We start from the raw sequence: 72,089 nt of genomic DNA, 5'->3' as shown, positions 1-72,089 counted from the left end.
CTGAGCAGCGATTATCTGTAGGAGGTGGGGTTACAAGAGACTCATGACCGGCATCATCTGACGTGTCCTAGAGTGAGGATAAATTCATTTTTGCCCGTAAAAACAAATATTTTGATAGAATAAAATCACTGTAAAAACACATCATGGCTTTTTTTTAAACAGCAGATTTTCCCACAACTTGTGGTTGTTTCTATCTTGTAAGTTTATTCCTTTTCTTTTCTTTTTTTTTTTTTTTAATTTATTTGAGAGAGAACGAGAGAGAGATAGATAGGAAGAGATCTTCCATCTGCTGGCTTACTCCCCAGCACGGGCAGCATCAGGGCTGCGGCCAGGCTCCCAGCCCTCAGTTACACACAGAGACATACTGGGAAGGTCTCCTACACAACAGATATTGAAGATAGCTAGAGGAAAAAAGAAAGTTTGCATTGTGTGCCATTAAAAAAGAAATCCTGAAAGTAATCCCATTTATTTCTGTTTGCTCTTGTCAAATACAGCTTCTAAGGAGGTACAATCGCCTATGCCACTGAGCTTCCAGGCTGCGTGGGCCACAGTGCCCTGCAGCATGGCGGCTCTGCAATCCTGACCCCATCACCTATCTCCCAGTCGCTGCAAGAATGCGGCCACATGCATGGGATGTTTGTGCAAGCCACACTGATACCAACATGTGTCCTCCAGCCCCTGTTCCAATGGTGCAGTGGCCAGGCAGCTCCCCCATTTCCCAAGAGGAGGTTGGGAGGGGGGAGCTGAGACCAGCGCAGAAGCGACAGCACTGCTCACAAGCTGCCCCTTTCCAGGCCATTGCTCCCAGCTTCAGGCACATGCGTGGCCATTAACCTCCCTGGCTCCGGGCACGTTCCTCTGCGACAGCACAGACCAGCTCCCCAAAGGCCATGACTTCCTGCAGGCGGCTGCTTTGTGGGCTGTCTCTCCAAGCACCCTATCCCTGGGGGTTTGGGGTGGGGTCGGGGGTGGAGAAGACTGTAAATGTTGGCTCTTCCCAAGGGGCAGGGGGAAAAATAGGAAAATGAAGATCCCAGCGGGCCAGGCTGCCCCACCAAGCTCAGTGCAGCAGCATGACTCAGCCCCACCTGAGGTTTTTCCTCGATGATGTCTTCCTGGGAAGGTGGAGGAGCTAAGTATTCTTCCAGCTGTGTTGGCACCGCATCCTACCCCAGCCTGCCCCAGCCTGCCCCAGCCTACCCCAGCCTGCCCCAGCCTGCCCCAGCCTGCCCCAGCCTACCCCAGCCTGCCCCAGCCTGCCCCAGCCTGCCCCAGCCTACCCCAGCCTGCCCCAGCCTGCCCCAGCCCCCAGTATACCCAGGCTAGGAACTCCTGCACACCTCAGCCATGGCCTGCCTCCTTGCTAGGAAGCAGCCAACTGAATTACACAGACCCTTTTTCTCGCATGCAGGGCAGCTTTTATCAAAGCCCAAGAAAGTCACAGACCATGCAGCTACTATGGTCAGGGCTCCCAGGCCAAAAGGAGTCCCCAGCTCCTGAGAACTCCTGCCAAGGCGCCCGAGACACGGTCCCGTCCCAGCAGTTTCCATATCTGCAACCACCTTAACCTAGACTGCTCTTGAATTTCATCCTCCTTAGTCAATTCAATCTCTTTGTAAAAACGAAACTCATTTTCCATCACAGAGGAGCCGCTTCAAGTTCTTCTCCAGAAATGAGATTCCAGAATCCCTACTGAGCCCGCTGCATTCTTTGCTCTGAAACTTTCTGGCAGGGCTTTGAGGAATGAGACAAAAAAGCCATAAATGCAAAGGAATGAGAAAGATAACGATTTGCTTGAGTTTTACGCGGTCATGGTTAAGACAGAGTTTGGGAAGCAATAGCATACTTTATTGCTTTCAAATATGTCCCCAAATCACCACTCCATTAAGGGATGCTATAAAGGGTGACACTGTGAGACAATCCAGTGGTGGGGGAGTCAGGGGGCTGACAGCTCACGAGGAAGAATCTACTTTGAAGCGATTTCACTTCATTTTCGAAATGCTACAGAAATGATTCCAGGCAATCAACCTGATGTTTCAGGCAGTGTATAGATTTGCACACTGCTAGAAACACACACACGTGGGCGCACAAGCGCACAGTGGAGCTGGACTAGGAGGGGAGGGGGAAAGGTGTAGCTGTCGCTCACCCAGGCTCAGCTGGAAGCAAATGGTGGCTGCTCATCCCGAACCTCAAGCAAGACAGGGTGTGATAAATTCAGGTATGGGTTTTGCAAGCAGACACAGCCTAAGCGTGGCTTGCGGCTGCGGGAGGTGTTCAGGCCCTGGCTCTTTCCCTACACCGCCCCCCCCCCCCCCAGCATCCGAACGAATCTTACGTCTGCAAAAACCAGCAGCCGAGACCCCGGGCGCGTCCCACCCTGGCACTGCCTTGGATCCCCTGTCCCAGCCCCGGAGTCCCCGCTGTGCCAGGCGCAGCAGTTTCGTCCCATGTTGGCCCTTGGCCATTGGGGTCTGGCAGGATGACCTGGCCTGCTTTTCGGGGGGAGGAGGGGAGGAGGTAGGGGGAGTGTTCTCTTTCCTGGCATCCGTTTGCCTGAGCCCTGATAAGCACACGCAGATCAAAATATCATCATCATCCACAAAAAACAATCCACGCCATTTACAACCTCCAGCAAACTAGACCGGGAAGCAAGGTCATCCGAGCCCAGGGTAACCGAGCCCAACTTTCTCGGGCTTCGCGCCTCTATCCTGGGGCTCTGCCGCCCCCTGGTGGCCGCTCGGCAGCAGGCACGGCCGGGACTCGGCTCCTCCGAAGTTCAGGGGGTCGTAGGCCGGGGTGGGGGGCGGCAGCAGCTCTCCCCGACACGCGGGTGCCGCGTGGGGCGCGGGGAGGCGCGTGGGGCGCGGGGAGGCGTCGGGGGAACCGCAGAACCGCACCCGGCAGGCAGAGTTCAGGCTTCTCCACCCCAAACAAAAGCACTTGAGGGCCGCATCTGAGAAACGGCTCTCCTGAACCACCTCCTAGCTTTCCAGAGGGTAAACTGAGGCCCCGCAGCGGGCCGGGGGGCTCCATGTGCTCCAGGCCGCTCTCCTCTTCCCACTCCCGGGCCCGCCCCGCGAGGAAAGGCCGAGGCCGCGGCCTTGTGCATGCCGCACGAGTCCAAACCCAGGTTCCCCTTTAGATCTTTGCGTCCCCGGCCTCCAGGAACACCCCCGACTCTGGGGTCAGGGTGGCCGCCAGGCTCCCTCGGCCCCGCGTGAGAATGCGCCGCGCCCCCCACAATCCCCGCCCTGGGGACCCCGGAGCGCCGCGACCCGGCTTCCCAGGCCCCGGACGCGCGGGCGGCCGAGACACAAAGCAGGCCCGGCGGGCGGCGCCCGTGGCTGCGGGGAGGCGGCGGGGGCGCTTGATGGATGGGTTCGCGGCGCGGAACCCCCGCCGCCCCGCCGGAGGCGACCGCCCAGCCGCGGCCGCGGGCCTGGGGTGGCCGCGCAGGGAGGTGGGGGGAAGCTAATTTACGGCCGCGCCGGACGGACTGCGGCGAAGCCACCTCGCCCGGGGAGACCCGTTCCCAGGGATCGGCCCGGAAGAGGCCCCGAAAAAGGGGAGCCCGCCTGAGGCGGGGGGCGTCGGGCCTCAACTTCCCGCGGCGTCTCCCGTCTTCTGCCCGGCGTGTTGGAGGGCAGTGACCCGGGGACGCCCGGTGCTGCCCGGTCCCCGCTTCAACTCGTTTTGTGCCCCCCTGAAAAACAGGACAAGAGCGAGACTGGGATCACAAAGTTGGGGTTCTACCCCGGTATTCTGGGCTGGCCTGGGAAACCGCTCCCCGTAGGGCGGACCTCGGGGGTCGCAGAAAGCGCTAGAAAACGTGGCAAGGACGGCTTCCCCCGGAGGCCACGCGTCCCACCGGAGGCTGCTCACCGGGGGTGCCCTCCTCATCCCCCGTGGTGCAGAGCTGGGCTGAAAGCGAAGTCCACCCCGGGCTGGGACTGAACAAAAGGCAGCTAGCTTTGGGTTGTTTTGTGAGATGAGGGTTGATGGCTGCCTTGGGAGTTTTTCAAGTCATAAATAGGCCTGCTTTGGGGTCTGTTTTGGGGGCGACATGGAGAAAATGGGGGGGGGGAGATACGGATTTTCCCATCCCTCGTGTCCTTTCCCCTCCTGTGCCTCTGCACTCCCCGGGGTCTGGCCCCCACTCGGCGGGAGACCCTCGGAGAACAGCCATTCCCGCGGCCAGGGAGACCCGGGAGTGGGGCGAGACAAGCCTAGTGCTCCCGTCTGCCATCGGGGACCCCGGACCGAGCCCCTCGAACAGCCCAGGGGCCAGCAGCCGGCTCCTCGATGCCGTGTCCGTCCCCTGCAGGGTCGAGGAGGCCAGCGAGCAGCAGCTACCCCCCGCCCACCACCCCGTCCCTGGAGCTGGTGCCTTGGGCGCGATCTTGAAGCCCCCCTCCCCATGGAGTGCACCCCCAAAATGTCGCGGGCCGAACCTGATGAGAAAACATTCTCACGCACGCTACACACTCCACAAGGGTTATTTTCATAACGTGTCGCCTCTCGGGGCGAGGATGTTCTCACTTCGTTTGGTTATATAAAATATAAAATATTATGTTTTGCCCTCGTTGCTGGTGGGGAACCGGGTGCGGTCGAAGGGCAGCGGCGGGGGGCGTCCTGCGCCCTCTGGCGGCGCGCGGTGGGAGTGCGCGCAAGAAGCTGCTTCTCCGGACCGGGCGAACTTCTTCCAAAAGAAACTGGGAGAAAAAAAGATTCCGTGAAGCCCTGGCCTGGAGAAAGCCGGCAGGAGCTCGGCCCCCTTCTCAGGTGCAGACACAGCGAACCCCTGTGTGGTGAGAAATCAAGTTTGCGCTTTGCAAGTCCACACGTGCATAGAGGTCTACATGAATCACCTTGTATGTGCACGAAATGGCTCTTTGTTTTAAAAAAAGATAAAAGCAACACGTTCCAGTGACAGCAATGTGTCGGAAGCCACCGAAGGCGAGGTAGAGATAACATAGTTGCAAGATCGAGCACATATCTGTCGTTCCCATCACTGAACACAGGAGGGCGCACTCTAGACTCTTCGGGCCGCCCTCGTAACCTGACTCCTTGCTTTATTTGCATGCATGGCTTTGATTGGATGTCAGGTCGTAAAAACGTCACGTTGACGTCGAATCGTTTTCAGCCAATCAGCACACAGCTCTAGCGCGATTGGTTTCCCTCGTAGATGTCAATCATTGGAAATTTGCATACTAGTCGGCCGCCGCCCGGCAGCCTGTCAGTCGGCCGCGGCCGCTGAGGGAGCAGGAGTCGGACGGAGAAAAATAGAAAATTCACTTTGCCCTGACCAAACGAAGGAAAAGTCGTTTCTACATAAATTCCAAATGTGTATTTACCTAATAAAATAAAGACGTGCGATGACACCAAAAGGAGCGACTGTCCAAGTCTGACTGAGGAATTATTTTTTCCCATGTCTGACTGACCATAAATGTTATGGCATGTCTGTGGCTGACAATATCCATAAGTAGTGAAGGAAATAATAAAAAACGCCACAGAATCTGGAAGTTAGTCCTTTTGCCTCCGCTCTGAGCATTTTAAAGCCCAAGACATCCAAATGCATGATGGAGATAGTTAAAAAAAATTTGAGTTCTAAAATTAAGCAGAAACCCGGCCTCGTGAGGGGCGAAAAAATATATATTAGATCAAGGGAGGGATTGAAAGGGGGAGATTTCGCTTCAAGCAAGGCGCTCCGTGTCCTCCGGATCGACTCTTCGGGCTCACAGGCGGGGCATACTGGGGGTGTCTAACATCTCTGTATTTGTATGTTGCATGCCCTGAAATTAAAAAAAATACATAAATAATTTTTTAAAACAGAGGGAAAAGGGGAGAAAAGCTCCAGGGCCCACCCAGGAGCCGCCGCGTTTGAAATTGCAGAATTCGCAGGACCGAAGCCCGGCGCGGCTGCAGCCCTCCTCGCCCCCAGGGCGGCTGCTGCGGGTGACCCGGGGCTGGTCAGTTCCCCGACGTGCGGGGCACGAGCCCAGCCCGGCCGGGCCCCCGGGTCGGGCCTGCGGGGTGCGGCGGTGGGAGCAGCCGGGAGCCCGCCCCGTCCCGCACCGGGCGTCGGCCGCCCTCGGACCCGACCCGCCTGGGGAGTTGTTTTTCCAACTTGGAACGAAGGGCGTGGAAGTGTTGCATTTCTTTGTGGCTTTCCGCAACTCCTGCGCCTTGCTAAGTTGGGTTTTTTTTTTTTTTTTCGTTTTTCTTCCTTTCTGCTTTTTCTCTCTCCCTGTGGCTTCGCTCCGTTCTTTCCTACTTTTGTGCTGCAGTTAAGGATGGTGGGCCCTGTAGGGAGGTGAGGGGGGATCTGCAGGGCGACCAGAACCCTAAACCTGTGTGCTTATGACTGAGGGCGCAGGACACGGAGGGGGCAGTGCTCGCGATCGCAAAGCCCGTCCCCTCCTGTCTGGGATCGGGAACTCAGGGTCGGTGCTCGCCACAGCTTCCCGCCCGCGTCCACCTGGAAGGCCTCTCGCCGCCCATCCCTCCCGGACGGACTCCCCGAGGCGGGGACACCGGCCACCGGCCCTTTCCACTCCGCGGCCGCGGGGACCACAGCTCCGCGAGCTCAGGGCCCGCACGAGCCGCCGCCAGGACCACCCATCACCCCCATCGCCACCACCGTCCCCATCATCAACCCCCCCAACATCACACTCTCCCGGGATCACAGGCAACCCACTTGCGCACGCGCGCTGGTCAACCCTAGCTGTCCATCACACGGCTCCCCCCCCACCTCCATCGAGCGCATGCGCGCCGGTGGACTCCGCCCCCTCCCCGCTAACTCCACACCCTTTCCGCACGTCACTCTGCCTCACGAGCCAATAAGAAGATGGACTTGGGGGCGGGCCTCAAAGAAACAGCCAATGGGAATGCGGTGGGGGCTGGAAGGGAGTGGAGCTCATCCTTCCGTGGGGCGTGCTCGGCCGTCCCCGCGAGGATTTATGGGTCTCTTTTTATTATTTGTAACACTTTGGAAAGTTGTTTAAAGGGAGATCTACTGCTTCCTCCTTTTTTTGTGGTGGGGGGGGAGTGGAACTGGATGGCAATGTTGTCCCTGGCTCCGAGGAGGGCGAGGTGGAGGGCGGTGGGAAGCGGTCCCGTGTGTTGCCTGTGGGTCCCGTGTTTTATTACGAGACACTTGACAAGCTGCAGACAGGGCCAGCTTCGAAGGGCCCGCGACTGAGGGATTCCCGATGCCCTCGGACCTAGAGGAGGTGTCGGAGAAAGAGGAAAACTCCTCCCACCCCTACTCCGAGTAAACCCCGGCCTTTTTCCGCCGGGATGCTCATTAAGCCCGAGTTGACTTTGTAGTGGAGGCAATAAAAGTTGGATGGTTTCAGGCCCCCCAAACAAAACAGGTTTCTGTTCTTACTTGCTGCAACCACACACACCCCACCCCCGAGGAAATTAAATTGCCTTTTCCAGCAGGCGCCTGCGGCCAAGAGCCGCAGGAGACAGACACCCCTCGGAGCCCTGCACCATGTCAGGGGGTGGAGGTAGTGGGGGGGGCATCTGGAGCCAAGGAAATAAAGGGGGCCCTGGTGAGAGTGCGGGGCAACGGGAGTGGGGCGGGACGTGCGGTTTGGATTTGCCTCTTCTTGCCCACCAAGGAAAATCCACCTGCAGGAGATGCAGGGGGGTTGGCGTGCACACCCTCGACTCTCAGGGCGGCCACTCCTGCAGTGACCGCTGGGCTGGGGAAGGCCAGGGTCCTCCCTGGGCGGAATCTGTTGGTATTGGGCCCAAAGACAGAAAAAGCAAAAAATTAAAAGCAGGCACAAATGTGTGGCTGCCAATCCTAAATTGCACTTTGCAACCTAAGACACAATTCTAAGCCAACCGGGGTGTGGAGCGCAGGTTGCCCCGGTCGATCAGGTCACGGGCTGGGAGCTGGCCATATTTTGTGGTGGAAATGAAGACAATCAGTGAGGAGGGGTTGCTTGGGTGAGACGGGGAGGAGGGTCAAAGCAAACAGGAACTGTTTGATCGCAGGACTGAGCTGAAGGAAAACAAAACCATGAACTTCAAAGCTCGGGCCTAATCCCTCTCAGGTTAACGTCTACTTCCTAAAAAGTTGATCAGGGTCATAAATCACGCGGCCCTCCCCCACGCGGGCCGTGCGTTGTCCCCGGAGCTCGAGGTGGGGCGGGGAGCCGGGGAGGGAGCCAGGAGCGGCGCGGTGGTCCGCGGGTCAGGAGAGACGCCGCGGCTGGGTGGGCCTGGGTGAGCGTGGGCCTTTGCACACGCGATCAGGGAGGGGTGCCTTGCAGGCCCGACCCTAAAACACAGGGGAAAAAACTCCTCCACACCCACAAATGTGTCCAGCGCTGCTGCTCGCTGTTACATTACAGCGCGTTTAAAGATTTGCAAAGCTCGGCGGTGCAGTAAAGATTAGAAAGGCCTGCCTAAGATTTGTCAAATGGCTTCCGGGGGCAGAGCCCGGTGGAAGCCCCAGCGGGACCTGCCTGCGGCCTCTGATCTCGGCAAGGTCGGAGGGGCCCGTTAGCCCGTGCTGGCCAGGGACCGGATGACCGCCAGGGTGGGGCGAGCCAAGGACGCGCCCGGGTGACGGGTGGGAGAGAGGGGCTGCCTCCTGTGGGCCCCCAGGTACCCGCTGTGGGGCCTCAGCGGAAAAAGTCTGGAGGGGGCCTTTCCACGGGCTTTTCCCCAGGTGACCCTGACAAGTGCGGGGGGGCTGCGACCGGCGTCCCCAAAAGTCGGCCGGCCCCACCCTGTCCACTACCGACTTCCATTCTGAACTGACCCCAACCGCAGGTTCTCAGAACTCCTTGGGACCTCAGCTGCTGCGGGCTGCGCCAGTGGGCATGGCTGCTGGGAATTCTCGGCTTTACCAAATCCTTTCTCCCTCTCTCCAGAAAACAACAAACCAGGTCCCATCAATCCCCCCACCCGGAAGGAGGAGAGAGTGGAGGTGTCGCTGTCCTCGGACACTAAATATATAAACAGTGGAGTCTGGTGAATTAATTACCCTACGTAAATGATCCCTTACTCTTCTGTATTTAAATATCTTTTCACCCCGTCCCCGTGCAAGAGAAATTAACCTGGCTTGTCTCATAATAAAACACACGCACGCGCCTAGTTCCATTGTTTGAGAACGAGCAAGAAACGGTAAAGTTGGCTGGTGTGGGATAAAATTTTAACAGCTTCCTGGGGGTAGGAAGGAATCTATGAGTAAAAGAAGGGTGAGTTTCCAGGACATAATAGATAGGGAATTCGGCTGTTTCTCCCATTTCTAGGGGTGCCTAGGATGGAATACACGGATCCTTCTTCCCCCAAACAGTTTTGTTATCATTGAGCAAAAGAAATGAAGTGAACTGAAGGGAGGGCCTCGAGAGAGAAATAAAATTGGTCGGAGGCATATCTAAAAGGCTGGAAAACCATGAAACCCCTAAGGGCAGATGTTTAGCAGGCCGTGGGGATTTCTGCCAGGGAGCGGAGCCGGAGAGCTGCGTTGCCCAAGGCATCAGGTCTGCGAGCTGGGCAGGTGCGGGGCTGCCAGCGCAGCCGTGCCCGCGCTTGCCCCAGGGGCTGTGCCGGGACTGGGGGACCCTTGTTCCCAGTCCAGCAGGAGAAGGCGAACAGAACACAGTTTGCCGTCCTGTTCCTGTGAAGATTGCAGCCGGCTTCGGGATTCCGCAATCCGTCCTCTTTCCGGGGCCCCAGCCTGTCTAAACTCGCCGTGTTTACATTCCGGGAGGCCCTGCAGGGGCGCACGCGCGCCCGGGCACCGCCCGGGGCCTCCAGGTCCCGGCTGAACCCGATCCCTGCCCCGCTGGCGTGGTGGAAGAACTGGGACGGTCATCCATGGTCGGTGCGTTTACTTGCTGCAGTAATGCGGAGCTTTCTAACGAACGGGGCCTGTTCTTGACATGGGTTCCTTGCGCAACTATTTATTATCTGTGGGAATATTTAAGGGTCTGCCTTGCCTCGGGCTGGCCGCCTCTGACAGGCGCCGTCACCTCACACTCCGGGGTAATGGACCACACTGTGGCTGCACTTAATTTATTGGGGTGAGGAATTAACTGCGGGAGGTAGGCAAAGGAGGGGTTGGCCGCCAAGCGAGCTGGACCCCTGGCCCAACCCCCTAGGTACTTCCAATATATTGTTGCCTCGGGATGACCACCGAAGCCCAGCTCCAAGTATGAACACTCCCCGGGGCGTGGATTCCTTGCCCGGGACCCGCTGACCCTCCGCGTTAGGCGCCCAGAGAGTCTCTGGAAGGCCAGCTAGGGTAGTGGTCCTGCGGCCCTGGAACGTCGGTGAAACCCTGAAAAGCCGCCACTGGACACCACCCTTAGGAAGGCATCGCGGGAAATCACACCGAGAAATGGGGAGTCCGTGGCCCGCCGAGCCCGAGAAGCCGGCGTGGCTGGCGAACCGGGCAGGATTTTTGCGCTGGCTTTGGAGCAAATAGATGAAAACAAGCTAAGCTGAAATCTCATTAAGCCACGCTGTGGTGATAAACTCGGCCGAGCTCCCTGCCTTCCCCACCGGCTACCTGGTGTTAATATTAATGAGTTTTTAAGCCAAACTTACTCCAGTGACCCCTTGTTCCCTGTTAACTTCAAGGCAACCCGCGCTCTCTAATACCCGCAAGACCATGGCCGACAGGGGGAACCCGATCCGACGTGGTTCTCAAGCAAAATGGGATATTAACCGTGTTTGTTTTCACTTTGATCCTAAGGAAATAGGGCCTGCGCCCTGTGACCCATTAAACTAATAAGATTATACACATCAGCGGAGCGGAGGCTCTAATGGTTTCCATCTGTCCCAGAGCTGTGCATTTTAAAAATTGATGAAAACACAACTCGAATTACACAACAGATAATATATTAGGAGTGAAACAGAGCTGAGCCACCCGGACCACACATGTAATCAATTACTGGGATTGGGGGAAAATTTTGCTAATTATGGTGAGGAACTTTAGAAGGACGAGGGAAATACGCAGGAAACATAATCATTGAATTATTCTGAGCCGGCGCCCACAGTTCTTGAAGGTAATACTTGCTAGTGAAAAACAGCCATTCAGGAGGGCTTTCGGGCTACGCTCTCCCTCCCTCAACACACACGCATCCCTCCCGCCCCCTTATGAATATTCAGGTTCTAGATGTTGTGATTTGTTATTTAAATTTCCACCTTAAGCGCCGCACAGACTCGCCTTTCATTGGGCTGCTCCCTCCGCGGGGAGGGGGAGGGAAGGACGAGTAGGAGGAGGCGGTGCGTCTGCCGCGCACTCTCATTCGTTTAGACTGCTGTCCTTACGTCATCGTAGGGCTGAACCAATCCGTGGAGCTCATTTTGACACGCTCCCCACCCCTCCGTCCTGCGTCTGAGGTCACCTAAACCAATAACATGGCGGCATGTAAATTAGAGCACGCCCCCTCGCGCCGGTTCCAGCCCTGTTCTCCGCCCCTTCCCGGGGCGTGGGGTGGGTGGAGCCGACGAGGGCGGGCCGAAGGGAAGGCGCGAGGATACGTAAGAGCGACGTGACGCACGGAGGTTGTCCACTCCGCCCAGGCCCCGCCTCCGGCCTCGATGCGCTCTCATCATTGGCTGAATTAATAAAGAGGGGCGTGTTTTACATGCTGCATAAATAGCGGGCGGGCCTCCAGCGTCCGAGTTGTAATTCGAGAACCGCGTGGGGAGGGGGCGGGGGAGGGTCGGCCCCTCTTCCTGGGGGGTAGGGGTGGGTCAAGGGCGAGTCCAGCCCAGAGCCGCCGGCCCCGCGCCGCCCGTCTGAGGAAAACCTGCGGTTTTCAGACAAAATTCGTTTGAATTCACCCTTGTGAGGGAATTGTACATTTTTAAGTGCATCTCTTCGTTTGTTTTTACAAGCTTGTCAGCGTTAAACCCTGATATAAATGGAATGGCGGTGCATCCCTCTCCCTCAGATGAATTCCCCTCTCACTGTGCCCGGTCCCCTGCCTCAGGCTGGACCCCTGTGGGGGAATGTGACGAGCCACCCTCTGCCCCCATCAAGGCCCTGCTCGCTGTTTGGGCGAGCCGAGGTCGTCTTGAGGAACCCGGGGAAAGATGGCAAATTCCCCCGGAATCGCTTGAGAAGGATTCAAGTGTTAAAACGGTTCCCAACGGGAACAATGCTCCCCTCCCTCAGGGATGCCTGCTGGCCACTTTTTTCTATAAGGACATGATTCATAAATATGATCATTTATTTCTCCCCCAAACCCTCATTAAGAAAACTGTATTTCTGCTTTCCGACCCCCCAATGAACACGCTTTACTTACCTTTCGGGGACTTTGGAAATAAGTGCCAAATCGTTGGATAGGGAAAGAGGGCCATGGGCCCCAGGAGCTGGAATTTTAAAGTATCTAGGTGTGCGTTGACTTGGGGTAACACTGCTTCGGCTGTCGGAAAAGTCCACTCCTAGCCGAGGAGTGGGCGACGCATGAGCCGGAGTATCCACAAGGCCCTGGGATTACCAAATAAATACAGACGCTGGGTTTCGTTTGGCAGGCTTGCAGGGCTTTCTTGAAAGCCAGGCTTATTAAACTTTAAATTCCCAGAGGACCCGATCCTCCGGTCCCTCCGCATGGAAAGACGGATTGCACCTCTCCATTTCGCGATTTTTCGTCATCCCGCGCAGGTTTCCAGGTACTGTCTGCGCCAGTAAGCACCTGCACCTGTTCTCAGGGGGAGAAACAGGGTTCGAGGAGGGTTTGTGTCCAGGGCAAGGAACGCATCTTCTGGTTAGGTCAGTGTGGACCGGCGTCGCGCTCGCCCTAACGCGGTCCGAAGAGTAGGACAGGTAGGAAAATGTGCTTCAATCCAGTCTTTCAATTTATGTGCTGGCTACCTTTAAATCAACTCGTATTTAACTTTAAGTTCGTCTTAAAAAGAGGTGGTTGGTCTGAGGCATTGTGGTATGCTTCCTCCATAAATTATATCCAGAAATATTATCCCACTGCTAGATAGTGATGTAATGTTAAAACATGTTAATGCCTATGATATTGTAAGCAGTTAAAGCAATCTCAATCCATGTTAAGCCAACACACATTATGTCAGCTGATAATTTGTCAAAATTGTTATTTTTTCAATTGGACTCTGTCAGGTAGATTAATAAACCATTAGTAGTTTTATAACTTGATTTTTTGTAATTACAGTTATTTTACAACCTGATGGCAACACGCTACATTTTCTGTTAATTTTTAAAGTTAACTCTATAGGTGAGTGCTGTTTTAATAAACTTGGGGATGATAAATGACTAATTTAAAAACTCTGAAAATTTTTTAGTTCAAATTATCACAGTTTTTCCTTTTTCCTTATAAACAAGGCTTTACCAGTCATAAAACAGTACATGTTGGAAGGGGCTGAAACTGTGGCACATGCTAATTCAAAAAATAGAAAACAAAAACACAAATTAAAGATTTTTGTAATTAAGAATGAAACATCCAAATTTGCTATATTTACATCCGACTTTTTCTAAGTATTAGTACTGGAGTTGTTTTTCGTTTTATTTCATTACAGAATTCAACCTGGACTCTATATATTCATTTTTCAAAACTATTTTATTTTACTCTTATTTTTACTTTTCCAAGTTTTACTTTGCAAGGAAGTTATTGTTTTTATAATACTCATATATTTAAACTTCACTGTTAGCAAACATATGTGCATATAACAGTCACTTGAAACTAGCAAAAAGTAGAAGCAAAATATAACAATCTTGTGTCTAAAAATAATTCCCACTGTGCCCTGTTTGCATTTAAAAAAAAAAACACAGTATTATCATTTGGAAGCACAATTAAAGGATCTTTGAGACAAAAAAAAAAAAAAAGCCTTTTGTGGTTTTGTTGGAAAGATTATACCCTGGCCCACACTGTCGGATTTGAGGAATTCTGCATGGTGAGCTTATTTTCTGCAATAATGTGCCAGCACCTCTAAAATCATTTCCTATGCATTTTCTCAGAACTTTACAAAAATATTCCTTCCCTCAGCATTATGTGTCTGTTGATTATTCTTATTTCCAGTCCTGCAAGAGTGCACAGTTACAGCAAACCAACACATTAAAGCCATTGGTCTGTTTTCAAATTGCAAACTTTTTCCTTTAGCCCAATTATGTTTTACTAACAGCATCTGCTTCCAATCCAGTTGCACTTTTAGAACTACTGATTTTTATTAATAGCACCTGAAAATACCAGTAAGCCACAAAAGACATATAATTAAAAATATCAACAAGCCCAACTAGTTAACAAAATGCATGATTAGCTCTGATTGTGGCCGCTAGATTGAGCAAAAATGTATATTTTACCGTTTCACTTTACGGTAATAAAATAAACGCTGTTTATCATTAAGTTGCAAACTCATAGCAATACACTCTAAATATTCCATATATTCTGTTCATTTCTAAACCAAATGTCTCACCATGGCAGAGGGATGTAGAAAGAAATGAGTTTTAATATCTCAGTTCCCACTGACTTACTATGGTAGCAACTAACACGTTTAAACAAAGACTCGAACGATAAAAATGAGCAGCCTTCCAAATATCGAAACTCAACTGCCGCTTGTGCAAATGCCTCAATCTGTATTCCATTAGATGGTATTTATGGATTGTGTGACGTGGGTAATGTCATTCGATTTCTCTAGGCAGAGAGAGAGTGCAGGAAGATTAGCCGTTCATGCACAATTTTTATAGACGCAAGGATGCAGGAATTAAACAAGAATATACAGTGGCTTTTTCAAATTTTAATCCCTCCGCAGAAGACCTGGCATGCCTTGGCTGTGCTCACAGCTGGAAGGAGCTTGTAGTCCTCTACATTTTAAAAGACTTACATCTGCTTTTGTGGCCAAGCAAGCATCTACGAGAAAGGCAATTAAGAGCGTGGTGGGGGGTGTTTGATTTGCTCGTTTCAGGTTCCTTTCATCATGAGTATTTTTTTTTAACTTAACGGCATGGATTTACCATTATGTATATAAATACACACATGTATATATACTCGTGTGTGTGTTCTGGTGTATACATACACACATATATAACTATATATATAGTATTTTAATAGAAACAAGAGATGTTTTGTGCCCAGAGTGCAATAATTAAGTAATAAAAACACTCTTTAAAAAATGAGTGACTATACTAATAGTTAACATATTTCAGGATCGTGTAATATGTGGCAAGGGAATTACAAATCCTCAAAGTTACAGTTCTGAAACACTAAAATGTGGAAGGTAGTGAAATTGATTTTCAATTACTATGCAAACATGTAAAATTTTAAAAATCGTTCAGAATACTGACTTTCCATGCAGTGGCAAAAATGCATCCAAAGAAAATAAAGTAGACCATTTCCCTGTGAAATGTGAAATGGATTAAGTTTTTTTGTTTTGATGGTGAATTCTATTGAAAAATAATCTCACACCGTTCAGTTAAGAGGGCTCAAGTGATGTTTCCAAGTCATGTTCATCACCCCAAAACTAAACAGTTATTTGAATCTGACTGTACAATGAATTTTATGTAGCCAAAAAGAGTGTCAACAGTGTTTTTCTGGCAAGTCCAGTTCATGTCCCTGACTGGTCAGTACTGAGTCAATGTTATGTGTTCATTGTCACAGTGGTGTACAACAGTGTCAGAAAAAATTGTGAATCTGAAATCATCTTTGCCAGGTGGTATGATATATATTTTCATAGGAAGAAATATCACTCCTGGAAAAAATAGATTCTCACTGCCCTGGTCTTTTTCTTCCCCTTTTGGTGTATCTTCTGTTACTTACTCGAGATACCAGTATTGTTCACAAGAACACCACGAGGGATTCCAGAGGGAATGAATGCGATCTTGTGGCCCCAATTCAAGTATGAAGTTGAGGGATAACACAATACAACTGGGAGCTGCTTTAAGAAAAGATTTTGGAGTCCTAATTTTAGAAACTTTTTTGGTCATTCAGAATTGCCACGAATAGACTAGTGTATTTTCAGAATTGTATGTATAATTTTCCCATACCAAAATAGTAAATATGTACATTGTAGTAAATTTGGAAAGTACACCCCCCAAAAAAGAGAAAGCAAAAAACCAAAGGCAACCACTGATCAGAATTAGCTGTAGATCTTCAAATTTTTTTTTTTTGTACATTCTGTTTGTACAAAGTTGAAAATATTAATTAGTTTCCCGTGGTGTTGGTGATCTTCACACAGACCAGGCTTCTTCCACAGGATTATTTGGGCTAGCTGCTGGATCTAATTCCAATGCCCCCAAACTTGATTAACTCTGCAAATCCCCAGTCATGAGCCGTTTCGATGCTGAGTTTTTTGTGTTTCAGTTTGCTTGTGCTTAAAGCCTTCAACAGCAGATAAGTACAAGGGTAAATTCCTGTGAGAGACATCGCATATTCTCAAAGCTTTTTGTTTGTTCTGTTTTCCTCACTTTTTTTTTTTTTTTGCTGATAGCATGTGTGTTTTAAGCAGAAAACACACTGCCATGTGCCATATTTGTAAATACTATTCTAATAGTTCAAACTGCATTTTCCCAATGAAGACACCACAACTGAATCAACAGAAAGAGGTGGAGGCGAGGGAGAGAGGGAAAAAAATTAAAGGCATGGGAGCCAGGTAAAAGGGGGATATGAACAGAGAGGCTATTTAGAATTCAAAACAAAATCAAGGAAGGGGAAGCAGAAATTGGCAAGTGTAGTCCACAGTGAGTCCACCCTGCCCTAAACCTAGGCCGATCCAACTCACTGCTCTTGGGCAATGAAATCCCTACTGTGCGGTGAGTGAAATGTTTAAATGAAGGCTAAAAAGCAGACACCAGGCTGGGGCTTCTTCTGTTCTCCTGCACAATGCTAGAGCTACGCAGAATCCCCTGAGTCAGTGCCAAAGCCCACCGACCTGATAGAGCAGAAAGGGATTTTTTTCTATTCGTTTCTTCCTATTTACAAGGGACTTTGCAACAACCTCAAGTGCCTGTGTGTCTCTTCCCCAGTCCCCCCCTCCCACCTGCCCACGCATTCCCAGCCCCGGCCCAGGAGAGTACTTGAGGCAGTGGGAATACCATATTCTCCCCTCTGCTGACCCCTTCTCCCTGTAAGAGTTCCACTAGTATTCATCTGCCGGGGTGGAACAACGTTTTCCTAACATGGAGAGGAAGGTTGTGAGGCAGAGAGGAGGAGCCAGAAAATGGATTATGAGGGGGAAGTTGAGATGTAGCATAAAAACCTAAGAATGATCCAGGAGTCCATTCATTTTTGTTTCTCCTTCAATTTTCTCCCAGTAGATAAGTAAACAAAACTGACTCAAAACATCAAAACATAGCTGAATCTTAGATACCAACCGACCAATGACTCTTTTCTCACTTCTCCGTGTCAAATGGGTCCTTAAATGCCATGAAAATAAACTTTCTGTCCGTTAAAGGACCAGATTTGGAGCTTATGGGAAATGCTTTAGAAGCACTCTAGACATCAAATAACAGCTTCAAAACACTCTGCTACATCAAGCCTGGAAGTATCAGAAACAGATGAACTCACTTCCCACATTTCACACAAACACTAAAAATAAGAGAACAGCTTAGAAAGCAAGCAAGCAAGCATTTCCATTTGCTCATCCCACATTTGAGAAATTTGACCAACATCCAAACTATTTTAACTAATTATAGCATTTTATTGAACTGGAGAAATTAATTATTATTGCTGCAGTTGAGGTGATGACAAGCATTTTGAACTTTCAGAAATGCCTGGCCCTCTTATGTGTACTCTTGGACAAAGGCATGGACTCTTAGGGGGAGGCAGGAGGTGGGGAAGTCCCATAAATAAGTTTCTGGGTTCTGGAACCAAAATTGAAACTGTGTTGCCTGAGGTCTACTTCCACGGTCCCAAAGAAAGGAGGTGCTTATCACCCACCTCCTATGAGCAATGATGTTCCAAATCTGAGGAATCTATTCTAAAAAAGAAAAAGCCACCCAGATTTTTCTAATTTCCCCCGCAACTTTACTCATTATGTAAATATTTTCCAAAGCTCCACTTCTGAGCGGTGAAGAAATCGACAGAGCTAACGCTCTGCCTACACCTCATTGGAACGTGTGTTATATGCCAAAGTGTGTGGATAGTTACAGCAACATGCAGAGTGGGAAAGCAGCTCCTGTTTCTGGGTGCAAATATGGAAAAATTCTACAACCTGGGAGACTGCATTGGTGAGAAATTGGTTCTTAAAGATCTCATCCTGTCATTAGCTACTCGCCATTTCTATATGGTTATTCTGTTCTTTTACCACGTAAAATTTACAAAAAGAGAGTTAGAAATGGAACCCAAATTGAAACCAGCTCCTTTCTCCCATCTTCTGCTTATTAAATCAAAAGCAAACATTGAGTAACTTCAATGATTCCTTTGAGGAACGCGTCGGATCATGGACGAGCAACACTCAAGCATCTGTTCATCCGCACAGCTCAGGAGCACATTTAGAGTGTTCCAAACGTCCAGTTTTAACCACAGCCAGTCTGCCTGACTCCCAGCTCGCCTGCGTGTGACCCTGGGCAAATTTGGTGGCCTTTCCGTGTCTTGATACCCCTGATCAGGACAAGGAAAATAAGCAGCTATATAGGACATGTTAACTCATGGGAGATCCATAAAGCTGTTGGTACGCAACTCCTAGTCCCAAAAGGGTCTTTCAGTTGCTGTCAACTGAATGCACTGGCAGCTGTTTGGTTAAATAACTAGGAATTGTCTTTGTAAAGGAAATGGGGTGCTGAGGCATTTGCAATATTTAGCTTTTGGGGAGCAGGGAGTGGCTGGGTATAGGATTAGTGCAGTGTCCATAACAAGTAGGCAATGAATCATTTTGGAGTGAATGCATGATGAATGCAGAAAGGGTGGACTGTTGCTTCATTTTTCCTTCCCAGATGGGGAGCTATCAGGAGATGAGATAGGGTGTGGAAGCCTGAATTTTCACCAAGGACACGAACAGCATTGTGAGTTCCGTGACTCAGCAAGGAACTCCTGATGCTTGAGCCAGAGGCAGCTGACAGAGCAGACGTCTGTCCCACCACGACACCAACATCTCTGGGGACCAGGCTGGTTGGACATAGAAGTTATATTTCTCCCACAGAATCTCTGTGAATTTGAGACTCTTCCTGGGGAAACAGCAGGGACAATAGAAACTTCCTCCCATTGTTCTGGCTCCATCATCTACTGTGTTGACCAAGACTAATCCCTACTAGAACCTCAGCTTCTTTTTCTTTTTTAAACGTTTGTTTTATTTGTTTTTATTGGAAAGGCAAATTTACTTAGAGAGAAGGAGACACAGAGAGAAAGATCTTCTGTCTGCTGGTTCACTTCCACAAGTGGCTGCAACAGCTGGAGTTAAGCTGATCCGAAGCCAGGAATCAAGGTGCTTCTTCTGGGTCTCTCATGGAGATTAAGGGTCCCAAGGCTTTGGGCCATGCTCTACTGTCTTCCAAGAGTACAAGCAGGGAGCTGGATGGGAAGTGGAGAAGCAAGAACATGAACTGGCACCCATACAGGATACTGGTGCATGCAAGGTGAGGATTTAGCCACTGCAGCCATCATGTTGGGCCCAGCTGCTTCTTTCTAAAAGGACTATCCCAGTTCAGCAGAGCAGCGGATGAGAACAGGTGGTCCCATATCTATAGCAGTTCAACTTGGAGTTTTTCACATTTATGATAATGATGCAAAAGCAACACACATGCAATAGAAACTGTCCTTGGAATTTGGAGTTTGGCTCTTACCCAGGGCAGTCCAACAATCACAAAACAAGCTTTTTGCTCCCTGCAGCACACTGAGTAGCTCAGCTCTGGTTGGGTGTGTTCTCCTCATGATGCTTTTAACAGGGATCAACTGATGGCATAACTCAGAGAGAATCTGGATGGCTATGAATGGGTTCTATATTCCACTACAACTGAACTAGAAAGTTCCAGGAGGACCCTGCCTGAATAAGAGGAAAAGAAATTAGGGTTAGGCCTCAAGAAGATGTGTCTAAGAATGTTGATGATACAACACCGGGCAAGACTTTTAACAGAGACTGTGAGATCTCTATGTGGGGAAAATTTGAAAACCAGAACACCACCAACAACAGATGAGGATGGAAAGAAAATTTGTTAGAGGAGGGAGTAAAGAAAAAGTCCTCTGGAGGTCCTTTCTGGCTCTCAGATTCTGTAGCTTTGTGACTGCCCAAGAGGTGCTGGTGACTGCCATGCCACCTTGCTTGTGAGTCCACAGGCACCGTGGATGGAGTCAGGAGCTGGGGAAGCCTGGCTGCCTTTCCGGGTCCTGCTAAATAGGAGATGACTTTTGGGAGGCATGGTTGTCCACTTCAGTGCCATTTGCCTCATAAACACCACCACCTCTGTGGTGCTCTGCAGAGTGGAGGGGTTGGGGTATCTCAGGCTTTTATACTTGGGAGCCCCTCTGAGGAAGTGAACACAGAAGTCTCTGTTGCACCTGGGTCCCTGCAATTGACAGATGGTGACGGCTAAGTTTCCTGGATTCCCTTGCTCATGCCAGAGACTCATTAGTGCTTTACAATTAGGAAATGAGGTTGGGGGCTAGTGAAAGGGAGTGATTTCAAGTCCTGCTGACTCCCGAGGAGTGGCTGAGCTGAGGTGCTGCACTGGTGACCGGATGGAGCCTCTGGCCCTACTCGATCAAGGAATCAATAGGGGTCTCTGCTTCCATGAGAGGTGTTTACTCCTGATGCTAAACAGAGCAGTTACATGCTGAACATCCTCCTGGCTGGGGACACGGAAGCCCCACAGGCTGGCCAGGTCTGGGACACGTAGATGGGATGTAGGCTTGGGATGCTTGGAGCTTTGGTGAAGGGGGACTTTGGTGGGGGTCATAACTCTGATCAACAGAATGCATGGGTAGGGGCTAAGGTGGAAGTCAGGAACATGGGTCACAAAGAGGTCCCTGAGGGCTAAAGATGCCCAGGGCCCAGACCAATGCAGTGCCATCGTGCTCCACTAAAAATGAAAGGTTACAGAGAGAATAAGTCACCTGCCCTGGGTCACACAGCTTCTGGTGGCCTGGCTAGAACTCAGAATTTGCCCTTTGTGGGTGACATTCTCAAACCACAACATGTTCTCTTGTGGACTGCTGCTGCAGAAGCTGAACACAGCGATGCATTTTGACTTTCACTTTATTTTAGTGATAAATAAAAAGTCTTTATGGTTTTTTTTCCATCCTGCAAAATCCCTGGGAAATATCTTCAGCCATGATCTTTGCAAAAAGCAGAATTTGTTATGACTTCTGTCGTTAAGTTCATTTCTTTCCAGGTACTTTGTGGAGCAAAGAATTCATCCTTCAGGGATGTCAGCCAAAAGAAAACACACCCGTCATTTGGCCTTAGTGTCAACCTAGGAGGTATTTGCATGCCTTTGTTTTTAAGTTTGGATCTTGTCACCTATTATTTTTTGGGTTTTGACTAATTTATTTATTTTAAAATTGTTATTTTAGTGAAGTGAAACAGACAATGACAGACAGAGGGAGATCTTCCATCCACTGAATTACTTCCCAAATGTCACAACAAGTGGGGCTGAGTGAGCCTGAAGCCAGGAACCAGGATCGCAATCCATGTCTGTCAGGTGGATGCAGGAACTCAAGTACTTGAGCCATCATTGTTCCTTCCCAGGATGTACTATGGCAGGAGATGGGAGTTGGAAGCTGGAACCAAGACTCGAACCTAGGCACGCCAATAATCGATGTGGCATCCCATCCCTTATGTACATACTTTTTAAAAAAATAGCCTTTAAAAATATCATTGCCTTAGTTAACACAGAAGATGACCCATCTTCAGGAAGCTGACTGCATCCTTGCCACAGCTCCACACCAACATATCAAGTTCACTGGTGTTGAAGGCAACGGCCACTCCCATTTCCTGCCTTCCTCCTCTTTTTCCTATCCGGACTATTTCCAGAACTCACAAGGGTGCTGTCAATCTGGGCTAATAGAAAGTGTGGAAATAATGGGAATGTTCCGGATCACTGATGTCCAATGTGGTAGCTATTAGCAACGTGTAGCTATTGGGCTTCTAAAATATGGTTGTTGCAACTCAGGAACAGAATTTTCCATTTCAGTTTCATTTGAATTGGACTTACATGTGGAGTGTCCCTTGTGGCTTGTGGCTACCATGTTAAACAGTGCAGAATGTTCCCATCATCGTGGAATGTTCCTTGCACATCACTGGGAAAATAGGTCTGTCCCTGAGAAAGAGCCTTCAGGTTCTGACTCTGACTTGGGCTTCCCGCCTGGGGCCAAGCTAAAAAAAAAATATATTTCAAAGGTGGCTTAGTCAGTGTTTGCTGGAACAGCAGAATAAGATGAGCTGGGGCAGGAAAAAGTACTCTACTGGCCCCCAGACAATAAGCCTTTATTTAGCGTACATAATGGAGAAAGGCGCCGAGAGACTCTTGGTTGCTTGCCATTAGGACCGATAGGAAAGACGAGACATGAGGAATTAGTGCGTTGGCAAAAGATAACACAAAAATTAGTGATTGAGCGGGTCTCTTTATCTCCCAGGCAGATGGATGCAAACCAGCTGTAGGGGGGCCAGGGCAAGTCATTCTTCCCTTAAGTACTCCCACATATCCATATTGTGTCTTTCTTCTGCACAGGAATTCTGGGGAGTAGGGTGGACAGTGGGGAAGACAGGAGTTGTCTCTTGATGAGTGTGAGTGTGTCCATCAGCATACTGAGGTCCAGGTTGGGGTACCAGCACTGCCTGGGATTGAGTCAGTTTGGGTACTAAAACCATGAAAGCTTTAGATCAGGGTAAGTCAGGGTGGTTGCTCATAAAACCAGACATAATGTCATGGATCTTCCAGAATCCAGCCGAAGCAAAGAATTGAGATCAGAACAACACTTTGTGGGAAGGGAAGAGTGGTGCATGCCTTTATTGTACAGATTCAAAGAAAAAGTCATTTTCTGGAATAATGCCTTGGTATTTTCCCCTTACATTTAATTATTCTTCTTGGCCAACAACCTGCCAGCAGCCCTGGTTTTCAATGGACCATGGCTGATCCTGGAATGTTCTATCTCACAGTGTGCCATTAGAAGACCAAACCAGGATGTTAAGCCCAAGATATGGAGTGATTACTCCACAATGTAACACTCTGTTCTGAGATCAGCAGAGGCATTTACGCTGCCAGCAGACACCTGCACCAAAACCTGCTCTAGTGGCTATCTGGGGATTGCTAACAGCCTATTTAAGAAGACCCTGTTTCCATTCTGCTCACTCAGAGACAAAGACATTATTCATTTTGTAGCCATAAAATACCGGGCCACAAAATGGACTGGCCAAAGGCTGGTGATAAAGGATGCAGTAGAACATACCAATATGAGTTACAGGTGAGGTGATCAAGAATCCAGGTTCTACACTTCATCATGGCACTAGTTGGGCTGTGCAACCTCAGGAAAATCTCCAGAACTCTCCAAGCCTGCTTTTCCTCATCTACAAAAAGAGGATACAAATTACTGGCCCAATTGCTGTCAATGAGAGATGGGCAGACAGTGGCTTAACATGCAACACTACTATGCTGGTCCCCAGTACACTTTTTTCTTGCTATTTCTGCATTATAATACACAGAACATAACAAAGATTAGATTAAATTGGAATTCTTTTCCTAGGACCTTCTGTAACGATGGTCCCGGAGTTAGCTATTGCCACAATGGCACGACACATAACTACCCAGCTTTAGTGACATGCTCTGAGTTTGCTCATGAGTTCCAAGGAAGTTGGTGAGGTGCTTGAGGGACTCATTGGTACACTTCTCATCAGTGCTGGGATGGACACACAGATGCACTGGGCCTGCCTGCAATTCCTCATGTGTTTCTGGGTTGTGACTCATAAAAGAGTTGTGTCCCTTCTGCACATAGAGGTGACACAGAGCACACAGAAATTCCATTAGAATTGCAGATTAACAACAAATAATATGCTAGGATGAGTATGTCTCAAACACTGGCTTAATTTGGCACCTATGTGTCCCATTAGTGGGCTAGCCCAGGCAGGTTCCTGGGCCAGTAAGGGAAAGGAGAGTAGAAGCACACTGGGCCCCTGAAAGCCTGGGCTTCTTGCAATTTATTCATCAAGTCACAGCACTAGCCCAGATCAAGGATCACAGAACAGGGCAGGAGTTTGTTAAGACACGTCCATCCCATATACCTGGCCTCGAACCCTAGCGCCAGTCCCTGACTCCAGCTCCCTGCTTCAGTCTATCCTGGAGGTCAGCGGGTAATGGCTCAATATGGGGTCCCTGATACCCATGTGGGCGACCTGGACTGAATTCCAGCACTCTGTTTCATCCCTGGTCAAATTGCAGCCGTCATGGACATTTGGGGAATGAATTAGCAGCGGGAGTGTTCTCTCTCTCTTACTCTCTCACCTGCATCACAAATAACACATTTTGAATTTAATTTTTTAAGATCTTCCATCTGCTGGTTCACTCCCTAAATGACTGCAATGGCTGGAGTAGAGTTGATCCGAAACCAGGAGCCTCCTCTGGGTATCCCACACAGGTGCAGGGTCCCAAGGACCTGGGCCATCTTCCATTGCTTCCCAGGCCACAAACAGGGAGCCGGATGGGAAGAGAAGCAACCAGGACACCAACTGGTGCCCATACGGGATGCCACCTCTTGGAGGTGGAGGATTAGCCAGTTGTGCCATTGCGCTGGCTCTAAACTTTATTTTAAAAATAATTTTAAAAGAACTATAAAGTCACATTGAGAAACGATGAAGACAGGAAAGATAAAGAATTGGGGTTGTTTGGGCAATCTACCACAGTTCCCAGTGGTGACAATCACCATCGAAAGATGCAGGCACAAAGTCCTACTGGAAAATGAACTCAGACGTCCTCTGCATGTTCTGTTCAAATGTAGACAGGGGTGGCTTGCTGCAGTGTTTAGATGGAGATCCCACACGGTGGTCCGACTCGGAGAAACGGCTTTCTTGGGCAGAACTGCCTCTTCTCTGGGGCTCAGTTTCTTTAGGAAATGGTAACTTTGCACTCTGGGGGACTCGTGGCTTCAGGATTCAATAAGCGTGAATGTTTCAGCTCGAGCCACTTGCCTTCTTCCATCATTTCCCTCAGTCGACTCTGCCAGCCTCATCGACTTTATGACTGTATTAGCGATGCTATAACTTAAAACAGCCCATTATGGTCCTCATTGACTGCTCCTGTATTCAAAGTAAATTCAATCACCAATATATATCCAATAAAAAAATGGAAATCTTCAGGCCAAGGGGACATCAACTCCTGGCAAGGAGCAAAGCTCTTGAATAAATAAATCTGCTTTGCCCAATATTTCCCCCTCTTGATTTGAAGAGAGACAGTAACCCTTTTTCGGTCATTGAATTAATTTGCTAGAAGTGGCTGTAATTTCTATATAAATCCTGAGATTGTTTCTAATTTGCATGTTATATATGAATGTTTATGCATGTGGTGCCGGCCTAATGTCCTCCAGGGATCCTCTTGGAAACTGTATGAATCATGTAAACAAAATTAGACTGAAATAAAAAGAATGTATGATATTTTCTTCACTTGCACTAATTTTTTTTAAGTTTGGTTTTCTCCATAATGATCTTCCTGCTGACTTTAATTATATTTATGGCACAATTAGCCTGTGCTGGGCACAGCCTCATGTGCCCGCTGCTCATTTGGCGTCTGTCTGGTTTGGGGGACGCCTCGCAGGCGGTGGAGGTGGGGGGGCAGGGGATGACTTGCTCCCTGTTTGTTCTTTTGGAGGCTGGAGAGCAGGGGCAGGCTAGGAGGTGCTACGGCGGCATCTCAGTATTTTTCTCTGCCTTTCCCGTCCTGTCCCCCCTTCTTTTTGGTCTGAGGATGAATTTAAGTCATTCATGGACAAAACTGAACGCAGGTCTGGGGGATCTCCTTCTTGCGGTGGCCTCCCTGGAGTGCTATTTGAAGGCCATTCCTGCTGTTAATTAATGATTTGCCAGCTGTCTACACTAGTTTTATGGCATTTATGTATGCACACACATTGTACTTTAGTCTTGTTTTGCTAAAACCAAACACAACAAATGCTCCATATGTGTTGAAATCTCTGGGTTCATCCTGAGAGAGAGCTGCTCGGATGAGATGGCCTGGTCTGGTGCAATGCTGGGGCTTCCAAGTGTACAAGATGCACTGGTGGGAATTTCGCCTTCTGGAAGAGCCCATTGGCTCCAGCATGAAGATGGGAGAAGCTGCAGCTCGCTCTCAGGGTAACTACCAGCTCTGTGGTCCTTGTAGAACCATCACAGCTCTTTCCAAACAGTTAACACGTTCCAGGGCTCCCACATCTTTGCTCGGGGAAGACATCACAGCTCCACTGGACCCCTGTCTTGCTTTACTTTTATTTCTCTTTTTTACATAAGTGTACTTGAAAATGTTCATGGGAAAATAGGATTGAAATATTGGTGTATTTTGGTGTAAGACAGCTTTGAAATCCAGGCATAATCTTTTGTTTTCTCCCACAGTATATTTCTCCCACCAGCCTTCTGAATGAAGTAGGCTGTACTTGTAATTGCTTTGGTTCACCTGCCACAATTTCTTGGCTTTTTGGCTAAGATCAGGTGTGGCTCATCTGCTGAAACAGTTCCCTGTTACAGTTCCTTCTAAATGCCACATTTTTCTGGAAAAAAATTTATGTGACACTTAGTCATCTCCACCTAAGCATTTGGTCCACACTTTTTTTTTTTTTTTTTTTTTTTGAAAAATCAAGGAGACATGTGATCTGCCAGTTACAAAGAAGGATGCAGCACAAAATATCAAAATTTTTAAATTCAACAATAGCAACCATGCTCAGAAGTATTCCACACTGGAGATAGGATGATGCTCTGGAGAAGTGACACTGTAGTTTAGGAAGAAAAACGGGGCTGTGAATGTTTGCTGAGTACCTACTATGGGCCAGGGCTTGAGGTGTGTTTTCTTTCCTCTTTTCAGCAGCCCTGCATATGTTATTGCTTGTGAAAGACACATATGAGACCCAAAGAAGCATCATGGAAGAGAATATATCTGTAGCTGTCAGACTTGGCCAATGCTGTCAGGCACGCAGCAGAGGCTACAAACAGAACAAGAGGAAAAAGAACTGGAGTGAACCTGCAGGGCAAGACCCAGAAGGGTCTGGAAAGAGCCGGGTGTCGGAGAGGCAGGAGAGAACATTCTATGAAAGAATCCTATTGGAGGGACACAGGAACGAACACATGTTCTCTAGGAACCGTCAGCTCCTGGCCTCATTGCAGGTCCACGGTGGTATGGGAGGAAGCTGCCAGGCTCTGAAGTTCATGCTACAGACGGTAGGTGTACTTGTTGCTGGCAGTTGACCCAGCTGGTACTGTACCTGAGTTTTCTGGAGAGAAGGGAGCCTGGTAGCCCACATAGATGCATAGGCTCACAGGTACTGCTGCCTCTTAGCTGGGGACCATGAACCAGCCAGAGGAGCCTGGTAAGCTTACTACAGCAGTTACCTTTAGTGTGTAACATATGTGTAAACACTATTGCCTAAAAGAGGTCTTGTGACATATCTGCCCAGATGGGAGCAGCTTGAGACCCTTATATTCTAGATGCCTAATAGAGACTATGGAATGCACCAAATGCATCTAACGTAACCTTTTGGAGTATTCCTTATTTTAAAATTTCTTTAGGACATTGCAAATAGTTTAAGGTGTGTTTATGTTCTATTCCAATAACCACACACACTGTCCTATTTATCAGCTAGTTTGGATGAACTTTATAAGAAAGGAACAATATGAATTTGGAGAACATGAAGGCTACTTCAAAATATTTGCGGAAAATGGTATTAAATGCTAAACTTATTTTGATGTAAACATTTTTTGAAAGCCGTAGTTTGAAAAAAAAAAAAAACTTCATGATAAAAAAGAAACCTACCACAGGAATCGACTTCAAAAATTTTTGTGTCAAACATCCTTTTTATACCATTTTCCACAAAATTTTTGAAGTACCTTCATACATGGCAGAAATGCTTCTTAAAGTTTCTTTTCAGTGTTGAATCAATTCGAGAAGAGGTCAATGTCACGAGGTCGTACATCCTGATCCCCTTGCACCCACAGCTTAATAATCAAAAGAACAAAAATCAATTCCTGTCTGAAGGGCTCATAATTGCTTTAGACAGAAGCTCAGAATGGCTGCCTCTTGTTTTTCATTTCTTGGAGATGAAAATATTATTTTTCAAGTCCAAGGCACTGTCAGTATCAGATTGTATGATAACCAAGTAGAAAAATTTCTGTTGAAGATGAAATAATGTTGCATCATTATACTCTTCGGGGAGGAAAAAGGCCCTCTTTGAATGCTGCCCATAAAGATGGCAGAAAAGGAATATACACTGATCATGGGTTACGAGTCATTTTCCAGCATTGCTTTGCAATCTTTTGTCCTTTTGGCTCTCATGCTAATGTGCTGAATTGAGAACTTGCTTTGCTTTCTGCAAAACACAAGTTATCCCCTTTTTAACTACAGATTTTTTTTTTTTAATCTCAGGATACAGATGAGTGTGGGACTTTAACCATGAGCTTATCTGGGTTTGAGTTTCAAGTGAGCTTGCTTTCCTAGATCTTGTGCCACCGAATAAAACTTTGGACTTCTAGAATGCAAATGGATTTTCCATCACCACTACCTACCCTTTTATATATGTGAATATTTATAATGGGGATGGCTTTTCTTTTTGTTAGCACCTTCTGGAAGTATGTAGCTTTCCAACCACTTGCAATCTTTAAAAAAAAATCCATAAAATTTTAAAGTATGGATTGAGTCTTTCAGCTGTAAAGATCAACTGTAAGAGGGAAATGAGCAAACCCATTAAAATGCCACTGTGGGAAGAGACATTCTTGGCCACTTGTTCTTAGTTCTACCTTGTCAGGGTATAACTGCCCTCCCTGCCTGGTTATATAGCTAGTTACAACTATGAAAATCCAGAAAGGTGTCAGTAGCAACACAAACATCCTTGTCCCCAACCACCTCCCCCGTGGCAGGTTCTTACATGCTCCTGGCTGCTGCTTCTGGTCACCTTCACCCTCCTTCCCCTGTTCTCTGTCCACCAGGCAGCCACAAAACTGGCTCCCTGGCCTTGGAGACGTCCAGCGTCCATCGCGCGACTCCCAGGCAGGCCTATTTTTAATCGTCGTTTAGACATTTCCACAACCTGATTCCTTTCAGACCAAGCCAACTTTCCTTTAAGCCCCAAGTCTGTTCTGTGAGGCCAGCTAATTAGCCTGCCTGTACCAGAAGTCCTCGCTTTTTATTACCCTTGGAAAACAAAGCCAGGTTTGAGGAAGTGTTGGGTGGAAGCTGTCTGCAAAACTCCAGCATGGGGACCCCCACCTTCCAAGGCCTCGCTCCCCGTCAAGATTTGTGGTCTGGCTAGAAGGACCATTTAGATGATGAAAGGAGTCAGAGGACAGCTCCTGATTTACAACCAGTGTGATTTTTTTTAATATCCACCAAATTAATATTTTTATGTCTGTTCCCCCATCAAGTCGCTTGCGTTTGAATTTCAACCAGGGGAGCCTGCCAAGATCATGTAGTAAAATACAAACTGGATCATAAATCCCAGTAGGGGTGGAAGAAGGTAAGACAGATTGCTAACACCTTAAAAAAATTTTTTTTAGCAAAACAAAAAACAAAAAAAAGGCAAGAATTTACTTTAAAGGATACCCAGGCCAGGAGGGACTAGGAGAGACGCGGGCGTGGGAACTTGCTTGGCTTCTCCCAAGTTCAGTTTTCCAAGGTACTCAGCCTGTAAGAAAGCCCCTTAGCAGGTAGATGAGGGCCCCCTTCCCACCAAGAGCCTCCACACCCCCAGTCAGGGGTGTCTCATGGCTGTGCATTGGAGAGGGAAAAGAAACAGTCTCCCACGATCGGCATCTTTCCTCCTGGAATGACCAGAGCTCATCAACGCCACCTTTCATCACTGCTAGATCAAGGGCAATAAACGCAGCTGGCAAGACTGCAGTTTGACGCTGTTAAGAAGAAAGCCATGTGTTTCCTTCTTACGACTCCAATCATTTCCCGCCTAGGAATAAAGAGCTTTTACGAACCTTCTGGAAGGATATGTCTTGAAGGAGGGAAATCACGTGATCGCTTTCCTACCTTCCTTGTGTACCAGCAAGGGCAAAACCAGAAGCCCTTGTTCGCTTGGTTTTTCTAACAGATTTCGTAGATTGGCGCGTATACAGCAAAATAACCGGGACCCCGCAACTCCACCGATTTGGGTAGACCACGGGACACTCACACCGCGCGGTGGCTCAAACACAACCGCTACCCACCGGAGGAGCCTGATAGCCTATAAAACAGCCGCTCGTCCTGTCAACACCAGCACCCTGAAGGCAGAGCTCTGATCCTCCTGGGTGGACGCCACTAAGTCCTGCAGCAGCCTCCGGGTGTGTGCTGGTTCCTTGGCTCGCCTGCGCCAGATGGCTTCCCTCCTAGCAGCTGCAGCCAGCGGCGCCTCCGAGTGGCACAGCTTAGGCAGGAACCCGGAGCGCGCAGATGAGCGTCTTTTCCGGCCAGATTACCCCTCTCCTGGCATTTTGCTGTGGTCATCCTGGGTTCAGAACCAAAGCGCTTGCCCAGACCTGCCCAGCTGTTGTGAGCGGGAGTGAAGGAAAGGTGCAGGCTTAAGATTCAGCTCCCCGGACTGAAATGAATGAGGAAGCCAGAGTCGGCGTTATGTTTTGTTTCAAGAATACAAAGCCTTTGAGTTAGCCGATTGTAGGCATTTAATTATAACCATCGGAGTTCAATTATCAGGGTGAAGACAGACATAAATATAGATATAGCGCATACCGATCTTTGAAGTAATGTTCAACTTTCGGTTTAACAGCCTGAAGAGCGAGCAAATTCACTCCCTGCGGCAAATGAGACCCAGTTTTAACATAATTGCCAAGTATGGGGGAAATATATATAAAAATAACATGTGATATATAAAAATTACATACATTTAAATTAGATCTATATTATATTATAAATTATATAAATATACACATATATTTTTAATTTTGCTAGAAAGAGTAGTAGGATAATGATTGAAATTTGCATAAGGTCTGTACATTAGATACTAAGCCTGTAGCGATTTTCATTTTTCTGCATTGGCAGTGACTGTCCTGTGATTATGCCAATCTATTCAGGAGATTGTGCTGAAGTGTCTAGGAATGAATGAAAGGATAGCATAGGTATAATGTGTTGGCAACCCATTCAGAAAAGGAATTACAGCAAGAGAAGCAGAAAGCAGGTGTCACCTATGAACTTTGGGAAATCTGATGAAAAGTATATAGGAACTCTCAGTACTATTTCTGAAACTTCTGTATGGATCTGAAAATATTTCAGAATGAAGAGTATTGGGGCCTGGCATAAAAGCTTAGCAGCTAAAGTCCTCGCCTTGTATATGCCCAGGATCCCATCTTGGCACCAGTTCTAATCCCTGTGGCCCTGCTTCCCATGCAGCTCCCTGCTTGTGGCCTGGGAAAATAGTCGAGGACAGCCCAAAGCTTTGGGACCCTGCAACCGCGTGGGAGACCTGGAAGAGCCCCTGGCTTCTGGCTTTGGATTGGCTCAGCTCTGGCCGTTGCAGCCACTTGGGGAGTGAACCAGCGAATGGAAGATCTCCCTCTCTCTGTATATCTGACTTTCCAATAAAAATAAATAAATCTTTATTTTTAAAAAAAGGTTTCTTTTTTTTGTTTGTTTGTTTTTTAGTTTTCCTATTATTTAGGCCACTGGAATTAGGGTTACTTGGCTGAATTATGTCATTTAAATTAAGAGTTTTTTGTTTGCTACACAGGATTCTGTGTGTTCCTGTTACACACATTGAAGACCCTCATCTTGTGGAAATACAGAAAGCAGGGAAGCCAGAGGCCATGCTGGCAGACAGAGCTGCTCTCAGGCAGATGCTCCGAAAAGAGGTTTCTGGAAAAACATTCTCCAGACTCTGCACCTCTGCTGAACATAGTGAGCCCTGATGGGGCACGGTGTGCAGCCTGGCACCTGTCGAGTTGTGGTGTTCACTTGAGCCCTGATGGGGCACGGCGTGCCTGGTGTGGCACCTGGCACCTGTCGAGTGATCAGCCGTGGTGTTCACTTGAGCCCTGATGGACCATGATGTGCATGGTATGGTGCCTGGCACCTGTCGAGTCGTAGTGTTCACCTGTAGCCCCAGCACAGCTCCTAACTTCAGTCTGCTGGTCTGGTGCCAGAGGTTGGCATGGGGTCTGCGTGCTGGGTCTGAGGTCAGCCCAGGTTTTTGGAGAGTTTGGGTAGGCCCACTGGGGAAGGCTCTCCTTGGACCTTAGGAGAAGAAGTCCTCATTGGCCTACGACAAACCTTCCCCCATGGATCGCAGTCTAGTCCTGGACACCTCCCAGCCACACTCTCTCCTGCTCATCAATCCCATTTCAGCTGAAGACCTGCTGACATTCATTAATCTCAACTTGTTTTTCAGAGCATTGCACTCAGTTGGAGGTAAAACATATGGACTCCAGCCCTGAACCAGAAAGAGACTGTACTTTCTTCTTTTTTTCTTTTGACCAGAAATGCCATTCTGCTGTCATTGGAAACGGATGCATCTGAGTACAAAATGTCTACTCCTTGCACACTTCAAAAGACACAAGCTCCAGCTTCCAACCGGGCACATACACACATACACATGCGCATACACACACGCACCTACACTCACACCCATGCATTCTCAACCTGCAATATTCTGCTATGTGCCTGAACCTTGAAAACTCACCCCTGAGCACACACAGCCCCGCAATGGCATTTGGGGCTGGGGCCACACGTGTGTGTCGTGTGTGTCATTTGAACCGGCTATAAATTGCGGCGCTCATCCCAATGCAGGGCGACAGCACCTGCAGCCGCAGAGAACGCCTGAGCGCACGGCGCGCGTATAAATCACCTTTATTTTCCTAACACATTTAAATAACGTTTGGGCCCAGGGGATTTTCCGCCGAGTAACGAAGCTCCACCCAGTGAGGGTCAGCGGCGTCGGTCCCCGAGCAGGACCTCCGCAGCGCGGGTGAGTCACGCCTGTGATTTATGCGGTGTCATCGCGGTGACAAGGGGGTCTTGCCGCCTCTGTGCAAGCCATTGCGGAGCATCGGGATTAGGGGTGAGATTGATCTGCAAAACAAACAAAGGACAGCCCCCCACTGTCTCCCTCAATTACACCAGCAGAGACAGCACACACACACACACACACACACACACACAGGTGAACACGCACACCTGCACCTGTCCAGCTGCGTATACACACTACCCAGACAGGATCACTGTGAAAAAGGGGCAGTAGTGTGCTGAGCAAAGGGGGACTCTGTGCCTATGGGAAGGCTTGCATTTGCAGCAGTTTCCCGTAGGAGGCGGCAGCTTCCAGGCCCCTGGGGCCCTTTCTTTAGCTGCGCATGCTCACTCCTTGCCAGCCTGGGTGTATGGCCCTTACAAAGCCTGCACGGGATAAATTGAATTTCTTGCAGGTTTTGCCTAGTGGAAAAGCAAATCCAGTTCAGCTGCCACTTTCTATCTTGTTATGCTGAGAGCAAACAACACTTCATCGTGATGGGGGTGGGTTTTCGTGCAGATGGGTGGATGGGGCGAGGCTAAGGCTCACCAAGGATGAACCAGGCTGGAATGGGATTGCCCAACTGAAATCATAAAATTCGCTCTGTCTTCTTTCCTCTTTCCCTTTCTCCTCCTTCTTCTCTGTCTCTTTTCATCTCCTTCCTTCTCTCTCTTTTCCTTCCTACCTACTTCTTTCCTGTCTTCCCTGGCATTTAGAGCTCATCCAGACTCCGTTTCTGAGGGTTCCTCTGTAAAGTCAAGGACAATGTGGATGGTGAATAAGTTATGCACAGATTACAGCATGTTTGCACCCAGATGAACTTCCCTTCCCATTCTCTCTTCCATGTCCTTTTTGAAGAACCTCCATATGCCTTCATGCAAGGCCATCCGCTACCTGGCAAGGTGCAGGTGGCTCCTCCCAGTTAGGGCAGTTGAGTATCATTCCATTAGAATACACTTCCTTGTCCGTGGAGTCCGACGTGCTCCGTTCCACCTGTAACTTGCCTGGAGGACCCTGAAATGAGAGTGAGGACTCCTGAGGCCCCAGAGCTTCACAGTGGGCAAGGTGTGTCCTCGTGCTACGTGGTTCCAGTGGGAAATCCACGTGATGGAGGAGCAGGATGGACCTGGTACAAAACTGGATGTTCACCTTGCACTTGGGGAAACTGTTGTTGCTTGCAAAGACCAAAGGCAGCTTGCTTATTTATTTATTTATTTATTTATTATCAACAGGTCACGTGTTTCAGGTTTTCTGGAGAAGCCAAAATCACAATTGCCCCTTCCTGCTTTTTTAAGGTTGATTTTAGTGATTTAAAAGGCAGGGTGACAGAGAAGGGAGTGGAGACAGAGAGAGAGAATCTTTGATCTGCTGGTTCATTCCCCGGATGGCCACAGTGGAAAGACCCTGGAGCCTAGAACTCCATCTGGGTCTCCCACATGGGTTCAAGGGTCCAAGTTCTTGGACCATCATCTACCACATTCCCAGACACAATAGCAGGGAGCTGGATCAGAGGTGGACCTGCCCGGACTGGAACCAGTGCTCATGCAGGATGCAGAGTTGCAGGCGGCAGCTTAACTCAGTGTGTCACAACACAGGCCCCAGCCTGAATGTGTGCAAGAGTTGTTTTCCAGAAAAACATAGTCCCATATTTAATGGTGTACATTCCACTTTTAGGCCAAAGGTAAATTTTCTTTTGTTCAGATCTGATTTTGTGAAACCCAGATCCTCTAACATGCCTTATGCCACATTTCCAGGGTCTTCGCTAAAAATAAACACAGTGCAATAATTTGGTCCAGATCACAAGTCTGGGGAAAAAAGAAAATGCCAGCCCCGATGTGCCCTTGGGCTCTGCATGCGTGACAGAAAGGTGGCTGTGAACAGTCACCTCTGTGTGCACAAAACACACTCTCTGCGTCTCGACACTTTCATTTCTCACATTTGGCTTGTAATTGTGCCAATCTGTAGAGCAGGAGGAAGTTGTGAATTTACAAAAATGGTTGCCCCAAATTAACAGCAGGGGGGAAAAAAGCATTCAGGAAAGCAGCACTGCCAGCTCAGACTATCCCATGACTGCTGGAGAGGGTCAGCTCGCGCCTAATAATAGGGCGGCCACCTGTCGCAGGGGCCTGCGGCCGTTCTGGCTTACACCATTGTCCTGCTTTCCTGATTAATGGCCTCCCTTTTGCTGTCACTGTTGGCCTCGTTTCTTTGCTGCAGATTAAAAAGTCAGCCTACCTAAGAACTGCCAGAAATCCAGCAGAAACTAGGTCTTCTTCCATGAGCTTTGCGAACAACCTGAAAATGAATTTGGAGGAGTGGGGAAAAAGAAAAAGCCAGAGGAGGCTTGGCAAGGTGGTATCGGTGTTGTTCATGCAATTCTGACCAGGAACCAGTAAGATTGGTTGGAACTATTTTTCTCCTAACCACTCGTCTGCAATAAAGTCAATGCATAGCATGACTTGCTAAGTCCATAGGTCCGGATTCAGGGCCCATCTGGGCAATGAGGGGAAGGCCCATCCTGCCCCATCTCATCTCACCTTGGGCCTGGTGGTAGGCAGGTGGGAGGGAGCTAGTCCGGGATGTGTGGGGCTTGTGAATCTCAAGCAAGTGAACATAATGGCCAGCGCTTCTGCCTGGGTGACAGGTGGGACCCACCGAGTGAAGGAGGCGTTACTGTGTACCCCCTCAACCTGCAGGAACCCTGGCTTTAATGGAAGGATCTGGCAGTTGATGATTGGGGTTTGGTGTTCCCTGGGTAACACAAGCTTGTGGGGGATTTGTTTTTGTTTTTTCACCCCGATGGTATCTGACATCCTGCTTAAGGCACAGGTGTGTGTGTGTGGCAGGGGAGCTTGTGTGTTTTGTTTTAAATCCACCTGCATCAGAACTGACAGGTGCGGAACCCGCGTCCCCTGGTCATGTAAGTAAAGAATCCAGACTCTGCATTCCTGCCTGGTCAGCTCCTTCTTGTCCTCCAGGCCTCGGGTCCTGCCCAAGCCACAGTATCTCCCAGCCAACAACACCCAGTGAGGTGAGTACCCAGAGACCCCAGGTGTCCTGCTGGTCACACTTCCTCCAGGGTGCTGAACATTGCATGGCAGCTGCTGACCCCACCTGCCCTTCTAGAACCCCAGACAGAACTCTGTTCCTCTTTGCACTGCCCCAGCCACTCCCAGAACCTTCATCCTTACTCGGGTGATAAACGTGTAATCATGTAGGCAGAATGGAAGTCCAGTTGAAGACCAAACCAGTCCCAGTTGCTCCATTTCTGATCCAGTTCCTGCTGGTGGGAAGTAGCAGAAGATAACACAAGTATTTGGGCCCCTGCCAGCCATGGGGAAGACCCAGATGGAGTGCTGGGCTCCTGGCTTGCGCCCCAATCAGTGTAGCCATTTGGGGAGTGAACCAGTGGGTAGGAAATCCCTCTTTCTCTCGCTAACCCTCCTTTCAACAAATAAATTCCTGCAAAAACTCAAAAAATTGTTAGAATTTTTTTCCTTTCTTTTTAACTGGAAAATAATATGAAAAAACTCCATGTCTTTTTATGAAGTTCATTCTCTGAGTCTAAGGACCATGAGACAGACACCTTTAAGACAGTGGCTGGGAGAAACTCACAACCCTGAACAAAGAACGGCGCTCAGCATTGCTACTTTGAAAGCTAAGAAACTGTGCAAGACATGGTAGCCTAGCGGCTAAAGTCCTAACCTTGAACGCACTGGGATCCCATATGGGCGCCGGTTCTAATCCTGGCAGCCCCACTTCCCATCCAGCTCCCTGCTTTGCAGCCTGGGAAAACAGTGGAGGATGGCCCAAAACTTTGGGACCCTACACCCGTGTAGGAGACCTGGAAGAAGTTCCTGGCTCCTGGCTTCGGATCACCGGCCGTTGTGGTCACTTGGGGAGTGAATCATCGAACGGAAGATCTTCCTCTCTTTGCTATGCTGTAGTGCTGGCTTCTACCCACTCTATTTTTGTGGTCCTGGAAAAAGTCAGTCCATATTTCCAATTCACCGCAGGGCTGACGGTCACACCCCTCAGAGAATTCTGCCTGACTGCGATTCCCCTCGGAACATGGACTGCTCTTGGCACCTGCAGCCACAGCCTACCTGCAATGATCGCAGGAAGGAGCCAAGGTCAGGAAGACAAGGTACCAGGACTTGAACTACGTGGAAACACCAGGACCCAACACCAGGCGGACCGGGGGCTGCAGGCACACTCACCCGGGCGCTCACAGTATTCTTGCCGTCTAACAATATCCTCACTTGTATGCAGAAACCGGGATGCCTGCTCGACTGCGCGTTCGTGAGCCCACATACGCTGGCAAGGCCACGCGAAACTGCCTACAGCATTCAGCGGGCCTCAGCCAGTGACAGCTGCCGGGCACATGGAGCCACCCTGAGATGAACTGAGTGATATAGAAGCAGTTTTAAAGATGTTTTTCAGGGCCCAGTGTGATAGCTCAGTGGTTAAATCCTCCCCTTCTACACACTAAGATCCCATTGGGCGCCAGTTCATGGCCTGGATGCTCCACTTCCCATCCAACTCCCTCATTATGGCCTGGGAAAGCACTGAGGGATGGCCCAAAGCCTCGGGACCCTGCACCTGTGTGAGAGTCCTAGAAGCTCCTTGGCTCCTGGCTTCGGATCAGCTCAGCTCCAGCCCTTGCAGCCACTTGGGGAGTGAACCAGTGGGCAGAAGATCTTTCTATCTCTCCTCTGTATAAATCTGCCTTTTCAAGAGAAATAAATAAATTTTTGAGGGGAGGGGGTGTGCAGGGGCTCAACAGGCAAATATTGGCATCCCATTTGGGCATTAGTGCGAGTCCTGGCTGCACCACCACTTCTGACCCAGCTCCTGGAATGAACCAGCAAATGGAAGGTCTTTCACTATAATTCTGACTTTCATACAAGATAAATGAATCCCTTTTTTTTGGGGGGGGGCATTAATTTGAGAGGTAGAGAGACAGAGAACTCCTCAAACGCTCATGATAGCCAGGGCTGTAACCTGGACCCAAGCTCCAAACAAGAGAACTCAGCCTAGGCCTCCTGCACAGGTCGCAGGAGGCCAGCTGAGTGAGCCATCACTGCCTCTGGGGGTCAGGAGGACCTTGAGCCCTGTCTCTACAGCATGAGACTGTGGTGCCTTGACCACCAGGCCCACCCCAGGATGCAAAAAAGCAAAACCCTTAAATGTGGATGCATGCTAAGATAGCTTCACTGTAGAAGATAAATGTGGCTTCTGCTGACTCAAAAAGCTGAACTGGAAGTTGAGTTTCTTGTCCATACCTACAATCAACCATCAACCAAAGCACCCCAGACAGGGCCTTACAAGGTGCCCTGTAAATGCACCATTGTGTGCCCATTTCGTGGATGAGCAAACTGAGGCCCTTCCCTGGCTCCTGAGAGAACATTTGAGGGGAGGGTGGACATAGTGGCTGCTTGTTTGCCTGCTGTTTGGCTCTGCAATGTGTGGGCATTCCAGGGACCTAGCAGGGTACAAAGGGGATGGCTTCATGGGCCTGTGATGTCCCAGCGCTCTGCTGGGAAGGCTCCTAGATGCTAAGTACCACTCCTGGGGCACCCGAGAGGCACACCTGGACCCTGCCTTCTCCAGGCTTGGAAAGCAGCAGTGAGGGCAGCCCCACCAGCGGCCCAGCCCCGGGCTGAGTGAGACTCTCCCTCCCCAGCTCCCGGCCTGCAGCCCACCCGCATCCCTTCCTTCAGCACGTGTGCCTGCCTGTTCGTGGTGACACAGCTGGACCCTCTGCAGTGCTGGCATGATGCTCTGCTCTCCGGCTGGCCTGGGCAGGGTCCCTCACCCCAGAGCTGCTTCGGTTTCCCCTACCCTCCTCCGACCCAAACCTCTCGGAGACGCCACGGGCCTCAATCCCTCCCGCTGGTGGGGATCTGGGAGAAACCAAGGCCCGCGCGCCTCTCCTCGTGGACGCGCGCCCCACGCACACAGGCTCCTCTCTGGCGTCCAGCTCCTGTCTCCAGAGGCCGTGTCTTCCCCGGCGCGGTCTCCTCTGCTTCCCCCGCCTCTCAGGCTCCTTCTGCAGCTTTCTCCCTCTCCTGCCCCTGTGCCTGACGCTAGGCAAGGCTGGGCTGGGGGCGGCAGGCGCGGCCAGGGCGCGCGTCTCCGGGCCTCCCCCTGCGCCCTCAGCACCCGCACCGCAGGCACCGCAGGCACCGCAGGCCCCTGGCGCGGGATCCAGCCCCTGTGTCTTCTCATGGTGGGGGAGGTGGAATAGAAGGCTTCACTGTCCCTCTGTCCAAACTGTCCGACTGCTGTGTGTACCATTTAGCCAGAACCGTTCATAAACACTAACAATGTGAAATCCCCCGAGATCAGCTCGGCTCCCACGTCTAGGGGCTACGGATAACCTTGTTGGGATCGCTATCAGCCCTGCCCGGATGAAAATATATAGCCTTTCGAAACATTTTCCTTTTATCCACAGTTCGGGTATGTATGTCTTTTATTTAAATAATGAGTCTCAAAAAAATAAAGAATGGTTGAATTATGGTTTGGAGATAATTAATCTCTGAAATTAAAGGTCGTCTTTTGTCCAGCTGATTTACAAAGAACGCCCTAGTGGGCAAGAGAAACTGCTTAATGATTCACCTGCAGGCGCTGTTGGGGCGCGGAAGTCAAATCGTTTTGGGAGGTGATACGACTCTTTTTCAGGGTAACATCTAGGATTTTAAAAAGAAGCCTAAAAGACAGGAGCCCCAGCTTCCTGCATTTCCCATGCCCCTTTCAAACAAGCCCGTCCCAGACTCAATAAATCAAGAATTATGCTAATGACCGGGGCGGGACCCCAAGCACAGGCCTGGGTGATTCCGCAGAACGGCCACGAGGGGGCACTGCAGGACCACGGATTGTGATTTCAGGCGCCATTTTACTCTCGGGTTCTGACGGTTATGGCTTGGAGTTAAAAAAAGGAAAAAAAATTAACCTTCTGAGCTCCGGACGTCGCTGTATTTATACCTTTCAATCGCTTATCGCCGCTGAGCTCGCGCAGTGGGCTTGGAAGGTTATTTTTAAAGGACAGGACTGCCAGTCCAAACCAGCATTCAGGGAATCCCAAAATTAACCCCTGCCCCAAATCCTGCTTGTCCAGTGTGAGAACAGGTTTCATGACTAGTACCTGTGTGACTGTATGAGTCCGGAGGGTGGCAAGCTCTGGCTCCCTCTGCCTGCTGAGCGACTGTGGATTTTTATCCATCACGTGTGAGAGGAGACTGGTGGCTCCTGGTTTTCCTGGCAAAGTCTAAGGTCCATCAGGATGAGTGGTGCTGAGATTAAACACATTGGAGGACAGTACCCGCACGTCTGGCACCTGACAGACCCGTTTCTCTGCACCCAGCCAGGCCCTGTTGGCTTCCAGGGCTGGCCACAAAGGGGCTGGGGAAACCTGTGTCCTTTCTGCCTCTCCTTTTAGTCCCATTGGTTTGTACAATCAAGTATGTAAGGGTTGTGTGAATCTACTATTAATAGAATGGCACAATGGGAAAGCCAGAGAGAGAGAGCGCATTGGCTGGTACACTCCTCAGGTACAACAGCTGAGGCTGGGCCAGACCAAATCCAAGAACTTAGAATTCCATCCAGGTTTTCCACGTGGGCGGCAGGGACCCAAGTGCTTGGGCCACCATCTGCTGGCCTCTCAGGGTAGTAAGCGGAACTGTGAGGATTCAGACCAGGCACAGTGGTCTAGGCTGTCGGGGCACCCAGCAGCAGCTTAACTCGCCGAATGCACCAGGCAACCTGCTTCAGCGGACATTATGCACCTGTTGTCTCATTCTAAGTTCACAGTGACCCCATGAGAGAGTGCCGTTGTCTGCTTGAGCAAACTGAGGCTCCCACAGGCTAATTAGATCAGAATCCAAACCATGTCTGTGCACCCCCAAACTCCACAACCCAGGATGGCAGCTATCCAAGAACTCCTTGTCCAGGTGCCTTTGAAGATGGGTGTAGGAGACCCCGGTAAGTTCTGGCCGTGGAAGGCCCCACGTCTTCCTGGACACAGCTGGACTACATTTCCCAGATACCCTTTCCTGGAGGGACGCTCCCCTGCCTGAGGGCTAGCACCTAGGTCCACCTTTGCCCTCCTCTTCTACCTAGCCCACCCATCAGCAGATCTTCAGAAGGGAAGTTGCAACCCCCACACTGACAGAAGCTGGTTCTCCGAGCAAAGTGGGTCTTCCACAGCGATGAGTCCCTGGGACTCTGGCTGGGTCTGCCATGAACACCTGAGGGAAGATGGTCACCTACACACAGACTCCTTGTTTGCCTGCCAGAGAGACCCTGGAGCTGCGTCTTGTTCTGTGACCTTGAACTTGTCACAGCCTTGTTGGACATTGCAGGCTCACTTGCAGGAGCAGAGCAATCTGTAAGTCTCTCCTGGCCTGTGGACAGCACATCGCCCTGTGGCACCCCCTGCAGGGACATGGCCTCCGCACCAGTTGGTTCCAGGGCAGACCCAAGCTGCTGGGATCAGCCGAGAGTGTGCCAAATTCCATCACACGGGGCACTTCCGGCTAACAGAGGCTGGACTCACTGATGACGCGTGTCCATGCTCACATGGGTTGCAAGCTGTGGGGTTGCTAGAAAAGGATGTCCAGGATGCAGACTCGAGAGTGGTGGCAAGCTGGAGATGCGGGGAGTCAAGGCAAGTCTCCGTGGCCCAGAGTGTGCGGACAGAGAGAGAAGTTGTACACATGGGGGACACACAGTATCTGCTCTCTGTTTGTAATAACAGATTCATTATGTACTTATTTATTTATTTGAAAGTCCAAATCACAGAGAAAGGGCGACATAGAGTTTTTATACTCTATGCTGGACCACATGGGAGTCAGGGCAACTTCCTCCAGGTGTCCCACAGGGATCCAAGCCCTGGAACCATCCTCCTCTCCTTCCCTCTGAGTGGATGAGCAGTCACTTGGGTCAAGAAGCTGAGCAGTAGGGCTCCAAGTTGTGCTGGATTATGGGATACTGGGGGTAGCAATGACACCAGCTCCGTGATGTCTGTCCTTGACATTGGAGTCCATGTGATTGTCATGGTGGATGTTATTTAGGGCTGTTTCTCCTTCCCCTCGCTCTCAGACTTAGAAAGAAGGACTGAGTTTGTGGAGTGAGAAACTGACCAAGTCTTGGCCATTCACATGAGCCAACTGAAATTCATCTCTGGGAATTACTGCCTGCTGAACTCAGACCTGCTCCTTTCTGTCTTCTGAGCTGTCATTCTGTCCCCAGTGAACTATGGAATCCTAAGTACTGCAACCACCCATATCGTTCTAATACGCTTGCCATAATTTCCAAGGGCAAAACCCAAGGTTAATGATGAAACAAATTAATGCATAGTTAAAAAACATAAAAGTGTTCTTAGAGTACTGCAAGATGAAATAAGGTTAATTAAAGTAATTTTCAAAATATTAACAGGACTAGAGTTCCGCCAAGTGGGGGAATGCGACCAGCACATTTGCACCGTTAAAGGACTTGGGCAATTTACGGAGCCGCAGAGAGAGCACTTAGATGTGGGAAGGTCAAAAGAAAGGATAAACTATTTAGCTTTTGTGTCTTCTGAATGCCGAGGTAGTGTTCTGTGCAAGATTTCAACCACTCCAAGTGTTATTTGTAGATTTCTGTTTATGAAAGAGGTTATCTTGCTTATAGGGCAAATAATTGATGAAGTTCAACCGCTCACGAATGGATAGCTATTTGTAGGTTCTTAAACACGAAGCTCTTTGGGAGCCAGGTAATTTGTCATTTTTAGTGCTCCTTGGACTGCCCGTGAGGACACAGCGACTCACAGGAGGCCCATGTTTCTTTGGTGCCACTCGGGCTAATCCTGTGAAGATCTGGCTCCCATTTTAAATTCTGAAAACATAAGATTATCCTGGGGTCAGTTCAACTTAATCACACAGCACAAGTGAATTCATGGCCGTTATTTCCTAATAGCAAAAAGGATACTAACTGGAAGACTCTAAATCCCCTTGTAACATCGATAGCTTTTTTATGATGCTACCGTGGATGGTCGGTCATCCGGGGCTCTGTGTGCTGGCCTCTGTCTGAGGCTTGCGGGATGTTGAGAGGCTACTCCAGAGAGTGGTCTTCACGGCAGGGCTGGCTGCAGGCAGGCTGTGAAAGGCACGCAGGGCCAGTCCCTGTCGCCGGACGCTCCTCCGGCGTCAGTTCAGCCGCCCACATCTGGAGAAAAGTTGTTCATCTATCGCCTGCACCTTGCAGCTTGCCTCCCTGCCTCACGGGGGGGGAGGAGTCAAATGGACAGCTTGTGGACATTTTGTTCCCTAAATGCAGAGAAATGCTCGCAATGCATGCGGTGGACTGGAGAGGGCCTGTGCTCCCGAAATGTCCCCTCGGCCTTTGGGCTTTCCAAGCTGGGACATCTCTGTCGCAACCTTGAGAGAGGCAGAGTAAACAGAGCACGCCAGCTGTTTGTTTTCCTGTTTCGCGAACTCTCCACAGCCACACTGGAAGCCCTCCAAGGCTTGAATTCCCTCAAGAAAAAAAAAAAATAACCCCAAATCCTTCGGTCGTGCTTGCTGCCAATTCTGTTCATCCTTCTCTCCCTTCTAGAAAGTTCCAAAACCATCTCTGAGCTTTTTCTAGCTCTCTGATGTGTCTTTTCCTCTCTATCACATGACCCGAGCTCACACCAGAAGACAAAGCAGGGAGAAAGCAGCTGAAGGTGGGGCTCGGGGACCGCTCACAGCATCCTGGGCGCTTCTCAGAGCCCAGCTCCCACACTGAGCTGAGCTTGCCTGGAGGGTAGAAGCTGCTTCCAGGCCTTGAACCCAAACCTTTCAAACTTGTGAAGTATCTCCCTCATGCTCCTCTGCCATGACGGTTTACATGTTTAAATCATGAGTCCTTAACAGCTTGGAGACCTAGCAAAGCCACACTGCATTCATGTGTTGGTTAACTTTTCCTGAACACAAGTCACACCGATTTTAGACCTGTCTTTGTGAAATGGCTGTTTTCAGTCTCCTCATTGCTTTTTTATTTTTGAGTGCTAATTCTTATTGGCTTCCTTCACAATTCTAAAAGTTGAAAATATAGGGCTCTTTCCTGCTTACAGAATTACTGTGTCCTTTTTATAGCAAACATGGGAGAAGAGCATAAGTGAAATTTACATCTCATCATTTACTATTGCTAACAAGCTTGTGGCTTTTCCCTTTGCTACTTACATTAACAATTGTTGATTTAAAAATTGATCTTATGCTGTAAACATTTCCTCAATATTTAGTGGTTGTCAATACTCTTTCTAAAGAGATACCTTTTCTAAGATTAATTTATTTATTCAAAGCATTACAGAGAGGGGGAGAGAGAGAGAGAAAGAGGGAAGGAGAGAGAATGACACAGAGAGGAGGGTCTTCCGTTTGCTGCTCCGCTGCTCAAATGGCTGCAAAGGCAAGGGCTGAGCAGGTCCTCAGTCAGGACCCACGAGTTTCATCTGTGTCTCCGACATGCATAGCAGGTGCCACCGTGGGCCACCTTCCACTGTGTTCCCAGACCTTTAGTGGACAACTGGATAGGAAGTGGAGCATTTGGGACACAAACTGACGCCATAGCAAGAGTGTCACTGGCATCCCAGGTAGTGGCTTCATCCACTCTACCACAACACCAGCTCCCAAGTGAGATTTTCTTCTAAAGATTTATTTTTTTTTTATTGGAAAGGCAGACTTGCAGAGAAAAGGAGAGACAGAAAGAAAGATTGTTCATTGGTCCACTCCCCAAGTGGCTACAATAGCTGGAGCTGAGCTGATCCGAAGGCAGGAGCCAGAAGCTTCCTCCGGGTCTCCCACACAGGTGCAGGGTCTCAGGGCTTAGGCTTTCCTCTACTGCTTTCCCAGGGCACAAACAGGGAGCTGGATGGGAAGTGGAGCTGCTGGGACATGAACCGGCATGTGTACAAGACAAGGATTTAGCCTCTGAGCCATTGTGCTGGGCCCTACATACAAAACCTTAAAAAAAAAAAAAAGACAAAGCAGACTTTCTTAGTAGTATGATTATTGTATTTTCTTACAATGTTTGAAACCCCGAGTGATGCTATGTTGGTGTCACAGGATATCATCCTGGATGATTCAGACTAAACCAGTGGCTAACATGTGCACTTTCCAGAGAGGCTGGTTTCATTGGCGTCTAGCAGGAGGTGGCCTGATCCAGGAATGCTTCAATCCCATCCAAAGACTTGCCCGAGGCTGGGCCAGGCCTCCCTCGCCAATTCCTTCTGCACCTGCTTGTGCACATCTGCTCTCTGGTCCAAGAACCCTGTGCTGCATCTGCTCCCAGATCCGCCAGGGCCTTTTCTCCCGTGCTCCTTCCCAAGCACCCAGCCTCCAGGCATTCTGCTCTGTGAGCTTGCTGCAGCCAGTGCTGCTGGGTCAGGCCCTCACATCACCTCTTGGGTGAAAAACTTTCTTGCACACTTGCCTGTAAACCTTTTACATTTGTATATTTTATTTAAAAGGGAATGGGGTGGGGGGTTGCTATAGCTAGATGCCAAGAACTCCATAGAGGTCTCCCACATGGGTCACAGGGCCCTGCCTAGTTGGGTCATCACCGGCTGCCTCTCAGGGTGCACACGGACAGCAAGCTAGAATCAGATGCCGAAGCAGCTTGGATCCCAGGGACTCCTGATGCTGGCAGCCCAGGCTGCGTCCTAACTAACTCCTGCACACAGTGCCCACTCCTAAGCTGTAAACCCTTTGAGGACAGAGTCTTCCTTCCCATTGGCCCTCGTACCAGGGGCCAAGGCGGGTAAGGACCAGGGGGCAGGTCGGCATCTGCAGACATGTTTCTTCCAGGGACTGTTTTCCCCTCATTATCTGTGCCATCAGGATCAGGAAGCCGAACACCCCTGGCCACAAGGGCTCGCAGGGACAGTCTTTTGGCTTTTTCTTTCTCCCCTTATTCTGAGTCACCTGCTGCCCCCTCCCTACCCCTCACTCTGGGCTGATAGGTATCCTTCCTAACTCAGAGTCACTCTCTCTCTCTTTTTTAAACAGGAAGGGGCTATATGTAGACATCTTACCAGCTTAAAAGTGGGACCCATCTCATTCACGTTTAGGGAGCGGGGGTGGTTCTAGGGTTGCCCTGGGGAGTCTGGAGGGCACACAATGGCACGAAGGGGCAGTCCACGTCGGAGTACAGAGCAGGAAGAGGGTGTAAGGCTCTCCCAGTCTCTTGCATTCACTGGGCACCAGCACATTGTCTGTTGTTGACCGCAGTGGGAGAAGGTCGGCCAGGCCCGAGTTCACATCTAATGGGCTGTGGAGCTGGTAACGCGCATGTCTACAACTGGGGCATCAGGTCCCGGGCAGCGATCCAGGACAACTCTCCTCCAACTCTAACACAGTTACAGCAAGAGTCCTTGGCCACTGTCCCAAGAAGAGGTTCTGAGAAAGAGCCCAGCAGCCCAGCCAAGTGTAATCTCCCAAAATTAGGTCAAAGTTGGCAGCAGGGACCGAGGCCTCATGGGCTCAAGCTGCAGCACTGACCAGGCCTGTCTGTAAGCAAGTTCATGTTCGGCCTGCTTCAGAAGCGCTACTATAGGAAGCCATTACCCTTTAGGTGGGCATGCCTGGAGGATGCGGACTCCCAAGTTTGTGTCCACCATCAATCACTCCACAATCTGGACCTTGAAACTCCTGATCTTATTTCACGCCATTCTCACTTCGTTCCTCATTTCTTTCCAAGTTTTGCTGAACCAAAAACTAGCACCAAGGAAGGCTGCAAACAGGCTCTGAACATTTTGGGAGAATGGCATGGGTCTGCCCTGGCTCCCGCTCAGCCGTGCCGGCCCATCCCCGTCTCCCTGTTCCTACCTCCGGTCTGCACGAACACCAGCACAATGAGGCTGGGGCCATCAATGATGTTACTGATCATTGTGAACAAAATACAAGACAAGACTCTTCTCTGGATTGGTTCTGGTGGGGACATGAGTCCCATTTGTTTAAAAGATTTGTTTATTTTTACTTGAAAATTACAGAGAAAGGGGGAGAAACAGAGAGAGGTCTTCCATCCACTGGTTCACTCCTCAAATGACCACAATGACCAGAGCTGGGCTGGCCTGAAGTCATGAGCCAGGAGCTTCCTCCAGGTGTCCCGCTTGAGTGCAAGGAGCCCAAGGACTTGGGCCATCCTCCGTTGCTTTCCCAGGCCATAAGCAGAGGGCTGGATTGGAAGTGGAGCAGCCGGGACACAAACCAGCACCTATATAGAGTGCTGGCACTGCAGGCGGAGGATTAACCGGATATGCCAACACATCAGGTTGGACTTGGGACTTTCACCCTCTGTGATAGCCTAGATCTAGAGTTGACAGGGATCACTTCTTCAAGCCACTGACCTTGACTCACAGGCACCGGTGGACCCCAAGGAAAACAGAGTCACCCCTTCATCCTCAGCTTTTTTCTCTTGGCTAGAATCAGCTGAGAGGGACCCCATGAGATGGTTTTAAAAATACATGAAGCGCCAAAGAAACGAAAACATAAAGGGCTAGGAGAGAGGGGGATGGTGTCACCTATTTCAGGATCAAAGCTGAAGAAACTCTGTCACTGACATTCTGATTCTCCACAGAGAGAGGCAGAGTCAAAGGTAAATCCACGGGGAGGCAGCCGCAGTGCTGTTTGCATGGCCCAACGCTCCCGGCTTGTGTTGCTGGGAGCCGTGTGATGGGCCACTGGCCAACAGGCTGTAAGCGGGCCGGTAGACAGATACAGCCTCAGTCCAGGAGGCTTCAGACCCGAGCGGACCCCACGCGTGTGCACGTCTGGCTTTGGTGATTCTGGGAAGCATGCCATGACATGGGAGGGTCCTGAGTCCCCGACTCACCACATGGAACAGCCTGCTCCGTTCTGAGTCATATCGAAGCAAAGTGCAGCCTCTCTCTATTTTTAGTGCCATTTCTTCATGAAGTTGGTTCTCTTCCTTGGATGAAAGGAAGTGATTGTGGATAATGTTGCTAATGACACACCACAACAGACCGGATAAGTTATAAAGCAAAGAGGGGTCACCTTTAGGGACGACCCTTGTTGTTGATGGAGTTTGGAACGAGCTCCAGGGGTCACTTGGTGAGATGCAGGGAGCATGCTGGGAGACCGAGGCAAGCTGGCTTCCGTGCGGACCCACTCTTGTGATAACCCAGTGAGCCATTGAGTCTCGTCACCTCTTAAAGGTCCCGTCTGGTCCCATCCTTTCCCTTACATTTCAGCATGAGGGGCTGGCCTTGGGGTTCAATGGGTTAACACGCTGCCTGTGATGCGTACCGGCTGGTTCAAGTTCTAGCTGCTTTGCTTCCATTCTGGCCCCCGCTGGTGCTCCTGGGAAGGCAGTGGAGGATAGTCCTAGCACTTGGGCCCCTGGTACCCACGTGAGAAACCCAGACAGCATCCCTAGCTCTTGGATTTGGTCTGGCCGCGAAGGCCACTAGCTGGTGCGGGTAGGGGATGCTGAACCTGTAGATGGATGATCTCTGTGCCTTTTTGTCTCTCCCCTTTTCTCTCTCTCATCACTCTGCTTTTTCAAATGAAAGAGAATAATGTCTTTAAAAAAAAGAACAGATTTCAATATTAGCTTCAGAGGATACCAACAGAATAAGAACCAGATTAGTGGTTCACACACAACATTTACACTATCCATGATCTATGTATTAAAGAAAAAGTTTAACCCAAATCCAGTGGCACTTTACATGGTGATAAGCTCAGCTAATGGCTCAGGGATTCAAACAACTGGCTTTGCTACTCCCAAGGTCCATTGGAATCCGACATTCCTTCTCTTAAGACCCTCAGTAATTTCGTCTCTTCCCCCCGCCTCGGGTTTTAAGATATAGAAGACAACCTGCCTCCGAGGGGTTTGGTGAGTAATAAAAATAACTGTAAAGCACTTTTCCGGCACAAAGTGCTGCATAAATGCTTAATGATTCGCTTTAATGATATCACAGACAGTGGCGCTGTACATTTAAGGGAAATATTTTCATTTGAGCTATAGCATGTAATACTCTGGATGTCAAGGCTTGATGGATGGTTGAAATAAGGAGCCTCTGTGTATTTTCTTTAATGGAGTCCAGAAAATTTAGTCATTTCTCCTTTAACTCCAAATATTACATCTAATTAAATACAGGCAGGATTTGGATCTCAGTAGAGGAAGCTAATGATGGCCAAAGAGAGAGAAACTTTGTCAGATGCCGTGATACCATCAGTTTTGTTCATGAGTTCTGCTTTGGAGGAAAAACACTGGATTGACCCCTGTTTTTGAAAACTTAATTTTAAAAATCACAGCCTTTCATTACTCTGAGCCCTGATCAGAGCCCTGAGGATCAGGTATTTACCTGCTTGTACAGGTGGGTATTTTCATCTCTCAAGGAGGAAAGAGAAATCAGGCCAAACTATACCCATCCACCAAGCCTGGGCCTCTCTTCCATGGGACTCTCAGCGTCTAGATCCGTGGGACTGTTAGGGTTCAGGTCCATGTGACTGTCAGGGTTCATGTCCATGTGACTGTCAGGGTCCAGATCCGCGGGGCTGTCAGGGGTTCAGAGTAAGAGGGGGAAATACAGGGACAACACCTCAGAGAGAAGAAATCAAGTTGGTATAAAATACAGATTTTTAAAAAGATTTATTTATTTTTATTGGAAAGGCGGATATACATAGAGGAGGAGAGACAGAGAGGAAGATCTTCTGTCCACTGGTTCACTCCCCAAGCAGCTGCAATGCCTGGAGCTGAGCTCATCCGAAGCCAGGAGCCAGGAGCCAGGAGCTTCTTCCGGGTCTTCCACGCGGATGCAGGGTGCCAAAGTGGGCCGTCCTCAACTGCATTCCCAGGCCACAAGCAGGAAGCTGGATGGGAAGTGGGGCTGCTGGGATTAGAACTGGTGCCCATATGGGATCCCAGCGTGTTCAAGGCGAGGACTTTAGCCCAAATATGGATTCTTTGAATAGTAGCTTGCTGTATGCAAACCCGTTATCTGTCTCTGTAGGACCTAGAATGTGTGGCAGAGATGTTTCATGCTTCATCAACACTAGTGTCCATGGACTATGTGTATGAAGGCTTCTAGACAGACAGGATGCATTGCCACCCAAAGAAACAAAAACACCTACCAAGCATGGAGATTATGTTCTAGCTGGGCGACGAGGCAACAAACAATAAGCATAACAACTAAGAAAATGACATAAATGTTAAACTTAATTATATATTTTTATTAGAATTTCTTTATTTTCATTGCAGAGAGGGAGGGGGAACTTCCATCTGTTGGTATACTTTCAGAATGCCTGCATAACCAGTGGGACAAAGATGAGATCCAGGGGCCCAATTCAGGTTTCCTACACAGGTGGCAGGAACCCAAGTCCTCGAGCCATCACCACAGCCTCCCAGGAGGTACACTGAGAGGAAGCTGGAGTTGGGAGCAGAGCCCGGGAGCACTTGAATACAAGCTCTTCCATGTGCGATGCGGGCTTCCCCAACAGCATCTTAACAGCTAAACCAAACACCCACCCTTGTGTTACTTCAGTAGGTGACACAGTTGAGAGGAAAGCAAAATGGCAAAGGATACAGGAGAATTGGAGTTCAGAGGGGAAGACAGAGGGGGAAGAAGGCCTCAGTGAGATTGTTTCTGGGGCTGGCAGCGTGGTGTGATGCGTACAACCGTCTGCCATGCTGGCACCCCATATAGGTGTCAATTTGATCCCAGCTGCTCTACCTCCAGTTCAGCTATCTGCTAATATGCCTGGGAAAGCAGCAGAGGATGACCTAATTGGGCCCCTGCTGCCCCTGTGGGAGACACAGACGAAGTGCCTAGCTCCTGGCTTCAGCTGGGCTCAGCCACGTCTGTTACGGCTGTCAGGGGGAGTGAATCAGCAGATAGAAGATTCTCTCTCTCTCTCTGTCCCTCCTTCTCTCTCTCTGTAACTCTGCCTTTCAAAAGAAATACATCTTTAAACAAATTATACAGGTGATTTCTGCTTCCTTCCTGTGGCTGCTGGTGCAGAGGGCAGTTTCCAGCAGAGGGGACGGCCAACGCAAGGACTAAGGGCAGGGCAGCACTGCGGACCGGAGTCACGAACATGAGCAAGATAGGAGAAATCAAGGCAGAGGATACCTCTGGGGGGAGGCCATGTCCAAATGATATAGCGTCTTCATGTAAGGGTTATTTTTGTAATGTTTAACCTTTATTATCTATTTTCATCTTAGTTGAAAAGCAGAGAGACACAGAAAGACAAAGATTTTTTCATCTGTGGACTCAATCCCCCCACGCACCTGAAACACCAGGGCTGGACCAGGCCAAGGAAAAGAGCCAGAAACTCAACCCAAGTGTCCCACTTGTGTGGCAGGGACCTGGGTCCTTGAGCCATCCGCTTCTGCCTCCCAGGGTGCACATTAGCAGGAAGCTAAGAATGGAAGTGGAGCTAGGACCCAGGAGGTACTAGAGCTTCTCTCTACCTGCATCCAGGTGGGGAGTAAGAGCGGGAGGCAAGCCATGGGATCCCAGGCCAGGGTGGCAACAAGGCAGGAGGGAGAAGTAGGCGGGCAGATGTGAGGAGGAGGCCGGGTGGGGGAGGAATGGTGTATGTGCAGCACGGTAAAATTGTAGAATGATGCTGAAGTTTATGTTGAGCGCAGCTGCACCCCAGATGGGGAGACTGTGGCTGTGGTGACTGCAGGATGTTGGGCATGGTCAAGTTGAGGTGATGAATCAGCCATGTGCTCACAGGGGTTGGATAGGCTTTAGGGGGTCTGGAGGCTTGGAGGAGGGTCTGTGCTGGGTGGTGGACTTTGAAGTGCTCTCCCCTCTGAAAGCCAAGGGACAGGTTGAGGTCTTGGACCATGCAGATGGAGAAGTTCATTTTCCCGAAGATGTGAAAAGAGGAAGAAATAAGAGCCAAAGGATTATTGGACAATGATTCATTATTATTTTTATTAAAGCTCCAACAAATTAAAAAACAACAAAAGTCAGGGCAGCACATTCCAACTGTAAATTTATTCTCAACTGCTGGAACAGCTTTTGGCCACGAGTTGCAGGCTTTGGGTAGGGAAAACTCACCCGTGTTTGCAAGTGCCGCGTTTCCAACGTGAATGAAGCATTTATACAGTTGAAGCCTGCAGGTGTGGCCGAGCACACTGGCCGGCCACTAGGACTGGACCCGGAGAGGGAGGGGGATCCCCAGGAACCCTTGTATCACCTTGCCCCTTGCACTGGGAGATGTTCATAAACTTGTGTTCACTGTTGCAGAAACTGTCATCTTCACCATCCTCAACGGCGTGGCTGAGATTCCCAGAGCTGCGCCTTCATGACCTCATTCTTGGGCTAAGGGAGCTGAAAAGAATCATCCTGAATCCCCCCACACCAAGGCAAGGACCTAGCCTGCTGTGTAGGAGGCAGCTGGATGGAATCCATTTCCAAGACCCTTGCTCATTGCTCAGCAGAGGCCCGACCTTCTCGCAGGCTGCCCACCCCCTCTCTGGCCTCATCCTTGCATGCAGGACGAAAGGCAGCAGCTGTAGGCGAACAGTTGCTGTGGGCACAGCTCTGCCCCACAGTCACCAGCAGTGAGGAGTGAGGGTGCCCGGGCTTCCCAACCCAGCACACTATATGGGGGCCCAGCATACTATAGATAGAAAGCCATGCAGTGTATATAGTTGGGGAACTCATGAGCCAACCAGTGGCCTGCACAGACCCATCCTGTTGTCCTAAACCAGCCTCTAAGGAAATTCTGATTCTGCTACCATTTGCAGCTGCTGTAATTAAAGCCAGCCATGGGATCTTGTGGCAGGTGCCTTCACTGGGCTCTGTAATTAACTTTTAGAAAGCCATGGAACGGGCCAGAATGGTAGCCTAGTGGCTAAAGTCTTTGTCTTGCAACTGCCCGGGATCCCATATGGGTGTCAGTTTGTGTCCCGACAGCTCTACTTCCCTGCTTGTGGCCTGGGAAAGCAGTCAAGGACGGCCCAAAGCCTTGGGACCCTGCACCCGTGTGGGAGACCTGGAAGAGCTCCTGGCTCCTGAATTTGGATTGGCTCAGCTCTGGCCATTGCAGCCACTTGGGAAGTGAACCAGTGGATGAAAGATCTTTTTCTTGGTCTCTCCTTCTCTCTGTGTATCTGCCTTTCCAATAAAAATAAATAACTCTTATTAAAAAAAATACTGATACAGCAGGTGGAGAAGAGCCATGTAAAAAATTAGATAATAGGAATAACACTATTGACAGGCCTCATCTAAGGTATACAAACACATGCACAAATCTTTGTGTATATACATATACAAAAAGCACATAGATGTGTTCATACATATAACAATGTAGTGATACATGTACTGTCACATCACAGTAGTCCCCCCTTAAATGAGATCTTATTTCTTACAACTTAAATTATCCATGATCAACTGTGATTGGAAATACATGGAAATTGGCAGAAGTAAACCATTCATGAACTTTAAATTGTGTACTATCTGGGTAGCCTGGCGAACTCTTACAATATCCTACTCCATCCCCCCCGGGGGCCAGAATTACCTCTACACCCAGTATATCCAATAGATGTACTACCCACCTGTTGTTCACTCAGTAGCCGTCTTGGTTATCAGCTCAACGTTAGGATATCCAAGTGCGTTCAAGTCACCCTTATCTTCCTTAATGAGGGCCCCCAAGTGCAAGAGTGATGATGCTGGCAACTCAGATACGCTGAAAAGACACCACAAAGCACTTTCCTCAGCAGAAAGGTGAAGTACAGAAGATAGTCTGAGAGATATCACATTCATGTAATTTTCATTATATTATATTTGTTCTATTTTGATTACTGTCATTAATCTCTTGTTGAGCCTGATTTATAAAGCAAACATTTTATATTTATATACATACATGTATGAAGTATATACAGGTTTCAATACTACCCGTGGCTTCAGGCATTTTGGATTATAGCACCAAAGAAAACTGGAGACTACAGAAATGCATTTGTAATAAAATATGCATGCTTATATAGACGGAATCAGCTACCAAGCAGATAAAGCTCGTTTTACTCTCATGTGGAACTAATTTATATTTATAAATTTTGAATCTGTACCAAGTCAGAAGGAAATTTCAACAAATTCCAAAAAGCAACTATTCCAAAACACCATATGATTGGTCCACAATATCCACATCACAATCCAATAACAAAAAGGAAAAAAAATTGTTTTAAATTTAGAAACAAAAAAAATATGCATCTATCCATCTCCTGGTTTAAGGAATAACTCGTTATCTTATCAATTGGTGTGTCACTTAACCCTTTATACACGTCTCTCCTGAATCTTTAATGAAGGTTCTGAAATATGTCTCTAACAGTGACAAGATATTCCAACATATGGCTGGCATCTAATTTTTTAATTAACTAATTAATTAGAGAGACAGAGGGAGACAGAGAGAGCTGCCATCTGCTGGTGCACTTGCAAATGCCTGCAGCAGCCCTGAGGAGTCAGTAGGCAGGCATGCAGTTCAAATCTTCACATGGGTGGCAGAGACGGATCACTGGAAATATCACGGCTTAGTAAGATGCTGGAATCTGGGGCCAGCCCCAGGACTTGAACTCAGGCACTCCGATGTGGACTGCAAGTGTATTCACTACAGGGCCAGCCCATCACCCTATGGCTGGTATAGGATTTCACTATCTAGTGCTTTATTTGGGCAAATTGCATTATTTTCTCTCTGTGTGTGTGTGTGTATTAACAGTTTTATGTAATATTTCAGAAATATACATGTGTTCGCACCACCAACTTCATTTCTTTTTAAAAAAAGGATTTATTTATTTATTTTATTGCAAAATCAGATATACAGAGAGGAGAGACAGAGAAGAGGATCTTTTTTCTGATGATTCACTCCCCAAGTAACCTCAACAGCCAGAGCTGCGCCAATCCAAAGCCAGGGGCCAGGAGCTTCCTCCAGGTCTCCCACATGGGTACAGGGTCCCACGGCTTTGGGCTGGTCTCAACTGCTTTCCCAGGCCACAAGCAGGAAGCTGGATGGGAAGTGGAGCCGTTGTGACATGAACCGGTGTCCCTGTGGGATCCCAGTGCATGCAAGGGGAGGATTTAGAAACTGAGCCACGGCACTGGGTCCTTCATTTCTTTCTTAGTTAGAAGGTTCCCAAGTAGAGGCCAGTTGTACAACACTTCATTTAAAGGAAGAATTGCCATAAAAGGGGGGGGGATAAGAAACTGCATTTCAGACCCTCTTATAAACATCAGATTTTTCCAGGAAAAGATCAAGCCAGGTGATGAAAGTTTGTGTCACCATTTTAGAAAAGGTTATTGCAGGTACTGTGTTATCAGACGCCACCACTGTAATTTGTAGATGTCATACATCAACATGCACATGATAGATGCCAAGCCAGTTCTCTGCAGGGTACCTCTCAATTGAACTGGAAACCGTCTTGCTAAAGATAGGCAAGCTAGGACAACAAGGGTGACACACATTGATACGAGTCTCATTTAACACTGAGAAAACAACTGTTTCCTGATAGCCATGTATTATGCAAGACAAACAGTCCTGGAAGCGGAAATGAATGGGCGGGTGAGGCAAAACTAAAAGGGAGAAAATTAGATGAAATTCATCAGGCCTGGCAGTATTGGCAGTTCATGGGAAGGCCAGATTAGCTGAATAATCAGGTGAGAGGCGTGTTAGTGTTGACACAGGTCTACATCGCCTGACCTCCGAGGGAGGCTGCAAGGAATCCCTGTTCAGAGTCCAGACTTGCCTCAAACAGCAGCCATGGCTAGGTTTGAGCTGGATAGTCATGGTCAAGTTTCCTGAGCCTTAGTTTCTTTATTCCCCTAAGGCAGTCAGCTTTAACTTCTTAAGAAATCAATGGGGCCCAGTGTGGTGGCTTTGCAAGCTAATCCCCTTCCTGCAGTGTTGACAAACTGATATGGGGACCAGTTTGAGTCCCAGCTGTTCTACTTCTGATCCAGCTTCCTGCCTATAGCCTGGGGAAGCAGCAGAGGATGGCCCAAGTCCCCTGAGTCCACATGAGAGATCTGGAAGTAGCTCCTAGCTCCTGGCTTCAGATCAGCTCATTCTGATGGTCATTAGAACCATTTGGGGAGTGCATGAGTGGATGGAGGATCTCTCTCTGTCTCTCCTTCTCTCTGTAAATCCTTTCAAATAAAAATAAATAAGTGTCAAAAAAAAGGGGAAGGCAGCATGATGGCTCAGTTGGCTAACCCTCCTGTTGTAAGCGCTGGGATCCCATATGGCTGCCGGTTCATGTCCTGGCTGCTCTACTTCTCATCCAGCTCCTTCTTTTTGTGGCCTGGGAAAGCAGTAGAGGATGGCCCAAAGCCTTGGGACCCTGTGCCCACTTGGGAGACCTGGAAGAAACTTGTGGCTTCTGGCTTTGGAGGGGCTTAGCTTCAGCTGTTGCGGCCATTTGGGGTGTGAATCGGCAGATGGAAGATATCTCTCTCTCTCTGTGTCTCTCTGTCTCTGTAAATTTGTCTTTCCAATAAAGATAAAATTTTTAAAAAGTCTTTAAAAAAAGAATGTTATAAGAAGTAACTGCAAAACCCATGTAAATGAAAGATCTAGCACAATCCCTAAAATACTTGTAACATGCCCACTAAGAGTGTTAGCCATGATTAAATAAGCTTGAAATGCTTTAAGACAAGACAAAGGCCATGTGGCCAGCTGAGAGCCAGGAACAGGAAGTAGGTGGTTACTGAGCCCCTGGGACCAATTCTGTACTTCATGCTAACACTTCTGATTCCAAACCACTTCATAAAAAATTCATATTCTAAATTTAAGATGTTATGGAATCTTTGTCCAAGTTTCCAGCATAGAATCTGTTCATTAAAATATTTATCATGGCAAGTTTTCTTTCTTAAGGTTTCTTTATTTATTTGAAAGGCAGTTAGAGAGAGAGTGAGATTCTATGTGCTAGTTTACTCTCCAAATGGCTGCGACAGCCAGGACTGAGCCAGGCTGGAGCCAGGAGCCTAGAACTCATCTGAGTTTCCCATGTGGGTGGCAGGGGCTCAAGTTCTTGGTGAATTTTCCACTGCTTTCCCCAGCATACTAACAGGAAACTGGGTTTAAAGTTGAGTGGTTAGGATTCTAGCCAGTGCACATATGGGATGTCAGTGCCACAGGTAGCAGCTGAACCTTCTGTGCCACAACACTGGCCTCAGTGGTGAGACTTATTGCCTAACTAAGACCACTGGGCATGAGGCAGCCCCACCAATTACTTCACCAGACACAGAATCAGGTGGCCGGGGCCAACCTGAATGTGGTGCCTCTCTTTGGAGGTTGATTGAAGTAGTTCGCAGGATGGACAGAGTGATCCGTTCTGCATGAGTCAGCAAAAAACCCCCAAACCAATTCATGTTTTCATTCTTGTCAAATGCATTGTTTTACTAATGGCTGGATGCCCTCAAAAATTGCTTTTTCTTCAAGGAGTCGGCTTTGGGAGATGGAAATCCACCCTCAGAGTCCATTCAGCAAAAACTTATGACCCCTAAATGAGTTCACACCCCCCGCATGTCTATGAAGCCGTTACCCCTGGAGATGCTCCCAGAGCCTTCTGGTCAGATTGCCCTCTGAGGTCCTCATGTGTCCAGCTTGCACAGCAAAAGGTCACACTCCTTGATAGAATAAACCGCCCAATGATCACTCCTCTTTTTTTTAGAAAGCAAATCCATGAAACAGTGCGTGAGTAAGATTTCTATGTCTGGGACTGTGCCTTCCAGGTAAGGTGGAACGTCTGAGAGCAGACGCTGCTTACGGAGAGACCACCTCTCAGACCATCTCTCCCTGCGGCCTCTCAGCGCACTTACATGTGTTTTGTGCCTCTGGATGGAAGATGGAGGCTTTAGTCTTGCAAAGAAATGCATCATTTATTTTAATGCTGACCCGTGTGATGTTTTATTGACATGTGAAATTTTTGATCACCTGGGACTTCCAGGAGATATTTTTCCCTACTGTTATCAGGGTGGTTTTTTTTTTGTTGTTGTTGTTTTGTTTTTCTGATTGGTATTAATTCGTTGTGTTGCCAAAGGGTGGGGAGACCTCCTGCCCTGCTGACATGATTGCAAAGACTTCATTGGTACTGTTCCCGTAAAAAAGAAGCGGAGAGACCCCATTTGATTAAGTCTGAAGTAGGGCATCCTCAGCTTATGGGAAATGAGTGCATTTGCTGTCCTGTCACAGATGTGACTGTTTAAATACACTCTATGGGGGAAAATAATAATGCTCAGATTTTTTTTCAGTTGCCAAATACACCCCTTCCCGTTCATCAGTCACAGTCTGTGTAGAGTGGTGATCCACTCACCCCAAACCACCTGAAGTGCTCTCACGGAATCTGCTCCTGCATTTAGACGTAGAGGATTCTAAGGTATTCCCAGAAAGCCAAGCAGCAATGCAAAACAGTTACCCACGGGTAAGAGCCAAGAAGGATTCACGTCGTCTAAGGCCAACATAAATATTTGTGTCTGGGGAGAGGTGACCATCTGGATAGAAAAGGAGAAGACTCAAAAGGGGAGATCTTTTGGGGCCCCTGAAGCTCCAGGGCTCCTGGCTCCACCACTGGCTCTCATGCAAGCGCCCCCCTCTGGGGCTTGTATACTCTGAGCCTCCTCTTGCTAACAGCAGAGCTGGCTCGCCACACAGCCCTGCAGCTCACTCCAACGGCTTCCACAAGGCAGGAAATTGCAGGCGAGGAACCAAAGAGTGGCCTGAATGCTGCTTAAGCACAGGAGATGGCTGCCTTAGGAAAGGAAGTGTACGTGCAGTCTTGCTGCCATTCTAGTCCATCTCAAGGGTGGAAAGGGAAGTTCCATAACAAGACTGAAAGCCCCCACTCCTTCGGGGACCCTGTAACTCTACACACACACACACACACACACACACACACACACCCCTACTCTTTATTCTACAAAGTCTCAGTGGAAATGCAGGAGAGAAGAGTCTGTATGAGCCCTGGGACAGGATGCCCACTCAGTCGCCCATCCTGCATCCGCAGCATTACCTAGGGGAAGAGGGGTGACAGACACTAGGGCAGGCCCTCTTGCCTCAGCTTCACCCTGTGTTTCGGCTCCAAGGACTGCTGGCTCTCCCATAAAGAGGATGAAGCCCTGACTTTGTCTTGGAGATGCATGATCTGGACAGAGCCAGGAAAACAAGCAAAACGTCTGTGTTCATGTCTAGGAGGCAGGCGTGGCCCCACGTGTGCGGACTGAAGCCACAGGGGGTCCGAGGGAAGGGCCTTGTGGGTGATGCTTTCCTTTCTTCCTGCTGTTTGACACATCTGGGGGGATGATAGTGACTCAATCATCCTCAGGACTCGGGCTCTTAGCTACAGGTTAACATCTAGACACCGCCAAGTAACCCTGTCCCTCTCCACTTGCCCTACCAAAGGGTTCACTTCCTTCTTTAAGGTCACAGCTATTTCTGGGCACTTCCAATAAGTGCCACTTCTGCAGGACACACAAATCCACCTGCCTTCTCCAGGCTTGGAGTCTCTTCACAGGAGTCCTTGAGCCACTGAAACAAAGGCCATATCCTGGCCTCAGCTGCTATGAAGCCAAAAGAGAGCATTCCCTTTGCTATTCCCTTAAGCACGGTGAACAACATCCCCACCAGTCCTCAGGCCACCAAACCCTGGCCCTACTTTGCTTGCAGAAACCAAGGGATGCCCCATTCCCTCCACTTAGGACCTAACTTGTCACGTCAAGCAAGAGTGTCTTGCACATCCGACTGCACCCACGCTGTGCAGGATCCCCTGGAACTCTTGGATTTGAGTGAGGATGCCAGGCACCCGAGGAGCTGGCTAGAAATGCACATTCCTGGGCCCCACACCCAGAAATCCAAATTCGGTAGTTCTCCAAAACAATTTTTATTTATTTGAGGGACAGAAAGAGAGCCAGACAGAGAGAAGCCCAACCTACTGGTTCACTCCCCAAATGCCAGCAAGACTCCACGTACACTTCCTTTCCAAAGGCAGCCATCTCCTGTGCTTAAGCAGCGTTCAGGCCACTCATTGGTTCCTCGCCTGCAATTCCCTGCCTTGTAGAAGCTGTTGGAGTGAGCTGCAGGGCTGTGTGGTGAGCCTCCCATGGAGGTGCCAGGGCCCAACCACATGGGCTGTCTTCTGTTGCACTCTCAGCAGCATTAGGCAGAAGTTGGATCAGAAGTGGAGTAGCTGGGACCCAAACCAGCCCTTCAATATGGGGTGCCAGCTTTGAAGGCGGCATCCTGGCTTGCTGTGCCACAACAAACCAAGGCCTTCAAGGCCCATTTTCAAGCCAGCCAAATGCAGAAAAGCCGTATCTTCTGGAATGATCCATCAAACGACAGGAAAAGCAAGGCGTATAATACAGAGCAGTTTGGATGTGACACTTCTGGTAAGCTTCTTTCTTTGTGACAAAACTTTAGCTGTCCGGGCACCAGTCCTTCACTGCCACACAATCTTTCTGCCTTCATGTTCTAACATTGCTACTCCAGCTTGCCCACACCTTAACCAGGGTAAGGGATGGCCTTGTGCAGAACAGACAGGAATGAGAAGATTGAATGCAGAGGAAACGGCTAATGTGCTCAAATTTCAGAGTAGATTAAATCTACAGAAGAATGAGTTTTCATCTCTGCTGGTTTTGGATGGGAGTAGAGACTCACAGTATCCCCCACCTCTCTCCCACTCTGCCCAGACAACTGGCCTCGGCCATTAAGTGCATGCATTGCTGTCAGCGGCAGTCCACTCTCTGCACAGAACTGGCCCCATCAGACTAGGGCCAATAAAAACAAATGAGTCTGATAAAAAAAAAAATCAGGCTTATTCCAGTAAAAATATACAATAAACCACATATGTAATTTAAACTTCTCTGGGAGCCACATTTCACAAAGTAGAGTGGGTAAAATTTTTTATATTTACCACACCTAGTACATCCTATTATGTTTAAATCCATAATAAATATAGATAGCTTCTGTTTGTTTTTGTCATACTAAGTTTTCCAAATTTAGTGTATTTTTCACACTTACTCCACATCTCAATTTTAAATAGCCAGATTTTAAGTGCTTAATAACCACCCAGAGCCAGTAGCCACCATAACTGAGAGTGGGATAAGAAGAGAACGTGTCCTCCTGCTCTTTCTTCACCTGTAACTCTCCTTCCTCCTTTTCAGTTTATGAATAAGGAAGCATTCTGTCCCTGTGGCCGCTGGCAGCTATCTCGTGACTCTGAGGTAAACCAGATTGGATCCTTAGTCACATAACCAAGCTTTGTCCCGCTGGAGTTTTCCTGCCTCTGACCTGTTGGTGAACCACTCCAAGACCAGCTTTCTGGGAGAGGCAGGAGAAGGTGTGTTAGTCTGCACACCCTCCCATCTGCATTGTGTGCCCAGGCCTACTGGTGGTAGGTATGTTGCCATATCAATCAAGCCGACACAGCCAAACAGGTTTGTGTTATAAGCTGCGAGAGCCAATAAATGGCCAAGGAACCTACTTCCCTATAGAGCTACAACCAGCTTTACTTCTATTTGAGACAGATTACAATTGATTTGCTGTTGGCAAGGCTGGGCTAACATTTTGTGCTAAATATTTTTGAAGCAAAAAAAGTAGACAGAGTTCCTTTAAAGGCCCGTGTTTCAAACCAAAATGAGTCCATCCTTTGATACAGATGTAAGCACAGTGGGGCAAAATCATGTGAGTCCAAGATACAATCCATTGGTGCAAACCTGGTCGAGGAGATGCTCCAGCGCTTGAAGGCAGTCACATTAAGGTCTGAGACTTCCTTCAGGGACTAGTGAGGGACCCTCCTGAGGTCGGAGGCGGCCAACTGCTCACCTGTTCTTCCTATTAAACATGATCAGGATAAATATGTGCAGACAGCTGTTTCCAAGTGTTCAGGGGTGGGCATTTGGCTTAGCAGTTGAAAAGCTGATTAAGATGCCCATGTGCCAAGGTCAAGTCCCTGGATTCAAGTTTCTGATTCCAGCTCCCTGCTAGTATGGACCCTGAAGGCACTGGTGACGGCTCCAGTAGTTGGGTCTCTTCTATTCACATGGGAGACCTTGGCTGAGTTCCCAGCTTGTGGCTTTGGCCAAGCCCAAGCTGTTGCAGGCATCCAGGGAGTGAATTGGTAGATAAGACTTTCTCTTTTCCTCTGTCTCTCCTTTCCTCCCTCTCAAATAAATAAAAGCATTCAAGGTACTTCCATTAGAAAGGAAGAAAGTTCCCCAATTAATAACATAAATTTATACTTGCTGGTTGTGTCATCATATGTATACATAACATCACTGAATTTTGCACTAAAAAATGGTGAAAATGGTAAATTTCATGTGATGACTATGTTGCCATAATTTCTTTTTTAAAGATTCAAAGTTTTTGATCTTGGTGTCCAAAAGTTTCAATGATAATTCAAATGTTAAAACTTTGTATTTTTACACCAAAACAGGGCTAGCACTCCTTTAAGATACAAAGAAACCCAAGCAGCATGGTTTGATAGACCCAGGGGGACAGGAATGCAGCACTGCACAGGGCACTGTGTCCTCAGGCAAGCGGCTGATCTCTGACTCATCAGCCCTTTTTTATTTCCACTTGATTGCAGGCCTGCTATGATCCGGCATCAATGATACCAAGAAGCCTTGGGTAGATTCCATCAAGCCTCCGTAGGTTAAAAACATGTACTTGTGCTGGGTCTCAAAGAGGGGAGTGGAATCATCTCATGGCAACAGAGAATGGCATCCTCAGAAAGTGCAGGTGTCAGGCACGTGGATGTGAGAGGAGTGCCCATCCTGGGCAATGCGAGCTGCGTGGAGGTGGCAGAAGCACTCGGGTGCATGGCCCAGAGTGATGGAGGCATGAAACCAAGAACAGACTTTTCCAGCTTTCTGCCCTTCCTCATTCTCACTTAAACAAGGTCCTTTTCCAAAATTCAGTATGTCCTGTCATCCTCCCTGCATTTTATCAGCAGTAGCATCAGGTAGCAATGATCTTCTCGGGTGCTGGGTAAGAACACAAGGCTGGAGGCCAGTACAATGGCTCAATTAGTTAATCCTCTGCCTGCAAGCACCAGCATCCCATGTGGGCACTGGTTCATGTCCTGGCTGCTCTACTTCCCATCCAGCTCTCTGCTAATGGCCTCGGGTAGGCAGTGGAAGACGGCCAAAAGCCTTGGAACCCTGCACCCATGTGGGAGACCAGAAGACGCTCCTGGCTCCTGGTTTAGAATTGGCTCAGTTCCACACTGTGGCCACTTGAGGAGTGAACCAGCAGATGGAAGATTTTCCTTTCAATGTTTCCTTCTGTCTGTAAATATGCCTTTCCAATAAAAATAAATAAATCTTAAAAAAAAAAAAAGACATAAGGCTGTTTCTCAGTCAAGGAAAATGCCACCACTAATTTCTCCCAACTCTGCAGCAGGCATGACTAATCAGCGATCACACTCCTGTCCCTCAGGCTGCACCCAGTCTTGTACCCCGACAGAGTTCTCAGGCAGGCCGACCAGCGAAGTGGGATGGCATAGGAGGTAAAACGCATCTGACACACCTGTCTTAGGAAGCAGCATTTTGCATGCTTTGGCAAGTTGAATATTTAGCAAATAAGAGCTTTACCACTTGTCAGCTCCAAGGGGTCTGTGGTTAAGAGCTAGAATACATGTTTAAATCAAAGATGAATCATCTCACACTGAAGTTTCCACCTTTATGCAAACTGACATTTTAAGAATCTTCTCTGAGCCTTGTTTCCAGCACACAGTACACATGTTCTGCCAAGTGTATTGCTCACAGCAGCCTAGCAAACCAGACACCTTTACTCCTGCTCCAGATGAGCAAAGTGAAGACTTGAACACCTGTGTCCTTTCTGCTACACCATGTCAGTGTCACAGCATGCTAGTTAAGTATAAAAGACATTGGGGAAAAGTTCGTAAAAATGGAATTAGGTTAGTTTAATTTGGGTGTAAGACATTTTTAAATCTATGCAAATTAAAGATCTTTTGAAAGTTCATAAAATGTGTAATATGACAAACTTATGCCTGGGTTGCAAATGTGTTTGTGTGAACACAGACTTCACTTCATTCCATTTTGTATAATCTTGCTGATGTCTTCTTGCAGGTTTTATTGTCTCATTTTGCACTTAGATTGGAAATCATCAAGAAGCAATCACTCAAAATCCAAACTATTCAAAATGGAGATCCAAGCAGTGAGACATTGGGCTCTTTCTAGCGATCAAGTATTCCATAGCAGCTCAAGTTCATCCCCGGAAAAGCCTACTTGTCTAAAAATGGGAAACACAGAAGGCTCTCGCTCCCCAGGAGAGTCACTATCAGCTATATTTGAATCAAACTGATCTGAGTTCAGTGCTTATCTGTCACTCACTGGAGAATGCCTCACAGGCACACAGGTTCCTCCCTGACGTATCACTCCAAGTGAGCTGACCTTCCCAAAATATCTAGCCTGACCCATATGTTTGATGGACAATCACTATAGTTGCCTTTCTTTCAAAGATACAACATATCACAGCAGAATAATTGTGTAATGCTTACATGGATCTTTCAATTACTAAAACAGTATTTACCAGGTACTACCCAAGAGGGCACTATTAATATAATATCTCTAAACATTTTAGATTATTATACAGTTTTAAATTTCCCATTCTATATGAAAATGTATCACTACGAATAAACCAATACATCCCTCAACATTTTTCTCTTCCTTATTATGAATAAGTTAATGTGTATTTGGCAGAAACACAACTTGTTTTACTCTCACTTAGTGCTTTATCAGTAAATATTCTCCACTGTCAAGATTAAAAATCACAAATGACATCCAGGAACCATGTAGTCCTCATCTCAGAGCTGATTAGAACACACCCGTGAGGTCAGGAGGAAGATGGGTCTCGCAGAGATGAGGATAATAATGAGTGTTACATGAAAAGTGGGGAGTTCACACGGTAAGTCAGGAGTCCCCAGTTCCTTCCAAAGCCATCTGCGTTGGCAGTGGGGGCTCTGGGGAAAATGGGACGTGCCAGGGACTGAGCAAACAAGGCTTGGGACGTGGGCCCAGCCCCTGCTCTGCTGATTGGTGTGGCTTGGACTCTGATCAGTAAACACGCTTTGCCTCCTCACAGGCCATAGGATTCTCATGAAGAACAAACAAGACAGTGTATGGAACATGCTCCAAGAACTGCAAACGGCTCTAGTGAGTGTAGCTATACTCCCCTCTCAGAGGCTGCCAACACCAACACTGAATTCAGGAACGTTTAGAACTTTATATGTACACCCGTTCATCCTTTAAAAGCTTATAATCAGGCCTCAGGCACAGTCTGAAGAACGCCCTGACTCAGAAACTGTCAGAACATGGAGATGAAGTCACAGGTGAACTAAAAAATAAGCCACATTCCATCCATGCTATTCTATCACCCCTGGCCGATTTCATTGTTACAATACATCCCCTTCCCACCCATTAATACATACAGAAAGGATGTTTCAAAACAAAATCATATTTTAAAATATTTAGGGTTATTTTTAAATGGTGAAAATTAATACAGAGTTGTTTTGTTTTGAAGGAGGGGCAGGTGTTTGGCACATGGTGCCTGGATTTGAGTCTTGGCTGTGCTGCTCTTTGCAGCTCCCTATTCACATGCAATGCAGAAGGTAGCAGGTGAAGGGTGAGTACTTGGGTCCCTGCCACCCACATGGGAGACTCAGACTGAGTTCCCTGCTTGTGACTTTGGCCTGGCCCAACTTCAGCTTTTGCTGGCACTTGGGGAAGCTACCAAGCAGATGAAAGATGCAGTGATACTTTGGCAAGGATGTTCCTATCCTTAATCTGCCATAATACAGATTTTTAGATCCCAAGTTTGTTTTAGCTGTTGATAGACTTAAGCTGAACGGGCCCCACGAGTAATTTATTCTCTAATCTCTGCTAACAAATCGCCATTGTCAATGCAGGGCTGCTTGGCCAGCCCACATGTAGTAATGAGAAGGTGGGCAGTGGCTAGAAAGGGTCTCCAGCCCTGGGGATGGGTGACTCAAGTAAGGACCCCATCCTGTGAGACACCAGAATTCTCCGCTCTCCAATGAAGGGCAGTCTTAGTCATAAGCACCTAGTATTTTATGTTAATTCTAAGCAGCAGTTTCTTTAACTTCCAAACCCTAGAGGCAGATATTCTTTCTCAATAGACCTATAATTCACTCACGTAAGAGAACCACCTGCAGCTTGTGAGTGCTGTGTAAACACTAATGAATAGAGCAAAGGGATGAGAACATGGAGTACCTGGAACATGATTGCACAGCATCCCTTTACTAATAACCAATGACACATCCCATCTAAAGCATGAATGTTCCACATACATTAAGGTTGCCACCACAACTTCCTGTCTGGTCTACCATGCTCCTGACCAGCAGTCCCTTTTCCCCACCCCGTACCCCCATTCCAACCAAACCCCCCTCAGTACCAGGGCCATTTGACCATGTCTCTTCCTCCTCAGAACCCTACAGGAACTCCACAGGGCCTTGGCATCAAGTCCAAGTTCACTGGTATCAGACACAAGGCCCTCCATGATCTGGGAGCCCCTGCCTGCTTCTCTCACCTGTCTCTATACAGCAGCCACACAAGATCTCAGTCCCACTAGGCAGCGGCTCCCGTACATCTCCTTACGCTGTGTCATTGGAGGGTGTCTCAGCTGCTGCCATCCAGCGGGTTCCTGTTCATCCTTCAGGTCTAGAGGAAACTGTACTTCCCTCCTGACACCAGATGGCCACTGCCTCCTCGGCAACTCTCCTGAGCCTTGTACTGCCCCACCTGCCACAGTATGGTGGTAAGCTATTTGCTTAAACATCTGTCAGTTATATCAGCGTATCCATTTCTGCAGGACAAGAACTGCATTTTTCAAATTACTTTTATTTATTTACTTGTAAAAATTACAGAGAGATCTTTCATCCACTGAGTCATTCCTCAGATGGTTGCGACAGGCAGGACTGGATCAGGCAGAAGCCACAAGCCTGGAATTCCATCCTCATCTCCCATGCGGGTGGATACACACTTTTGCCATCTTCAGCTCCTTTCTCAGGCCCATTAACAGAGTGCTAGATCCAAAGTCAAGCATCTGGGATCTGAACTGGCACCCACCTGAGATGCTGGCATCAAAGAAGGAGGTTCTACTTGCTACATGACAAGTTGTCTTCAAGAACCATACCTAGGTGTCTTTGTAGAAGTAGTACTTACCCGTACTTGCCAGGTCACAGGTCCTAGATAAATGTTCACAACACAAACAGATCCTTGGCTGAAGGGGAGACACTCTCCATGCACCTGGGCAAGCCCACCCTGGCTTGTCTTCTGGTCGTTGCCTGGTATCACTGGCCAGAACCTCAGCTGGGAACTGTGCAATGCACTGCTTGACCAGGGATTTGGTCCAAGAGATAGTTGCTCGAAGGCGTATCCATTTGCTTGCAAGTGTGCCTTTGTAAAACACGTAGGCCAAAACCACCATTTCATACCAAATATTTCAAAGTCAAATTATGACCTTTGTGGAAAAGCTTGGCCTTAGCTTCTACAGTGTGGTTTGGTGCGGTGGAAAAGATTCAGATTCTAGGTGAATCCTCAGCCCCATCCCCACCCTTCCCGTAGCTGCAGCTTGGGTGTTTCCTTTGATGCTTTTAGTGACAGTAACAATAAAAATTACCAATGCACATTAGCAGAGAGCTAGAGTGAGCTTGGGAGAATCTGCTGTGTTAAGGTGCTCTGGCAACTTTTGGTGGCAGGTAAGAAGTGATGGAATAAAAAATGGCCCAGGTAGTCCTTAAAAAGGGAGTTCTGTTTGTGGTGACACCATCAGGCATGGCCATCCCCATGAGACTTAGTTCTCCAGCTTGCCATGGAGCAATGGAGAACACTTCCAGGGACTCTGGCCTGGAAGCCTAGCTCTATGTCTGCGACTGGCCATTCCTGCCACACTAAACAAGTTATTCAACAGCCTTATGTCTAGATTTCTGTATACATCGTGGATAACATACCAGTTCCTTGATTGAGAAAATTAAGACGAATGATGGAGATAAAGTGCCTGATGCAGATGGAATGTCTCGTTCATGTTAATTATGCAGTTGAGTGTGATTAAGGACAGAGTCAGCATCGTGGAGCCAGACTGCCTGGGATTGAATCCTGCCTCTACCCATTCAAAGCTTTGTGTTCCTGAACAAGTTATTTAATTTCTCAGGGCCTCAATGACTTCATCTGTAAGACAGAGATAGCACTGGGTTGCTATGAGCAATCAATAAGGCAGGACCTACCAAGACCTTAGAACAGCTTCTAACACAGACAGCTTCAGCTGGTTGGGACACCTTCCCACCCGAGTTCAGTCCCCTTGATCCAACTCCTGATTCCTGCAAATCCAAACCCTAGCAGACAGCAGATGGAGGCTCAAGTGGTTAGATTTTTATTATCCACATGATAAAAAGACCTGGATTGAGTTCCCAGCTCTGGCCATTCCAGGCATTTGGGAAACAAATCAGCAAATTAGAGCCCATTCACTGTGATCAATCTCTGATAAAAATTCTTTTTGAAAATATTTGAGACAGCTTCATAAACCAGACATAGAAAGACTACACAATCATGCATGCAAAAAAGTTTTATAAAGTCAACCAAATCTTAGAATAGTGATTATACGTCGTTTGGAAGGATGGGAAAAGGGGAATACAGGGAGATTGGATCCAGGTATAAAAACGCAGCTAGATAAGAACAGGTTCTAGTGTTCCCTATCATAGTGGATGGCTGCAGCTTACATTCACATATTTGTGTCCTGTATGAAAAAGTGGAAGGGAGATCCTGGAGGCTCCAAACATTAAAAGCAAGATAGGAAAATAGAAATGCTAATGGCCTGATTTGACCAATTTATGCTATGTCCATGTATTGAATGTTGTACTTTACCCCATAAAAATGCATTAAGATTCATCCAAGATTTTATTAAACAAATGATAGCCTCTAAACAGGTATTCTTTCCAAGGGTGTCTTTAAATTATATATATGGGATCTGAGTAGTAATGTTAGTTTCAGAAACCAGGGCTCGAGTTAACACTCTCAGTACTAGTAAGCCACAGCAGCAGCATGTTTCCAGTTACTGACAGGTTCCAAAGGTGTGCCTCCTGTGGGCTGACCCACAGCATGAGTGGGAAGTCCTCCTCAACTATCTCCATCATCTGCCCACCTCTCCCCCCATAAAGCTCATCTGAGGAGCTGACATTGAACTCAGCCAAGGGCAGGTCATGTCTGTTGGCTCACCAGATGAATCCATCCTTCAGCATGATGCATGGGCACACAGCAGGTGCTCAATAAACACTTGTTGCAAGCATAAAGGACAGCCCAGTGGCCACAGTGTACTATCAAGGGAATGCTCCACAGCAGACACACTGTTGTAGAGCAGGGTCTGTCCACCTGCAGCTGGGTCCCCACCAGCACCCCCTGCAGGGCCCATGGCTCTCTGTGCTCCTCGCACGCCATGTGAACCACTTCAGAATTATAGTCAAGAATGGTTCAGCATATCTTAGGTATGCTATCATAACTTCTTGCAGGGCTGGGTCAGTCTGAAGCTACAGGCCAATAACTCCATTTGGATCTAGGACTCTTACCTGCATTTCAGGGACTCAAGTACTTGAGCACATTACTACCAAGCACGTTAGCAGAGAGCTAGATCAGACACAGAGTAGTCAGAATTTGAACCAATGCTCTAGTATTTGAAGCGGGCATGCCAAGCCATGTCTCTAGTCAAATACAAATTGGCAAGGTAAATTTTCCACAATCCAACACATAGTCAAACATCTCAAATGATTTCAGATCCCCTACTTGGAAGCTAAAAAGAAAACTGAATCTAGTTTTCAGGTTTTTGTTGCTGTTTGTCGCGGCTAGCTGAGCCGGCATAGTAGGCACGGCGAATGTCCGAGCGAAAAGCACTGACACACGGAGACCATGATGGTGTTACAAGTGCTGGGAGCCGGTCTCTCCCCGAGCCGTCTCTCCACAAGCCTCTTTATTACCATATTATCTCCTCTTTCCCCCAAGCCCATCAACAGGACAATAGGACGCCAATGAGTCTGCAAAGGCTAGGTGCTACTGTCCTAGGCCCGATTCCTGAGTGCTCAGCTTATGGAATGTAAATCAACTCCTCAGCCCACAACAGCTGTTGTCGTTGTTTGTTTTTTTGCAGGGAACAGGTAAATCCTGATGAACCATTAACACTGGATGGCTTAACAGCCCTGGCTAGTCTTGCTCAACTTTCCAATTCCTTCTCTTTAATCCTCAGACAGAATATTACAACACTCTAACAAACCAGCTCTCAATGGTCTTTCAAACGCTGTGGGAGTTGCCGTTCCTCTTCCCCAGTGTCATGCACACGCATGCGCGTGCATACACACACACTCCCAGTTGAGGAAGACTGAAAAAACTGAAGGCATATTTTCCATAGCACTTTAGCTCATGTTAATAGCACCAATATGAGTGCTGACTCATAGGGAAAGAGAAGCCACGTAAAGTTGTAGTTTGAGAAATGAAGCATATAGGGCCCTGTACAATGGCTCACTTGACTAATCCTTCCTTACAAGTACTGTCTCTTCTCTCTGTAAGTCTTCCCTCCCAATAAAAATATTTTCAAAAGAAATGAAACACACAGGCAGTCAGTTTGGCCATGAAGATGTCCACGTCCTGTATTAGAGGGCTGAGGCTCGATACCTGGCCCCAGCTCCTGATTCCACCTTCCTGTGAAGACAGACCCTGAAAGGTAGTGTGCATTGCAGGTGCCCGCTGTCCCCACTGAGACAGCACAGCTTTCTGAGTGCCTGTGGCACCGTCGGGAAAGTAGCACCCAAGGACCCGAATGTAGGGCTCCATCGCCACCAGTGAAGACATTCTCACAGTCACGGCACCTCCCCAATATGGGAAGTGAGCATGGCACCCCAAATCTCTGGGTGGTGGAAGTGGGCGGCTACAACAAGAGCCGCCCAGTTATGTGCTGGGGGCATTGCCATGGAATCCTCAAGCCGAGGATGACTTTCAGCTTGGACTAGAACTTTTTTTTTAAAAAAAGATTTACTTATTTTTATTGGAAAGGCAGATATACAGAGAGGAGGAGAGACAGAGAGGAAGAATTTCCATCCAATGGTTCACTCCCCAAGCAGCTGCCACAGTCAGAGCTGTGCCAACCCAAAGCCAGGATCCAGGATCCAGGAGCTCTTCTGGGTCTCCCACATGAGTGCAGGGTCCCAAAGCTTTGGGGCCATCCTCGACTGCTTTCCCAGACCACAAGAAGGGAGCTGGATGGGAAGTAGAGCTGCTGGGATTAGAACCAGCGCCCATATAGGATCCCGGGGCACGTACAAGGCTAGGAATTTAACCACTACACTATTGTGCCTGGCCCTGGACTAGAACTTTTAAGGTCATGTTTTTTTCCTGTTTCATCCTCAGGCAAGAGTTCCCAATCCTTGATTTGGTCACAGAGCAGGTTCCTTTTGGAATATCTATTAAAATTTAGGTCAACTAGTCAGAAGAAACTAGGAAATTCCCTACTCCACAGAGCACTGGGTCCACAGCTGGGCCTCTCAGCCACCCAAAGAAGGGTGGGAGGGAGGGAGGGAAGCCGGAGATGGGAAGGGAAATAAGCACAAATCTGAAATCTGACAGTGCTTTTGATCCATCTCATTCAGGGTGGGAGAGATGGGCAGGAGCGCAAAGGCACCAGAGAAGGACCTACCCTCCAAAAAGATCAAAGATCACTTGGAAACTGGACATGAAGGAACATAGGCCACAGGGTTAGGACCAGCAATCTGACTCACCACCCTGCTTCTTGCCATGTGACAGGGAGGCTTTATCATGCTTAAGTTTTATCTCCCAAACAGTGGCCTGAGGGCAACACCCAGCACTTAGGAAGAGGCCTAACCCAAGTGGTGGTGAAGTTCCTGCTTCCGTCTGCTCCATGGTGCTATAACAAAGGACATGAGACTAGGCACACTGTAAAGAAAAGAGGTTCCTCTTAGCTTACCATCCTGGAGGTGGGAAAGCCCATTGGTGTGGCACCACTTTCTGCCGGG

Source organism: Ochotona princeps, chromosome 20 (assembly GCF_030435755.1).
Source record: "Ochotona princeps isolate mOchPri1 chromosome 20, mOchPri1.hap1, whole genome shotgun sequence".
In the NCBI taxonomy this organism is placed as follows: Eukaryota; Metazoa; Chordata; class Mammalia; order Lagomorpha; family Ochotonidae; genus Ochotona; species Ochotona princeps.
The sequence above is the reverse complement of the archived record's forward strand: the minus strand, read 5'-3'. Positions refer to the sequence as shown.